At 39.6% G+C, this 71,289-nt stretch overlaps 3 protein-coding genes and 1 non-coding gene across 4 annotated transcripts; 3 read left to right on the top strand and 1 right to left on the bottom strand.

The window, feature by feature from the left end:
* The first annotated feature begins 22,289 nt into the window (after positions 1-22,289).
* LOC140013566 (uncharacterized) lies at positions 22,290-23,356 on the top strand. The gene is made up of 2 exons (XM_072062896.1): positions 22,290-23,033; positions 23,153-23,356. Exons 1-2 carry the CDS (start codon positions 22,290-22,292, stop codon positions 23,354-23,356), a joined length of 948 nt encoding a protein of 315 aa, XP_071918997.1.
* Positions 23,357-38,898: 15,542 nt separating this feature from the next.
* On the top strand, positions 38,899-40,671 carry LOC140013707 (BURP domain protein RD22-like). Its single transcript, XM_072063601.1, has 3 exons — positions 38,899-39,056; positions 39,180-39,279; positions 39,721-40,671. The coding sequence occupies exons 1-3, from the start codon at positions 39,015-39,017 to the stop codon at positions 40,485-40,487; spliced, it is 909 nt and encodes a 302-aa protein (XP_071919702.1). The 5' UTR covers positions 38,899-39,014; the 3' UTR covers positions 40,488-40,671.
* A 24,161-nt stretch (positions 40,672-64,832) lies between these two features.
* Positions 64,833-64,939, bottom strand: LOC140013939 (small nucleolar RNA R71). The gene has a single exon (XR_011820791.1). It is a non-coding gene; the product is annotated as a small nucleolar RNA R71 (small nucleolar RNA).
* Positions 64,940-69,837: 4,898 nt separating this feature from the next.
* Positions 69,838-70,683, top strand: LOC140013565 (uncharacterized). The gene has a single exon (XM_072062894.1). The coding sequence runs from the start codon at positions 69,838-69,840 to the stop codon at positions 70,681-70,683; it is 846 nt and encodes a 281-aa protein (XP_071918995.1).
* The last annotated feature ends 606 nt before the right edge of the window (positions 70,684-71,289 follow it).

Here is a 71,289-nt window from a genome sequence, read left to right as displayed (position 1 = left end):
ATGTGGCTTATATGCGATAAATAAATTTTATTAATCTTATTATGACACCCTAAATTTTACATTTTAGCCCCATATGTAATAAACTGATTCCATTAACTCAATCACGAGACCTTATCTTTTACAATTTAGTCTCGTATGTGATAAACCGATTTCATTAATTCTATTATGGCACCCTATCCTTTACACTTTAGTTGATGTTTTTCATTAGCAAAATGAGAAAGATATTTTAATAAAATATATATACACATTTTTATAATTGTTCCAAACTTAGCTAATAACTTGTACCGAACTTAGCTAAGGTTAAAAAATATCATGGATTCCTTATCTAATTGTCTTGACAACACATGGAAAATTATTGACTAGCATAGTGTGAAAATAATGGCAAAGAACAATAAAATTCAACATGAAATTAAGTAAAATCTTGACAATCGCATGGATGGAGTTTATTATTAATTACAATAATCACATTATATATGGTTTATAAATTGGTATTTGTACCAAATACATTTAGTGTTTTATGCATGTATTAGCAAACTATTTTGGTTAATTAATCAACTAACAGCTTGTTAGGTCTTGTCAGACCACAATTTCGTACATAATTAATAAAATTATTAAATCAATACCAAAAATATTTGCATTAAAAGATTTTTTTGAATCATAAACATATTATTAATAAGACACTAAATATTCCAAAACACTAAATTAATCCCAAAAACACTAAATTTTCCAAAAATTATCCAAAAACACTAAAATTTCAAAGTTTTAATGTAACAAATAAAGTTCCAGATACAACTTGTGAAGTAAAAAAGCCCAAAATAATAACTTTATTGTTGTGATTTTTTTTTCGAACAATAATTTGATCAATTAGCCGTACAAAAGAGGATGAAAGTGTTATTTTTTGGTCTTAGCTAAAATGGAAGCGGGAAGCTGAAAATTGAAGAAGTACATGTGCGTGAACAAAAGAAGCAGAAACGACATCGTTTTTGGTCTTTTCTCATATTTTCCCTCCACTCTACCTGCCTTCTTCACTCACAGACTCCCAGTCCCCTCACTCTCTCACTCTTTCTTCTCTCTCTAGGGTCTCTTTCTATGGCGTCAACCGCTGGGGTTTTCGGAAACCGCTGCAGAGCACTTATGGCAGCCGCTAAGACCTCCGTCGCCTCCACCACTTCTGGATCCGCCGCTGCTAAAACTTCTGGCCGCAGAAATGGCATCCTGAAGAAGCAGCCTGTCTCTCCTGCTCTCCGCTAGTTCGTTGGCGCACCTGAAACTTCCCGCACTGACGCCGTCAGGAAAGTCTGGGATTAGGTCAATTCCAAAAACCTTCAGAATCCAAACAACAAGAAAGAGATCTACTGTGATGAGAAGCTGAAGACCATATTTGAAGGCAAGGAGAAAGTTGGATTTACTGAGATTGTGAAGCTGCTTTCCAAGCATTTCCAGAAGGCTGCATAAACATTTCTTAGAAAAGATAGTCTCTCTAGTGGACAGGTAGATTTGTAATTCAGGAAGTAGAACATATCCTCTTTTGTTCTCTGTCTCTTTCTTTCCCTGCTGTTGTCTTTTTGGACGAGGGATAGTGAATTTGGTGCACAGGAAGGGTATCGTGCTGGTCCCCGTGGACCTCCTGGTAAGTTTGGTGGTGAGAAAGGTGGAGCTCTTGCAACCAGCCTGCTTTCAGGGGTTCTGGTGGAAGGCCTGGCTTTGGCCGTGGATCTGGAGGTTATGGTTCAGCACCACCAAGTTCATGCTTCTCTTAGATTCATGTTTTGCTAAATTATGTTATTTGCAATTTAGGCTCTTAGATGTTGCAGTTGAAAGTTATGCATGTTGAGATACATAGTTGATTGAGACTCTATCTACAGTTTTGGTTGCTCTAGGTCTTCAAATCAATCTAAGGAATTTCTTAAAAATATTTGGTGGCACCTTTTTTCTGGGTTTAATGGATTATACGCTGGTACTTCTTGTTACTGATAAAAAAAAAAAGGATAATCAGGAGATTGCAAAGTAAGGATTTTTATTCTTTTCATAAGGCAAAGATATAATTTGCTCGTTCTTGGCATCCTAGATTCTCTATGAATTCCTTGCGTTTGTATATTGAAGCGCTAATCTATAAATATTGAGTGGTTGATTTCTAGATATCAAATGTGATTTTTTGAATTCTTCAATCTCATTATGAGAATAATCGGATAATTTTTCTAGTAATATGCTTTCTCTTGTGTACTTAGATTATAATTTGCCCTGGTGAGTTGCTTGTAGTCATGTTAATGCAATTGTAGGAATGGTATTTTTGGCATGGACTAATGAATGTTCTGCTTTCTTTGGGTTACTTACTTGAATGTATTAACTATTAAGAGGGGAACAGAAAGAAGATTCTAACTTTTTATCTCAAACTTAGGATTAGTTATACAATGCTTAAGAATGGATATCTGATGGAACCTTGCTTTCTTCAAACTTGTGGACAAGAAGGTTGCCTATTTCATTTCCTGACATCTTCCTCTTCCCTTTGTAGTGGCTCCAATTTTTTGTGCATGAACTATAATGAGGGCATGGAAATACTGCCCTGTTCCTTTTTTTTTTCTTGTTTGTTGTGAACAACAAGTGTTTTGATGAAATTTTGTTGCTAGGTTGCCAGCTTGTGTCCGTTCATTTTTTTGGCTTTTGCCTACTACTGCCCTGCTATTAATCCTTTTTCTCCTGTTTGTAACTAATCTTTGAGAAAGCAAGAAGAGAAAAACTGTAAATGGAAGTGAGTTAGCAAGCAAACAAGAGGATGGACATCATGCTTTTATTTTCAAATCAAGTAGAGTGGTTAAAGACGTTGTTGCAAGAATATTGAGGGTACATTGCAATTCGTTGCAAATTCAATTATGTGCTACATGTGAAGATCACATAATTTAATGGCCATTTGTGCTCAAGTTGTAGTTATGCTTGACTATTTTCATTTTAACAAGTCATTGCATTCAAAAACACAATAAAATTATCAAGTGACGTGGTAACTGAGGGGAAAAAATTTTTTGGTACTTTGATGTGAAGCAATGAGTAACTTTTTAAGTTGTGCTCAATATTTGTACTATTACAGAGTGGAGTAGATTGCTAAAGTACCGGGGTAATTCTTTGTATGTTGCATATTCTGTTGAATTTGGAGTGAAACAGTCTACCATTACTTGGCCTTCTAATAAGTTCTTGCTCTAGCTTCTTCTGGTGCAAGTTTTATACGTCACAGAGATTAGTAAAGCATTTTCAATGTATTGAGTTTCCTAGCTTGTATCTTCTCCATCTCAATCTTGTGAATTGGATTTTCAGATGGATGTCACACAACGACTTGAAAAAGCTAGCCCTTTTCGGTTGCCCTTCTCTTGGCAAGAAGATTGTCTTTTCCTCTAAAGATTGCGTAGATTCTTGAAAATTCAAGACAACACTGTGAGTCGATTCCCTATCTTTTGCTATTCGTTTTGTAAACCATTTAAATTTTGTAAATGGTTGGTTTAAAACTGAAGCTAGAAAAATGTTAGTTTAGTTGTTCTCTTGTGCAGCTATTAAACTAGAAGGGATGTTTTTGATTGAAAGCATTTTCAAAACTACATAAGATATATCTGTTTTCCACATGATATATCACCTGGGACTTCAAAGGGTCGTGGGCTATGCAATTTGGAAGTTAAATGTTAAATGTTACTAAACTTTGCACCTTTGAGTTTTGAACATGGCGGCATTGGCTAGTTAAATTCTTGATGAGATGCCGCATCCTTTTCAACTATATTTTGAGATGGAACAAAATTTATAACATTCCTGCAAAACTTTTTAGAAGGAATTTGTTGTATGTAGTTGTGTTCATAACTGTGAAAAATAAATTATTGGTGTGGCTTTATTTGAATTGTTCAAAGTGATCATGTAATTGTCTTTTTCACTGCTACTGTCTTAAATTATCTCAATCATCCCACTTTTATCTATTTCAACAAATGATATTGCCTAGCACAAAGTCCCAATTTGAGTTTCCATGTAATTGTCATGTTGGATATGAATTTGAAGAGTATAGTATTAGTGATTTTTTTTCTGGCCAATATGCAAAAGTGGAATGGCAAAAGTTGTGCTTTTCGAACTTGTTCTCAGAATAAACTCGAATATGTTGATTATGCTGTTAAAAGTGCTGACCTGTTTGCAACATATGTTGATTATTCATTCAAATTCAGTAGTGTAAGGTTGTAATAGCATATTTTCTGATTAAAGTATACTCTAATGCATTTAATAGTTTATTTTCAATGCAGTCCAGCTTCATATTGATCAGGAGAAGACTATTGGATATGCTGATAGAGATGACTGAAATCTGACATTGGTGCTGTAATATATGCTTTAGTTTAGAAATCTAGTACTCTATCTCTTGGGAAGTATATGTATTGGTTATTATTACTTGAACTGATTATGTGGGATTTGGGACCCAACATTTGTGATTCACTTTTGTTTATATTAATTTAAAGATGTGTTATGATCATATATATGAATTTGCGACATATCTTTTATGTTGATTTTGCCTTTTGTCAAATTGAATGTTTTACTATAATTGTTGAAAATGCCATGGCAATACTATATTTGTAATGGTCAATGTCAACTCTTGAAGACAAAACTCAGTGACAACTTTCAAAGGAAGGTTGTCACTAGCATGCAAGTTTACCAAGCCTTTTTGTCAAATTGAGTTTCACTATAATTGTCGGAAATACCGTGACAATGATGAACAATTGCAGTTTGTTAAGATAAAGTTCAGTGACAACCTATATGCAAGTTCACTAAGTGACGATTATTCCTGTCACTGAATACTAGGACTGATAGTGACAAGTTCAAGTCATCACTATAGACTTCAAATTTGTTACTACTTTTGCTCCATTTATGACAAAAAATATGTGAAATAGTGACAAGAAAATTTGTCACAGAATGATAATCATTAGTGACGACTTTGTCCTCATCATTAAATAACAAGATTTAGTAACGACTTTCAAAGGGTTGTCACACGTACCCATTTGTGATATAGAATTAGTGACAACAATGTGACAATGGAAAAAGTCGTCACTATACTCATATAATGACGACTTTTTGATTTTTAGTCATGACTTTTTGTTGTTACAAAAGGCCAAATTTCTTGTAGTGGTTATTATCACTTTACTCTCTTAAACTATACCACTACTATCAGTTTGCCCCGTAATATTATCTTTTAGTCAGTTCACCTTCATAAGTAATTCAACTCAACATGTTAAGAAATTTTAGACAGAAAATACCTCTTTATTTTATAGCATTATCATATTGTTATTACCATTTTATCCCTTGAAATTATAATGATACAATCGCTTTAATTCTTAACATTATTTTTTAAGCATTTTATCTCATCGTTAATCTAACTAGTATGATCAAAATTTTTAAAATATATATACCATTTTTATATATAATTAAAAAATGAAATGGTTGGAAAGGTTATTCTTCCTTTTTTTCACTTTAAAGGATCCAAAAACGTAAAAATAAAAGGATCTCTCAAATTTCTTTTTTCACACTTATTAATGCTAGGAAAAGAAAAGGAGATAGGAAAGAAGGAGAAAGAAAATTAGATTTTGTAAAGAAAGAAAATAAAGAAGAGTCTAACATTATCGTATTACTTTAAGATTATCAAGATCAGGATTGAAATTTGGTAGTAAACAAAAAAATGAAATAATTTTAAAATAATAAAAGTACGTAATTTTTTCTTATTTTTATTTTTTTAAAAAAAGAATTGAGCTCTCTCTCTCTCTCTCTCTCCCTCCCCCTCCTCCTCCACATCTTTCTTTTCTTTTCAATATTAATAAGATTATTAAGAAGAAAGAGATTAACAATTTGATATTTTTTTTCTTGATACTAAAAACAAGAAGAGTTATTCTACATTTTTTTTATTTTTATTATACAAAAAAAAGAGTACTTTCTTCTAGAGTTCTTTAACTGGCTAAATTGGTTTAATAGTGCAATAAATTGTCTAAAAAATAACTCTATGGGGTAAATTGATAATCAGACTATAGTTTATGAGAGTAAAGTGATAATAATTTTAAGGGTTAAATGTATCTTTTCACTTTAATTAACAAACTCTGTTAAATTTGACCATTAGTCTTGGGAGTAAAATGACTAAAAGGGTTAAAGGAGAAATTGATAGTGACACCGAATGTTAAGAGGTAAAGTAATAATAACCCTATTAATAAATAACTAATGCATATTTCGATTCAGTAATGAATACGCAGCTTCATTGTTGTGTTTCATGTCACTAAATTTATTATTATTTTTTGTTAAAATAAGGCAGTGATAACAAAATTTTGAGCTGTAATCAGATATCAAGATTGAATAGCTAAGCGCTAGAAGAGGAAAAAAAAAACATACAAGCCATAATCATAGAATTACACTGAAAACTGATAATCTACGGGTGCAAGAGAGAGATTTTTAATGAAAATTTATAAAATTTCCTAGGAGCTAAAAGAAAATTCTCAAAAACTTGGGGGTGGCGTTTGCCCTTGCATACTATGCCGATTCTAAAGATCGGTGCATACCATGCATGAGAAGACTAGCCATTAAATTTCTCAACTACTAAGTCTTAACGAAATGATGAAGAGCCCGACACATCGCTGCGTTGGGGATCCCATACAGTCTGAATGCCGATAAGAAGGCATGGACTTGGTCTTCATGATCACCTTTTCCATCATAGAATGGAACATTTGGGAATTTGAAGTTTGAGGATGGTCGTTTCAGCCCGGATAAGCTGGGGCCTCACCCTGCAAGACTACTGGAAGTGCCACCTCGGCGCGTCATTTAGTGAGGTGGTCCTGACCCGTTTATCACCTCGGCGGAGATCTTCGGAGCGTGAGCCGAGGTGATGCCCAAACGACTTGACCACTGTGGAAAGATGATGTGACCCCTGACACATCTGACACTTGACGGAGAGCTGTTCTGACACATGTGCCGCCTGACTCTGATACCTGTTCCGACGCACCTTTTCGCAGGGATATCATATCAAATTTGATATAATATCCATATCAGATCTCTCGGAACCCGTGCCAGCAGTTCCTCTTCAAATCAATTCTCTATAAATACTCAACACCTCTACTGAGAAGGGGGATGACTAATTTCTGGTAAAACTATACTGATCTTCTCCACTATATTACTTTTTCACTACCGAACTAACTTAAGTTTCGGAGTTACATCGGGGGATTCAGCCCCTCCTGTAACCTAAGCAGGTGACCTCGTCCCAGTGCCTTGCCGAAGACAAAACATTTCTTCAGTTCGGAAGGTTCACCCAGCGGGACTAAAATCACCTCTTCAATTGGTGCCGTCTGTGGGAACGTGAAGATATTAGAATATGAAGCCTACACGTTCTAGGAGCAGGAAAGCTCTCACTATTGGGGCTGAGCAAAGCAATGTAGCTCAACAGGAAGATATTTCCGAAGGGCAGGAGTCTTCAAGGACTCAGCCCGCAAATGAACAAGCCATAACCCGTATGGTTGAGTTTGTAACCGAGAACCCCAACATCTTCGAGGAGTTAGGGAGGTACCTAAAAAGGCAAGGCAAGCAGAAGGCGGAGTCTTCTAAAAGGAAGTCAGATAGATCTCCTGAAGGTTCATCTGAAGAGGAGTCTGATGGAAGGCGCCTCAGCCGAAGCGCTTCAAAACGGGCATTTTCCAAGGCCACCTCTAAGGTAGCCTCCTTATCCAAGGCATTTTCCCGAGGGCTCTTGGGACGACGACCTAAGGAGGAACCTCGACCCCTAGGAAGGCCCGGGATGGACTACATGAGAGCCCCTCCTTTTACTGATGATATCAACGAGGAAAGGCTTCCTCCAAATTTCAAACTCCCCTCGATACAATCTTATGACAGTCGAGGTGATCCGAGAATCATATCCATGCCTTTATCTCGGCCTTTCGCCTATATTGCATCCCTGACCCCGTCATATGCCGAGCTTTTCCAGTGTTCCTCCAGGGGATAGCTCGAAAATGGTTCTGGGGTTTAGAACCTAGGAGCATCTCAACCCTGGGGGAATTAGTGGAGAGATTTCTCCATCGGTTTGTCTCCTCCGACCTACGACCAGGATCTCGGCTTACTTGCTGAATATGCAACAGAACCCAGGAGAGTCACTTCGATCGTACGTCCAGAGGTTCCATGAGGAAAGCGTACAGATACCTGACCCCAATGAGCAGGTTACCATTGCTGCTTTTATCCATGGGCTCGTTGCCGGGGTATTCAATACGGGGATCCACAAGAAGTATCCCCGCACGCTCCACGAACTATGGTTGAAGGTCGAGAAGGACATACAAGCAGAAGACCTCAACCGCATGAAGAAAGAGGTCCAAGCCGCTCGCCCGAGGGCTGACCTCCGAAGGGGAAAAGACGCGGGCCGAAGTGAAGCGGGGACAGGGAGTGGCTTCCAAAGCCCTAACCGAGATCGCCGCAGTGTGTTTGACAGGATTTCTAAGGGGAAGTCACCCATCCCCGAGTCTGAGTTAACTCCTCTGAACACCACCCGATCTTGGGTGTTATTCGTAATGGAACAGAACAATCTCGAGAAGGCACCTCCCAGGATGTTTGGTAGCAGAAACAAGAGGAACTCGAACCTCTACTGCCTGTATCACCGAGATATCGGGCATGAGACCGAGAATTGCAACGACCTCAAGAGGGAGATCGAGAACCTCATCAGACAGGGACACTTGAAGCAGTTTGTCCGCCGAGGTGGAAGTCATCAGCGTAATGATAACCGGCGTGATGGACGAGGTGACCAAAGCCGAAACGAAAGGCGGACGTCGAGAAGCAGCTGCCGACCCCCTGAGGAACCTAGGAAGACAAAAAGGCCTCCCCGAGACGGATCCTCAGGCCAGAGGTTAGGATATGGGTCAAACATTGCTGGAGTCATCAACACTATTGCCGGAGGTCCGACGGGAGGGGATAGTCAGAACTCCCGGAAAAGGACCTATAGGCAAGCTAACCCGGATCAAGCCGAGTCAAGTTCTCGCCTATCTAAAGTCATTTCTTATGGCCCCACCGATCTAGTTCCGGCTGCATCAAGTAGCCATGAAGCCTTGGTGATTGAAATACTCACCAATAACTATATTGTGAAGAAGGTCTACATCGACCCAGGGAGTTCGGTGGACGTTATGTATCTCCGCACTTTTGAAAGCTTTAAGTTGGCCAAAGAACACATGACCCCGGTAAGAACCCCCTGGTGGGATTCGGGGGACACATCGTGCATCCTGAAGGGATGGTGACTCTGACAGTAACTGTGGGGCGTCACCCCCGCCGTCGAACCATCCCAATCAATTTTGTGGTGGTTAAGGCTGACTCCCCGTACAACTTGTTCCTGGGCCGACCCACACTTAATGCTCTGCGAGCGGTATATTCCACATACCATCTGAGTTTCAAGTTTCCTACCCCCGCGGGAATTGCCGAGGTCAACAGCGACGTCTGCACTGCCCGGAAGTGTTATCTCGCCACCTTACAAGCAGCCTCCACATCGACCTCCGATGTGAGGTCCGAGAAGAGATCCAACATTCTCTCAATAGACTGCCTCGACCCTCAGCAGGCTGAGAAGGCTCCGAGGTTGGGGGCTGGAGATGAGGTGGAAGAGGTTTTCCTAGACCTTATGAAGCCGGAGCGAACGATCCGCGTCGGCACCCGATTGCCTGACCCGATCAAAAAAGGTATGGTGGACATCCTCAGAAAGTACCAGGACGTCTTCGCCTAGGTCGCAGATGAGGTCCAAGAGGTCCCGCATCACCTTATAGTACATGAGTTGAACGTCGACACCCAAATTCGTTTGGTCAAACAGAAAAGAAGGCACCTCGACCCTGAGCGCAGCCGAGCTGTCGGTGAAGAAGTGGACAAGCTCCTACAGGCAAAGATAATCCGGGAGGTCCAATATCCGACCTGGCTATCCAACCCAGTCATGGTCAAGAAGGACACCGGGGCTTGGAGAATGTGCGTCGACTTCACCGACCTAAACAAATCCTGCCCCAAAGACTGCTACCCGTTGCCCAAAGTCGACACCCTGGTGGACTCAGCAATGGGTTACGAGTTCCTTTGCCTTCTTGACGCTTTCAAGCGGTACCATCAGATTGGAATGAGTCAGGAGAACCAAGAGAAGACGGCCTTCTACACTGACCAAGGCACATATTGCTACACCACCATGCCGTTCGGACTAAAAAATGCCGGGGCCACATATCAACGCCTGGTCAACCAGGCTTTCAAATCCCAGATCGGCCGCAATGTTAAAGCCTATGTGGATGACATCCTCCTCAAGAGCCGGACGACCTCCATCTTCCTTTCTGACCTGAAAGAGGTCCTTGAGGTCCTACGGAAGACGGGAATGATGTTAAACCCCAAGAAATGTGTTTTTGGGGAAATTTCGAGAAAGTTTTTGGGTTACCTCATCTCGAGGCGAGGCATCGAAGCAAATCCGGATAAGGTGAAAGCGATCCAAGAAATGTCTTCACCTCGGTGCGTCCGTGACGTCCAGAGGCTGACAGGCCGGTTGGCAGCCCTGAACAGGTTCCTATCGCAGTCAGCTTCCAAGGCGTTGCCCTTTTTCAAGACTCTGAAGAAGGCAGATAGCTTCTTCTGGACTGAAGAATGTTAACAGGCCTTTGATCAGTTAAAGGAGTACCTACACCACCTCCCAATACTCACCTCGCCTCAGCCAGGGGACAAGTTGTTTTTGTACCTGTCTGCCGCGGTCGAAGCTGTGAGCGACGTGTTGATAAGGAAGGAAGGTGTTCAAATGCCAGTTTACTACGTCAACCGAATCCTCCGAGGTCCGGAGACCAGATACAGTCAAGCGGAGAAACTCGTGCTGGCCTTAATCCATACAGCCCCCAGGCTTAAGCCCTACTTCTTAGCTCACCACATCTGCTTGAGAACTGACCAACCCCTCAGGCAAGTTTTATCACGGCCAGAGGCTTCCGGACGTCTCACTAAATGGGCCATCGAGATGGGGGAGTACGACTTGTCTTACGAGTCTCGTACCGCAATCAAGGCACAGGCCCTTGCGGATTTTCTCGCCGAACTCACTTTTGATGAGGTGAAGGAGACCACCTCGGCTGCCGCCGAGCTCCAACGTTGGATTTTGCATGTGGATGGCTCGTCTAATAGTGAGGGTAGTAGGGCGGGCTTACTCCTCGAAGACCCCCAGGGAGAGGTGTGTTCATACGCCTTAAGGTTTGACTTCGCCGCTTCTGACAATGAGGCCGAATACGAAGCAGTCATTGCCGGCCTACAACTAGCTCGTAAACTCGGGGCCGCGCACATTTTGGTCTATAGCGACTCCTAACTCGTTGTGTGCCAGATACTGGGCGAATATGAGGCCAGGGAAGAGGTGATGAACCGCTACCTCTCCAAGGTCCTCCAATTGGTGGCACATTTCGAGTCTTTTGAAATCCAAAAAATACCGCGGTCACAAAACAGGAGGGCTGATGCCCTCTCCGGCTCGCTTCTACCTCTTTTTCTGACCTGAACAAGACGGTTCTCATAGAAGTATTGGCCGAGCCGAGGTACAAAGGAGAGGTCGTGTACCCTATCTATCTTGGGGACATCTGGATGGAGCCTTTGATCCGATTTCTCAGCCAGGGGGAGCTCCCCGAGGACCGAGCTGAGTTGAGAAAGCTGCAGCGCAAAGCAGCTCGGTACGCTTTTGGGCAAAATCTCTTATACAAGAGGTCGTACCTCGGTCCTTGGCTGCGGTGCATTACACAGGAAGAAGGTAACAGAATCCTGCAAGACATACACGAGGGATTTTGTGGTGCTCACGTCGGCTACAGGATGCTCGTCAAAAAAGTTTTGTTGCTTGGGTATTTCTGGCCCACCATGAGGGTGGATACCCAGGTCATGGTCCTTAGTTGTCCGTCTTGCCAGTACCACGCCCCTGAGCACCACCAGCCGACTAATTTCATGATTCCCATCACCTCGCCATGGCCCTTCGAGCAATGGGGGACTGACAAAATCGGCCCATTTCTTAGAACTCCAGGCAACTACGCCTACGTAGTGGTGGCAGTAGATTACTTCACCAAATGGGTCGAGTCAAAGCCTCTGAGAAGTATCACCGGAGCAGCCGTTCAAAAATTCTTCTGAAAGAGCGTGGTTTATCGCTTCGGCCTACCCCGGGTGGTCATCTCGGATAATGGCCGGCAGTTCGCAGATAATCCTTTCAAAGCGTGGTGCGAAAACTTGGGAATCAAACAGCATTTCACCTCGGTTGGACACCCCCAAGCCAATGGACAGGCCGAAAACTTCAACCGCACTCTCCTTTATGGCCTCAAGACCAGGCTCCACCGGGTTGGGTCGTCCTGGATGGAAGAAATTTCCAGCGTGTTGTAGTCCTATCGACCCACGCCGAGGTCAGCAACCCAAGAAACTCCATTTTCTTTAATTTATGGGTCCGAAACTGTCGTCCCAGCCGAGTTCATCACTCCGAACCCACGAATGGCAGCGTACGCCGCTGAAGTTAATGAAGATGAACGGCGAGTTGACCTCGACCTCGCCGAAGAGAAGCGTGATATGGCTGCAGCCAAAGTCGCTCTTTAAAAAAATATCCTAACTGGCTACTACAATGCTCGGATCAGACACTTGCGGTTCAATCCGGGAGACCTTGTGCTCCGGAAGAACTCGGTCAGCCGAGCTAAACCCCAGGGTAAACTGAACCCCAAGTGGGAGGGACCATACCGTGTCGTTGAGTCCAGCCAAAATGGATACTGTAAATTGGCATATCGAGATGGATTTCGGGTGCTCCGAACTCGGCATGCTGAAAATCTTAAACTGTATTACCCTTGAAGGGTACGTACTTTTAATTTTAAGTTTTGAGTTATTTCTCACTTCTTCCCATTTCATTACAAGTGAAAAATAAGGGGACAACAGCAGTAAAGAAAAGAAAACCGAACTCAATTAAAAAGATTGCAAAAATATGAAGTCAATTGAATTGAAGCACAAGTACAAAAAGTAGAAGACCGAGGTCATGGAAAAAAGGGATGCTTCTAAGCATTCCCTGCCCCGGAGCCTTACTCCCCCATAGTCTCTTCTTCGCCGCCTCGGCGTCCTGCTGTCCCTCAGCTCCTCCGCCGGACTGATTCCCTTCAAGGCCATCACCGTCTAGCTCAAACTCCTGAAGTCATTTGTTGAACTCAACATGAACTTCGGCTAGATCTTTTTCAGCTTGGACGCCCTCGGCCATACGGTCGCACAGCTCCTTGGCATCTTCGTTGTAGTGAGGAGCGCTTTGAAGGGACTCCAGCTGCTCAGAAGAGAGAAAGGGCATAGCATCGTTAACAGCCGACGTGTAGTCGAACATAAAGTTTGGGCGTGTGAGCTCGCCGAGGTCGTGGGTGAAAAACTCCGACTTCCGGAAGGCCTCCACGGCAGTGACCCCGACCTTGTCTATTGCCTCCTTGGTCGACTGTTCTTTTTGGACCCTTCTCTCTCTCCTCATCAAGGGCAGTTATCAGGGAATTGTTCGCGACTTCGGCCTTCTTCTTCGCTGCCTCGGCTTTGTCGCGCTCCAGCTCGGTTGCCCTCAGCTTCTCTTCCAGGTCGGCAATCTTCTTCTGGAACTCGGCAGGTGGCTCGTAGTTTTTCATGAAATGTCCGTAACGTTGGATCATCTCAACAAAGAAGGCCGTGGTGGAGGCCCATGAGACCGAGGCACTTTGCATCAGCTCACCTGGAGTGAGCTTTCTGGCATAAGTGTTATCTCGCGGCAACACCGAATGCACCAGAAGCTCATGTACGACCAGGGGGTTCTTGCAGCGGTCATTGACGTTCACCTCCCACTCGGGACACCAATGTGCTCCGGAGTGCCTTTTGTCCTCCCCGGCCGCTTTGGAAGGCACATGGTAGAGGTTGAATAGCGAAGACCTCGTGACGGGGTTATCCGGGAACGCAGTCACGCCCTGACCCCAAGGTGGAGTGGCTATCGTGACCCCTCGAATAGGGACAGGAATAGCCGAGGCTCGGGAACCTCCGAGAGTGGTCGAGGTATGGGAGCCTTCGCCCACTATCACCACGGCAGGCTCGCGGTCGCCCGTAGCTGCAGTGGTGTTCTTGGCAGGCCTGGTGGAGGGTTCAGCAGCATCCTTACGCTTCTTGGGTGGTCTCTTCACCACCTCGATGTTTTCCGAGGTTATCAGGTCGGAAACCTTCACCACTGCATAGTGTGAAAAAGAGTTAGTTAGAATTCATGAAGAATAAACAAAAAAGGGAAATGGAAAAGTACAAGGTTTTTGAAACCTAGTAGAGAAGAAGACGGGGTGGTCCGAGCTGATCAAGACTCGGCTGATCCCGCCTTCTACGACCACCACTTCGGGAAAGTCCCAGCAATTAATCCTGAGGTCCGACCCCGTTAACTTCTGGAAGTTGCGCTCCTCTAACATGCCCGGGGACGTCTCTTTGACTGAGGTGGGAGGCCTCCACCAGAATCCCCGTGGGAAGTCTTCTGCCGGGACGAAGAAAAAGTTTCTTTTCCATTCCTTTATCGAGCTCGAGGCGTCTACCACTAACTTCGGAACTTTATTCCCGAAGTAAAACCAACTCTTCTCGCTCCCGCTGTTCTTAAGCGAGTAAGAACGGCAGAAGAGGTTGACAGTGGGCTCTATTTCCTGATGTCGGCAAAGCAGTTGAAAGCCGACGAGGACACGAATGGTATTCGGGGTGAGTTGAGTGATCCTCACCCCCCAATACCTCAAGCATTCCCGAAGAAACTTTGTTGTTGGCACTCTGAGCCCGGCCTCCAGTTGGTCCACGTAGATGGCCACCCTACCCTTCGGTGGCAATGCGGCTGACTGGTGTGGTTGGGGCAAATAGATGCTGTAATCCCTTCTCCAATGATACTTGCGGACCACCTCGGCTACGGAGGCTTGTCCCATAATACTACTGAAGGCTGGCATCTGGCCGTAATTAAGTGTTGTCAAGTTCGGAGGAGTGGAAGGCTCTTGCACGCCCTCGTCCCTAGGGACCTCGTTCCCGAGATCATCATTGTACAGGACCTCGGCTTCGACCTCGATCTCCTCGTGATGCCCTCCAGATGTTCCGGCTCGGTGAGACGCCTCGGCACTCCTTCCCCGACATCGGACGCAGTTCTCTCCTCGGAGGGGTCGGGTCTTTCTGCCTCGAGGAATTGCCGAAGTGAAAGGACACAGGAACAGAGCTCTAAGGTGATTTTAGATTTTTGGTAAAGAGTGAATCGGTGAAAAGGGGCTTCTATTTATAGGCACCCAGGGGGAAAATGAAGAGGCGGTATCTTTGAGATTCTCGAGGGCGCATTCTCTCTCCTCATTAATGAAAAGGCTGTTCGTCCTGCTGATCTCGAGCCTGTTCATGAACCTGCCGTCACGATTGACAGCCATCATGTCAGTTCCTCAGCAGTCCCATCCACATGGCCATGATTGCTGGATCCCGTGCCTTACACGCTTGTCAACTTCGGGAAGCAACGACCTCGGGAAACCACGATCTCGCCCTTCTCGAAGCTTGGGGGGCTTAGTGAGGATGGTCGTTTCAGCCCGGATAGGGTGGGGCCTCACCCTGCAAGACTACTGGAAGTGCCACCTCGGCGCGTCATTTAGTGAGGTAATCCTGACCCGTTTATCACCTCGGCGGAGATCTTCGAAGCGTGAGCCGAGGTGATGCCCAAACGACTTGACAACTGTGGAAAGATGATGTGACCCCTGACACATCTGACACTTGACGGAGAGCTGTTCTGACACATGCGCCGCCTGACTCTAATACCTGTTCCGACGCACCTTTTCGCAGGGATATCATATCAAATTGATATGATATCCGTATCAGATCTCTCGGAACTCGTGCCAACAGTTCCTCTTCAAATCAGTCTTCTATAAATACTCAACACCTCTACTGAGAAGGAGGATGACTAATTTCTGGTAAAACTATACTGATCTTCTCCACTATATTACTTTTTCACTACCGAACTAACTTAAGTTTCGAAGTTACACCGGGGGATTCAGCCCCTCCTGTAACCTAAGCAGGTGACCTCGTCCCAGTGCCTTGCCGAAGACAAAACACTTCTTCAGTTCGGAAGGTTCACCCAGCGGGACTAAAATCACCTCTTCAAAGTTCGTTGGAAAAACTTCTTCGTTAATGTTAGGGGTGAAGGGGGCATGTTATCTCCGTAAAGGGTCGATCCGTATCTAGACCGTTCACTTGTGTCATCCCTCTTGAATGGGTTCTTGAGCAGTGCTCTCGAAAACTGAGGAAACTTTAGAATGCACTTTGCCTTGCAATTTAGAAAGGTTCTTTTCCTTCTTCCTCTTGGAGTATGTGATGGTCATCCGAGTCACCCTCGAAAGAAGACAAAGAAGACTCTTCGGGTTATCTCTGAACAGATTCGCCTCTATCCTTACCTTTCATATGCCTAACAATCTCTTCAAAAAACCCTGAACTGGAGGCCACAAACTTGGCCACTCGAGCTATGACCTCTCCATGAGGCTGTGAATTCTCTAGTATGTCCTAATCCCTTGGATTGGCTATACGGCTCCCAAAAGTTCGGGGGTTCTTGTTTCCACGATTAGAGCAAGTCTTAGTCATGAGAAAGTAGAGCAACTGTATTTACTTCACTTCCTACGAACAGTGCCAATTGTAGAGTCACGGTCGAAACTCCCAAGAAGACTGGAGATCGATGAACTCTAGTTCGGATTTCCTGTATGATATCAAAAGCAGAGATGGAGTATTCCCCCAATTTGGCTCCGATGCTTAACTTAGCAGGAGTTAACAGCTCAGACATAAGTTACATGTGAGAATTAAGAAACAGTTACCTCTGGGGTCTAAGAAAAGAGGGGTAATTATAGTGAAACGTGAGAGGTGTCCTTGGGTTTCAGGCCGCATTGATAGGGCAGGGTGCAGCTATAGGTCGACTCTAGATCTACTAGTGCAAGAGGTTAGACCTGCAAAAGCTTGTAATGTGTCGCATCAATCACTTCTTGTTATGAATGTCCTCGGCTCACTGGACATCTAAACTACAAGATGACTACTCAGATTCGAAAGTGTCCGGGAGAGATCATCTTGAGGAGGATGATTCTGGGTACCACACTAAGCATATGATGAAATGTCATCTTTAATGGCGAACAAAGAAATTAATTATTCCGATAACCGTACTCGTAGCAAGTTCACAAACCATGAAGTTGTTCCCATGATTTCCAATGCGTTTCTCTTGGATTCTATAGCTCTCATGTCATATATTGATTGCTCCATTGGTTATGAACTTGATGTGCATTTCGAGTTGAAGTTGGGATAACAAAAGTATAATTAGAAGGTGAATATAGGAACAAATATCTGTTACAAGGTTGCAGAAACCGTCAGTAAGGACCCTGCAGATGATAATCTTGCAAAGTAACCCCTATGGGATATCTCTTACAGTTTTTGATTTCAAATTCAGAAAATTCATTATCGAATTCGGACCAAATTCGTATATTTCAAAAATGGAAAACCCGATTTCCATTTCGTTTAGATGCCAAAAAAGGAATTTAAGTATAATTACATGATGCAGCATGGAATTAACTCCAAGAGGAATTTTCAGTTATCAAGAAAGATTATCAATCGGTCCCCTCTTTATTTGTGGCTTAAATTGAACATGGTGGGGTACTAGTGCCCGTAATGCATTTAACATCATGCTAATACGGGCTGCTTATGAAGTGATATAATTTTTTCTTTCCTTTTGAATTGGTAATCACGTCGGATGGTGGTGGCCGGGGTCAGCATTTGGTGGGATAGTTGATAGTGCCACTTCCGTGCTTCAATTTGCCACCATGACGGTGCTAGCTCATCCGCCCTACTCTAAAAGAAAAGAAAATGAAAATAACTAAAAGTAATAATAAATGTCTTGCAAGTAATAACAAATTGTATTGCTGAGATATTGATCTCATAGTTAAAGCTGAAATCTTTTTTCTCCTTCATTTCTTAAATTTCACCATTCCCCTTCTAAAATATTTTTAAAAAAGGATAGATTACATTTTTTGTGTAGTCAAGTTGAACAAAAAACTAAATAGTTCAACTCGATATAATCGCAAAAGGAAGTGAAGAGACTTTGAAAACTATAAAGAAATTATGTGAAAAAAATAGATTTTTTTTTAATATTTTACTTTTGAAAAGAAATTTATTCTGTTTTTTTAATTTTTGTCTCTGTTCTCGAGAAAGTAGTGTTAAATTAAACCATTAAGGCATGAAGTCAATTTTAACAATCAATAGCACTTGAATGTCATTAGATCATAAGTTTTACTGGCATTTTCTTAAAAAAATGAAAATAAAAACACAGTTTACTAAGTGGATGAGATTTTCTTGCCTAATTGATGAGGTTTCCTTTCTTGATTTACTCCTTCTCTTAACTGATAAGTATCAAAGTAAATCCCTCAAACATTGAAACTCACTAAAATTTTTTCAATCTTGCATTCTCTACAAGTCTCTTTATCCACAAACCCTATCATCTAGCATCTCAATTCCATTGTTATCTACCATCACAAGAAATCATTGAAGGTACTTTTTGTCCTCTCTAAATTCCATAGAACAAAACAATAGTTTATAGGTTTTTGTCTATTTTATCATTTTATATTTTGTGATTATGGGTACAATTCTAAGACAAGAAATATCAGTTATTTCAATTTTTTTCTTTCCTTTGAGTAGTTGTATTGATTACTCTAGTGTTAAAATCTTCTTTCTTTCACAATCATTGTATCATTGTACTTTCATAGTGTTAATAACATGATCTCTTCTCTTTTTTTTTTTTTTGCCAAGCTAGGTTTAGAGATGCTTTTGGAAATTTGTCTCAAGAAAGGGAAAGAATTGTATTACTTGACTAAAAGAGATAGTATGATGCTCTTCGCATAAACCTTGGAAATGTAAAGCACAATCAGTAAGCCAGGAAAAAAAAGCATATTACTTAGCATTTCAAAAACATAATTGTAGGACTTTTACTGAAATTCATATAGTATGAAGTGTCTTTATTTACCATATTCTAACAAAAATGTGTGTTAAATTGTAATGATAGGTATGATTAGACAACTAAGTATCAATTAGAATTCATTTACATTAAGTCATCCTATGTTGGTGCAATGCCCCCAAAAAATAATAAAAGGTGCAGTGCATGTTGTTATCAGTTAATTATTATGTGGTGAAATGTGCCAACATCCCATTCACCTTGTATGTGATGCTAGTTTTGTGATGTTCTACGCAGACCAAAAGGTGTGGTTGTAGGTTCAAAGATGGTCAAGCATTAGGTACTATATGGTTCAAATACTAGATGATTTACTCTTTTTCTCAAGTTTTAGGATTAAATATAAATTGATGGTACTATTTCCTTTTTTTATTTTAGAAATATTGGCGAGTGTTGAGGTTTCTTTGTTGGAATGCCTTTATGATAGGTTACGATTTTATTATTAATTTCCCTATTACCTAACCTGATGTGGATCAATTATTAGACTCTACTCACTTTTCATAATTTACATTTATTTCAGGGAGTAGAATGAAAATACCACAACCAAGGCCAATTTGACAATCATCGGAAAAGAATTCAAGTAACAGGCATCCAGGGGCATTTTTGGAATCTGAGAACACGACCTCTTTGGTAATTTGGCGGAAGACGACATGGAAAGAGGATAAAAAGGCTGGAGTCTTCTTCGGTCTCTTCATAGCCGCGGACGCCGCACAGTAGCAGTAGGAACTAGATATTAGATAGCTTTCCTTTGACTTTTCTTGGATAGTTTTTCTTTCTTCATATGGTAGGACCTCTAGCTTAGCTTTTCTTTTGATTTTTCCTCTTTTCGTCTTATTGTGCTTTTGCTTCCATCGGATGTGAAAGCAAAGAAAAGCAATTGTGCATTTTTTCTAATCTTGACTTTTCTTTCATTGCCGAACCGAATTGAATTTTCTCAATTTCGGAGTCAATGGCCGCTACGGTTGCTTCGATTTCCTGTGGGCTTTATTCGTTAAAGATGAATTAAACTCCCTTTTCTAGTTAAGGAACAACGGAGGTTTTAGTTCGCCTAAAAATTGTGAGATTTATTTAATTTTATCATTTTCTTTTATTTATTGATATTCGCACATTCTTTGATTACAGTGTTCATGGTTATTCAATTAATTGATTGTCTTGGATCCGGATAATTAGTTAATTTAGTAATCTATTGTCAAATGGGGCATTCAATCTGTAATTGTTTAATTGCCCTGAAATAGTGACAACTAGCATGATTGGGTTTGTGTCAGGGGAATACGCGAGCTAACATAAAATAACCCTGGTAGTGCGTTATTTGGTTAGAACATGGCTCCTCTAATACATAAGGCAATTAGAGAATTAAATCTTACGGGCGTACCTATGATTATTTCTCAATTAGAGTAGTGATTAACGGGCGTACCTTAATCACCGACACAGTAAGGAATGGTTGACTGTCATCGCTTGTTTGGCAGTTATAACTTATTTATTAGTAAATAATTGGAATTACCTTTGCATCGATGATCAATTAGGTGAATCATAGCTGAAGTTATTTATTGGCTAGAACTTTAGTTATCATTAATCTGATTTTAGTGAATTGTCGTTTACTTTTTAGTTAGCTATTTGATTTTATTCGAACTGTTTAATCATTGTCATTGCTATAAAAACCCCCCATTGTTAGTTTGAACTCCAAAAGAGACAAATATCCCCAGTCCATATGGATTCGACCTTACTTATCACTATCTGCAGAAATTAACTTTTGTTTGAGCAGGTATTTATTATTGTACAGGCTCGACAACCTGTCAATTTTTGGCGCTGTTACTGAGGACTGGTGCTAGTTATTTGTTTCTTTTTAAGTTTATTTTTGTTCTAATTTTCTAGTACCTTTTGAGTGTATGCCTCGTTATTCTCGTACAAGTGAATTAATTTTTGACCCTGAGATAGAGAAGACCGCACGGAGAACACAAAAATAGACCAGACAACTCAGGGAAAAGTACTCCAGTGCTGCATCTCAGAGACCTGAGTTAGAAGTTGAACCAACAGATTCGTTTGATGACACTTCAAGTGACTCGGATCAAGAAGAATTCACTATGACAAACGCACGAACATTAAAGGAGTTGGCTGCTCTTGATTTAAATCAACAGCCTTTGTGTATTATTTTCCCAAATTTAAATGATAATACTCCATTTGAATTCAAATCTGGTCTAATTCATCTTTTACTATCCTTTCATGGTTTGTCAGGTGAAGAGCCATATAAGCATTTGCAAGAGTTTGATATCGTGTGCAATAGTAGAAACCCCCGGGTATCACAGAAAAGCAAATAAAAATGAGGGCATTCCCCTTCTCCTTGAAGGACTTCGCAAAAGACTGGTTGTACTACCTACCACCAGGTAGTATCACCACGTGGGACTAGTTGAAGAAAAAGTTTGTAGACAAGTATTTTCCCGCGTCCCAAGTTGCAAGTCTAAAAAAGGAGATCTGTGGTATCAAACAGCATCCAGGGGAGTCACTCTACGACTACTGGGAGCGATTCAAGAAATTGTGCATCAAGTGCTCTCAGTACCAAATAAGTGAGCAGTTACTCATACAATATTTTTACGAGGGGCTAATCTTCAGATACAGGAGTATCATTGATGCTGCGAGTGGAGGGGCACTGGTGAACAAGACCCCTCGGGCAGCATGGGAGCTAATTGAGGGAATGGTCGAGAATTCACAATAGTTTGGTACGAGAGAGGATGTCCCGATACGCAAGGTAAATGAGGTAGAGACATCTTCTATCTGACAGCAGTTGACGGAGTTAACCTCGTTTGTTAGGCAACTGGTTGTAGGAAACGCATCTCAGGCCAAGGTGTGTGGAATTTGCACTACTATGGGTCATTCTACAGATATGTGCCCGATAATTCAAGAACAAAGTGCAGAGAAAGTGAACATGGCTGATCACGCGCCTGCGCCAAGAATGCCCTATGAACCGTACTCGAATACGTATAATCTCGGCTGAAGACACCATCCTAACCTCAGCTATGGAGGGAACAGGCATCCTAACTTTGTGTCAAATAGACAACAAAGGTACCAGCAGCAGTACCAACCCCGACCATCTCCGCCACTAAGTTCTAGTCCATCTTTGGAGAAAATGATGAAACAACTTATGGCTACCACCGTGCAACATCAGCAAAAGACAGACTCCGAACTGCAGAACATAAGAAATCAATTGGAATAGGTACAAGTAATGCAAAATCAGATGAATCAGATGGCAGTGGCAATCAATCACCTGGAATCCCAAGTTTATGAAAAATTGCGTCTCAACCTAAAATTGAACTTGAAGAACATAAGTACGATGACTTTAAGGAGCGGGAAGGAAATTCAAGAGCCCGAACTCACGATTCCCAAGGACAAAGATGAGGAAAGGATCGAGAATGAGCTTGAGAAGGAGGACAGCAATGGCCCAAATCAAAAGGTACTTCCTAATCCAGTCATTACAGTTAGAACTAACCCGCCTCCCTTTCCTAGTAAGTTAGAGAAACTGTGGAAGCAGGATAAGGAAAAGGAGATCCTGGAGGTGTTCCGCAAGACAAAGATCAATATTCCCCTGTTAGACACCATCAATCAAGTGTCGAAGTATACAAAGTTTTTAAGGGACCTATGTGTCAACCGAAAGCAGTTGAGGGGAGATGAAAGGGTCATCGTGGGGGAGAACGTATTAGCAGTTCTCCAAAGGAAGCTTCCACCGAAGTACGGGGATCCAGGTAGGTTTACTGTCCCATATAAGATAGGTAATACTTTGATTAGGAATACCCTGCTGGACTTAGGAGCATCGATCAACGTAATGCCTAAATCTATGTATGTTTCTCTGAACCTCGGTCCATTAAAAGAAATTGAGATAATAATCCAATTAGCTGACCGAACAAATGCATACCCTGATGGGTTGGTTGAGGATGTGCTGGTTAAAGTTAATGAATTGGTATTTCCGGCTGACTTTTATGTACTTGACATGGATGATGACCATTCTCCCGACCCTTTACTTTTGCTATTAGGTAGACCATTTTTTAGTACAGCCCAGACAAAAATAACGTTAATAAGGGTACATTGTCTATGGAATTTGATGGAGAACTAGTCCACTTTAATATTTTAGATACAATGGAACATCTTGTTAACTCTTACTCTGGTTTGCTATTCATGTTATTAATCTTTCTGTGCAAGAATTTTTCTGAGTTTACTTGTAGAGGCAAATTCAAATTTACTGAGAACAAGTATAAGGGGATGAAAGCAATGTATGAGGTGAAAAGGAGTAGAAAATTAAGAAAGAAGGCTGCACTTAAAGGCTATTTGGATCCTGGAGGAGGGCCATCGATTACAAGAAAAATTGAGTTACACCCAGATTTAAGAATAATGTTCAATGTCTAGCAAAAAACATTAAAAAAAGGCGCTCATTGGGAGGCAACCCAATTTCTTTTAGTTATTTGTTTGATTTTGTTTATTAGTTTAAATATGTTTTCCTTGAGTTTGACTGATTTCAGGCTTCAATTCTCGTTTTTGATGATCCGTAGGTATCTCTCTGACATGACGCGCTCGCATCAAGTCGTATGGAGAGCTCATGATCAGAAGGGTTCGGACCCTCATGACGCTCCTACGTCAAGTCGTATGGAGAGCTCATCATCAAAAGGGTTCTAGCCTTCATAATGTGCCCGCATTATTTTCGCGAGAAAGATAAGTTTTCAAATCTCAAGAAATATTTCGCTTTCCTTCTTATCTCTAATTTCGAATTTGGAAAAAAAATTTCTTTAAAAAAATAATAAAATAAAATAAATTTTTTAAAAAAGATAAATAATAAATTAATTCGAAAAAGACAAAAAAAGAATCATTTGTTTAACTGTAGCTTAGATCTGCAAGATGCAAATTAAAAAAAAAATTCTTTCTCTTTTTCTTTTTCCTTCTTTTCCTTCTTTTCTTTTTTTTTTCTTTCTTCTTCTTCTTTCTTCCTCATTTTCTACCATCGTGCGCCACCACTCCAATCTCTCTCACTCCAATCGCGCAACCTCTACCACCAGTCGTCGCATCTACTTCGCGCGCCACCCTCTCTCTCGCATCCATTCCTACTTTTTCCCTCGACAACCAGTGAAGAACTTGGGCGCGTACTTCCACCACATCGGTTTCCCTCTACCGTTCCCGCCTACCTCGTAGCCACTCGAGAGGGAAGTTTCGATGTCCTCTTCGCTTTAATTGCTTTAATTCCTCCATTGAGGACAATGTAGGGTCTAGGTGTGAGGGGGCAGCTGTGCTAGTTTTTCTACTATTTAGTTTTTTAGATGTTTTTGCTTTCATTTTAGTTTGTTATTTGTCAATCTTTCTTTCTTTTTAGTGATTAGCTCGTATGTGATGCCAAAATTTGATGTTTGATTGTTGTCTCTATTTCTGCTATTGCCAAGTTTTAGTAATGGAAGTGTATTAAGTAGATGTGGTTGAGTCTAAGAATATCTCTATGGTGAATATCGACGACTGTGTGACTTTTATAATTTTTGGTTAACTTTCCTAGATATAGAAAATAACTGTTGGCATTTTCATGTAAATTGGTCCGGTTATTAACCTTCGTTCTCCATGTTTGAAAATGAAGCTAGCTGATGTAAATTTTCTTTTGATTTTGTGTTATTTTGAATTTTTTGTGTTATTTAGCTGTGAATAAGAGTTGACTGTACTCCGCTAGTAGTTACTACCAAGTAATCGGGGATTTTCACCAAAAGTGTCAATTCTCGCGTCAAAAAGTAGTAATTGCTATGAGTGTGTGGTCACATGCGATAGGAACTGAGTAACCGAGCTCTTTCATCTGACAAATGTCGGAGTTCGCGTCAAAAAACTCCAATGGCCAGGGACTAAGTCTTGTGTTACTATTAAAAAAACAGAAAAATAGAAAAACATGAAAAAAGAAGTGAATGTTGTGTTAGTGTATAATAAAAGTCAGCCTACCGATTTATGGATTTAATGTTGAGATTTTGGTTAATAGTTAGACCATTTGTTGATAAATGTTGTGCGTCATTCCTTCTTCTTAGATTAGTTAACCTGCAATTAAAGGAGTTTGTGGTTTAGAAGCTAATCACAGTGATGTTTCTTTGATTTTGATCGCTGATGCTTGATATATTTTTCTTGGTATCTTGGCAATATGGTAGGTGGAGCAATAGCTATTGTCAAATATTGGTATTTGTTTATTGTTCTTATGCTTGAGGACAAGAGGGGTTTAGGTGTGGGGGGGAATTGATAGGTTACTATTTTATCATTTATTTTATTGTTAATTTCCCCTATTACCTGACTTGATGTGAATCAGTTATTAGACTCTACTCACTTTTCGTAATTTACATTTATTTTAGGGAGTAGAATGAAAATACCACAACCAAGGCCAATTTGACAGTCATCGGAAAAGAATTCAAGTAGCAGGCGTCCAAGGGCATTTTTGAAATATGAGGATACGACCCTCTTTGGTAATTTGGCGGAAGACAACATGGAAAGAGGATAAAAAGGCTAGAGTTTTCTTCGGTCTCTTCATGGCCGCGGACGCCGGACAGTAGCAGTAGGAACTAGATATTAAATAGCTTTCCATTGACTTTTCTTGGGTAGTTTTTCTTTCTTCGTATGGTAGGACCTCTAGCTTAGCTTTTCTTTTGACTTTTCCTCTTGTCATCTTATTGTGCTTTTGCTTCCATCAGATGTGAAGGCAAAGAAAAGCAATTGGGCATTCTTTGTAATCTTGACTTTTTCTTCATTGCTGAACCGAATTGAATTTTCTCAATTTTGGAGTCAATGGCTGCTACGGTTGCTTCGATCTCCTGTGGGCTTTATTCGTTAAAGATGAACAAAACTACCTTTTCTAGTCAAGGAACAACTGAGGCTTTGGTTCGCCTAAAAATTGTGAGATCGATTTAATTTTATCTTTTTCTTTTATTTATTGATATTCGCATATTCTCTGATTACAGTGTTCATGGTTATTCAATTAATTGATTGTCTTGGATCCAGATAATTAGTTAATTTAGTAATCTATTGTCAAATGGAGCGTTAAATCTGTAATTGTTTAATTGCCCTGAAATAGTGACAACTAGCATGATTGGGTTTGTGTCAGGGGAATACGCGGGCTAACATAAAATAACCCTGGTAGTGCGTTATTTGGTTAGAACAGGACTCCTCTAATACGTAAGGCAATTAGAGAATTAAATCTTACGGGCGTACCTATGATTATTTCTCAATTAGAGTAGTGGTTAATGGGTATACCTTAATCACCGACACAGTAAGGAAGGGTTGACTGTCATCGCTTGTTTGACAGTTATAACCTATTTATTAGTAAATAATTGGAATTGCCTTTGCATTGATGATCAATTAGGTGAACCATTGCTGAAGTTATTTCTTGGCTAGAACTTTAGTTATCATTAATCTAATTTTAGTGACTTGTCGTTTACTTTTTAGTTAGCTATTTGATTTTATTCGAACTGTTTAATCATTGTCATTACTATAAAAACCCCCCATTGTTAGTTTGAACTCCAAAAGAGACAAATATCCCCAATCCCTATGGATTTGACCCTACTTATTACTATCTGCAGAAATTAACTTTTGTTTGAGCAGGTATTTATTATTGCATAGGCTCGACAACCTATCACTTTAGTATCTCTATGGCAAGTTCAAGGTGCCCCATTTTACTTCCCACTTTGATCATTGTTAATTTTTCAACCACTATTGCTAATATCTTGAGTTGAGTTAATATTTTTACTAACTAATCCTTGAGAAGAGGTAATATATTCATTGTATTGTTTAAATGCAGATTACATAGCATTTGAGAGATTAATGAAGCAAAGAAGACATGATCTTTTCCAAGTTATCAGCTTAAAAGATTAATGTCTTTAGACATGTTTCATTTGTAAAATGCATGAATTTGTTTATATTGTTGTCATATAATTTCTTACTAGATTTATTAGTTAGTGACTTGTTTAAATGGCGAAACTTTCATTTTCTTGAGTTGTAATTAATTACCCGGATCAATAAGAGTACTTTGATTTTTAATTTCAAATTATTTTTTTATTTTCTTAATTTTTTAGTGGCATTTCAAAGTGACAGGAAAGTTTTAAATAGTCGCATTTAAAGTTGTATCAAAACTTAAATTGTTGGCATTCGCAAACACCCAAAAAAAAATGACATAGTGGCATCTTCTCATGACACATATCCCTAGTACAATGAAATGTTAAAATGTTATCATAGTAACTCTTTTGTGGCACTTTTCAAGTGTCACTAGACTATAGTGGCAGTGATATTGCCAACACTCGGGGGAAATGCTATTAGATTAAAAATTGTCACTAAAACATACAAAAAGAGGCATTTTTGAGTGTCATTAAATGGTAATTTTCTTGTAGTGATGAGTGATATTCGCATTCCTATGTTAGCCTTTCTAACATTAATCTATTCACTCAATGAAATGCCATCAGCGAATGCAAAAGAGTAATTTGGGAGTTCAAGTATCACTTTCGTATTCCTAATTACATGTATATAATGGTTTTATATGTTTAAGAAGATAACTTTTGAAAATATACGAACTTAATTAGTAGTTTCAACTTCATAGATAAAAGATTATATATATTTTGACAGATAAAAATGAAATAATTCATCAAAAAATGTGCTCATTTGAAGCCAGTAGCTAGGCTCAAGATAATGGACTCCTCGTTGGACTTGACTTCAGCAGACTCTGTGCGCCTGACAGAATAACAAACAAAATTGATAAACAAATGAGCCAGACTCAGAGACGCTGAAGGTGAAGAGTAACTGCTAAACTGGTGGTGGAGTGAGGAACTCAATGAAACTTTCTCCTTATAATTCCTTGGATTAACCCTTCACTGCACTGAACCTGCTGCGTACTCGAGTCAAGTCCACGAAGGGATCCATCGCCGTGAGCCTATTCAAGTTGTGTTGAGTACTGTGGCTTGAAATCATGCTGGTTAAACTACTTTCAGCAGAACGAAAAAGAAATAGATGGTAAATTTCCTTTTGGTAATCTATTACTTAAGATTTTGCAATCTGTGTAGTTTCAAAATAGCCACTTTACTTTCTTCTAGTTTAGGTTAGAGCGAAGCTGCTTTCTGTCCAATTTGACTGCACAAGAGGTAAAGTTTCTTATTTGACATTTCTTAATATCTAAGTACTTTTAATTTCCTTTTCTTTTAAGGCAGGGCAGAAAAGTCGGCAGGCTGCAAATTAAAGTAGGTTGAGGTGATCCAGCCATCATTGCTGTGAATATCCCAAACAAAAAAAATTTACAGCACTTTAGAAAAGTCCAGGTAGTGCCAAGCCTTGGGTTCAAATCATCCCAATGAACTTTTTAGAAAATATGTTTTTTCGATATTTTGTTTGGTGTACAAGAAAGTAGTCTTTTTTTTAAGCATACAAGAAAGTAGTCTTAATTCAACCCTCTTGACATCAAGTCATGAATCCTTGTAAATTGTAGTATGGACCTATGCTTAAGGACAATCTCACATTAGATGTGGCCCTCACATAGGACCAAAATGCTGGTAAGGTTTTTGTTTGCTTTTTAATAATTGGGAGCACATATATTACCCCCAACTGTGTCATATATGGGGCCCGTTTAGATTAGAAGGGTGTAGTGGCACCCACTTCAAATTTTTTAAATTCAAATGTGTAAGAGCAAGACCTTCAAGACTTACAAATTACAAGTTTACAACTCAGAGAGAAATTTATATCCCTTCAGGTGGTTCCAAGTTAGTTCTAAGCTATTAGTATGACAGTCCAACAATACTTAGTTATGACTTAAACCTTTTTAAACTGGCAGACAATATCAAATATAAAACCATTTGAACTTATAATCCCCCTCTTAAGTAGACAATATCAGCTTGGCTTGGGAGTGCGACTGATTATCTACCCATAAATCCTTGTTTAGTCTCTTCTCTGCCAGTTGTAGTATCAATTATGTCGGTGTAATATTTCCTCAACCGTAAAGGTACTCGATGAGTATTATTGATGGTTGATGTGCAAATTATGTGTACTATTTTACGTTGAATGATTGCAAAGTAGATCCTATAACAAAATATGCCAAACTTTTGGATGAATCTACAACACATACATCAACCTTCTGGACCGAACCTGACCTCTATCTGTATCCATTTACAAAAAAAAAAAAAAAAAAACATTTTCATCATCAGGGGAGAAGTGCGACTTAAGAAGCGGGAGGGGGCAAGGAATTTGAATCCAAAATCTCGAATTTCTGGCGTTTTAATTTTAACCATTCAACTAAGGCCTCCTTGGCATTCTGTATCCATGTTTTTATATAAAACTTTTTCTTTCTTATGCAAGTTAATCTACCATGCTAACAGAAATCTTCTAACGGGCGAACTTTTACCTACTCTATTATTAGGCCAAGTTAATATGGAATCTACATTGTGATAATTGTATGTGTGTTTCATTCCAAATTGAACATTTTATTTCATTTTCCCTACCTTGCAGCAAAATTTACACTAGATTAAAGCATCTTCATTTGGATTGGAAGCATGCACAAATGTTCTTAAAGTTACAATTATTTTATTTTAATTTTTATTTATTCTTCAAATATGTAGTCTCCGTACTTCTTAGATCTGTTCTTTAATGTTGGTGTATGATTGATGATGTAACTTCTATCATTAGTGCAAATTATAATAAAATTATGATGAGTGTGTTTGGATAGGAGATTATTTGAAATAATTACTATAACATTTTTTATAATGTGATATATGTAAGATAAAAAAAGTTATTAGGAACATACAGAGTTGATTGAAAATTATAATTGTTATGCAAGTAAAATAGTATTTTGATAAAAAAAAAAATTGATATCCAAACACACATTATTTGTGAGTTGAGCTTGGGCTTACCAAAGTCTAGCTCAAAAATCTCAATTGACACGCCTAATCATGGGACCATTTAAGTGCTATTGATTGCTGAGACTGACTTGATGCTAGGGTTGCAAACGAGTCGAGTCGAGTCGAGTTTTGGCCTAATCGAGTCGAGTCTTGACTTAATTTTATTGAACTCGAACTCGAGCTCGAGCTCGAGCTCGACGAGCTGACAATTTCAAGGTCGAGCTCGAGCTAGAAAAAAATAAAAAAAAATATTTTTATTTTTTAAAAAAATAAATAAAATAATATTTTTTCTTAATAAATAATAAAATATTAAGGATATATATTTGTTATTACTCATTAGACATCTATTATTATTTTTAGATTTTTTCATTTCCTTTTCTTTTAGAGTAGGGCAGCTGAGATGGCACTGTCATGGTGGCAAATTGAAGCACGCCAGTGGCACTGTCAACTGTCCCCCCAACTGCCAACCCCGGCCACCACAATCCGTCCGTATTAGCGATGATGACGTTAAATGCATTTTGGGCACTAGTAGCCTGCCGTGTTCAATTTAAGCCACCAATAAGGAGGGGACTGATTTATAAAATATTTCTCTTTCCAGATAACTAAAAAATTCCTCTTGGAGTTAATTCTATGTTGTGCCGTTTAACTATAGTTGAATCCCTAGTTTGGTGCCTAAACTTGAAAATGAGACACTTTTATATCTAAAACATAAAATCTATTGAATTTAAGTGAAATTTTTCACTGTTTAGTTCTAAATATATATATATATATATATATATATATAATTTGTTCTACTTTAGTTCTTAAAGCATAAGATGTATCATACTCAATTGATGGAAGCCTTAAACAATGCTCCCAACGTATGTCCGAACGATCAGTGTGCTAATGCCCATTGCTCTAACCTTATCATCACATCTTGAAATTATAAGAGATATCCTCTAGGGGCTACCCTTTTTTGCAAGATTATCATCTGCAGGGTCCTTCTGAAGGTTTCTGCAACCTTGTAACAGATATCTGTTCCCATATTCACCTTCTAATTATACTTTTATTCGCCCAACTTATACCCAAAATGGACATCAAGTACAAAACCAACGCAGCAATTAATATATGTGAGAGATAGAATCCAAGAGAAATACATTGAAATCATGGAAATAACTTGAGCTTTGTGACCCTAGCTAATATAAGAAGAAGGGTTATCTGATTATCCAATACCCCATTTTTTTTTTTTTTTGTCAAACCAATACCCCATTTAAATGGTGAGTTTTTTGGTTTTTTGTATAAAATTTTGTTGTAATTTACTATAAAATTTGTGAAAAAACTTCTGTATAGTTAGGTATTTAAGAAATATAAAAAAAAAAAATTTCTTTTCTTCCTCCCCCGGCCCCAAACACATTGTCCCTTCTTCCTCTTCCCTCCTCCCTCCCTCTCCACAACCACCACTCTACTCCCTCCACTGTCGACCACTACCACCACTCCACTCCAGACTCATAGGACGAAGAAAGTGAAGGGCAATTACTAAACTGTCTGAGAATTGTAGGATTCAATTTTAATCCTTAATAAATATTCCTGGATACAACCTCTCAATAGTCAACTGTTTTCTGTCGTGAACCTGCTGCGTTTTTATAGCACTTTAGAAAAGTCCAGGTAGCACCAAACTTTAAGTTTAAATTATTTGAAAACTTTTTAGTACGTTTTTTATTGTATTTTGTTTGGACTAAATGAAAGTAGTTTTATTGATTTTTTTTTTTAAATAGTCTTTTAGTTCAAGCCTCTTGACATCAAGTCATCAATACTTCCAAATTGTCATATGGACCTACGCTAATGGACTATCTGACAATAAATATGGCCCTCACATGGGAACCAAATATTAGTAAATTTATAACTCTCTTGTGGTTTGAAAAAATTATATAATCCTCTCATAATTTGAACTAAAGTGTCAAAATGACTATATTTGTATTTCATAATGAAATCAATTAAAATATCTATAAAATCTAAAATTATTAATTAACTATAGGGGGTTATGTATTTTAAAAATCATATGAGGGTTATGTGGTATAGCACTAAAATAATTGAGATTATGTAATAAAACACAAAACCATGACGGGTTAAAATGTGATGCATATTATATTTATTTATTTTGGTCACTTCAATCATTTTAGTTGTCAAATAAGAATATTCTTGACATTTCCTTAGGAAGCCCATACCATGTAAAATGCAAATACCTTTAACTAATATTATTATATTCAATTTACATGACTTTTCTTATATTATTATATATTTTCATCTAAGCTCTTCTTATATCATCAAACATTATTATGTTTATGTGCTTTGAAATATACTACATGGAAAATTCTATACTAAGTGATGTACAACTTAAGCGACAAAAGCAAAACTAATGACTAATTTACCTCTTTAATTTTAACGATTTTCATGTTTGTATCTATTGTTTAAAAATATTATAATTTAGAGTTGCTGTTTATAGGTGGAATTATAATATGTGAATGCAATTCGGTGTGTATACCAAACTTATCTAAGTATGTTTTGCATAGCTTGATACTCGGCTAAAACTAAACGCAAGTTGATGCTAAGGAATCGAAGTTACAAGCTCATAACAATAACCATATGCTTTAATTGTAGAACGTAATAGTTTTAGGTACAAGTAAGACATAACAAAACTACTTAAATAGATAAGAGATTCCACATTTTGATTTATTTTGTTGCCTCCATGATAGAGCAATTATTGGGCACATTTTGCACTGTTATTTTGTCCTAATTTTGGTTACTTACTGTGCTAAGTATTAAGATTTTACTCATATTTGATATTTGTATGAATTGTAGGTGGTTGGTGTTAAAAGTAATCTCTTGAGGCAAATTTCCAGAAGACCCTTCATTTCAGAGCGTGCTCACGCCAGAAACTGAGGAGACTCACCTAAAGGCCGGACCAGCGGGCTTGGCAGCAACAAAAGTGGGCAATTAGAAGGTTGGGTCCACGTGAACCGTGAGAAGCATGGGATTAAAACTCCAAAAGATTAACTTTGGTTTCGTTAATTGGGTCAAACGTTTTCTTGGCTCCTGGCAGCGCTATAAAGGAGGAAAAAAGCCAGATTTACGGGAGGGGCATTTAGTCATTAGCTTAGCTTTTGCTTTTTAAGGCCAGACGTTAGCTTTCTCGGGGGCGGCGGCTACTGAAGATATAAAAGGGCCAGATTCACGTGTAATTCGGGGGCTCAGCTTTAGTTTCCTTTTCCCATCTGAAAACATTAGAAAGCTCCGATTGTTTTATTTCGGCACGGCTGGTTCTCCATTAATGGAGAACTAGCTTCTTAATTCTAGTCAAAGGACAACTGAAGATTTGGTTCGGCAATTACTGTAAGATCTAAATTATTTTAATTATTTCCTTTATTTATTGGTATTTATATGTTTTCTACTTTTAATTATTGGTATAGCTATCGTGTATGATTGAATAGGTGCGCAATATTTAATTATTCACGTAGGCTATTTGCTAATTGGGGGTAGTTGAATCCGTAATTATTCGATTATCTCCATCCCAGTAGCAACTAGCGTAATTGGGTTTATGTCAGGGGAACATACGATCTAGTTTAAACAAACCCTCGTAGCGTATTTGTTAGTTAAGATTGGGCCTTTCTAATTATTAATGCAATCTAGAAATTAAATCCTACGGTCATACCTAGGGTTATTTCCGGGTTATAAAAATAGTTAACGGTCATACCTTAACTATCGAGAAATTAAGGAAAGGTTGGTTGTTTATCGCGTGCATGACAATTATAACTAATCTATTAATAAATGTTGGAATTATCTGTGAATCGATTATCAGTGCATGAACCATTTCTGAAGTGTACCCTTGGCTAGAGTTTCTCTAATTATTTCTTTTAATTAATTATTTTTTACATTTAATTAGTTAGCATTTAATCCTGAAAACCCCCATACTTTGAATTCTAGAAGAAACGAATTATCCCCAATCCTTGTGGATTCGACCCTACTCACCACTATATGCAAAATTTGTATTTCTCTCGAGTAGTGATTTATTATTGCACAGGTTCGGCACCTGTTAATTTTTGGCACCGTTGCCGAGGACTGGCGCTTGATTAATTTGTTTCTTTTTTAGTTCATCTTTTTTTTATGGCTACTAATATTCTGTATTTTGGTGATAGAGTGGATTTTATTTCTAGATGGGGTTATGAGACTCATGTTTTTTCTAATGATCAATAGGCTGTTGCGAATTGTGGAACTTATTTTGCCTCAGGTCAATCAACTGACATATATCCCGCATTTCAAGATGGCCCAGGTGCTCCAATCGATACTTTTGGAGATTTTTCACCTCAATATCAAACATGGTATGACCCTTATTCAAATGGGTATGATCAAGGATGGTGGGATGATTCCAATTTTAATTATGAACAAAGGTCAATAGGTTTTCAACAGCAAGAGTCTCAACAACCATCATCTATGTCAGGTATGTCTCTTGAAGAAATGATTGAATTATTAGCTACTAACACATATCAATTTCATCAGGAGACACAAGCGAGCATGCGTAACTTGGCAGATCAAATGGATCAAATGACATCTAGAATAACGCAATTGACTTCTCGAATGAGTGAAGAATTGCCTTCACAGATGATTATCGATCATGATGATGATGAGAGTGCAATTATCCTGACAAATGACATGGAGCTGCAAGAGTCTCAAGAAGAAGAAGCTAAAGATGCAGTTGAGAAGAGAATTGAAGTGGAAGAAATAGGATCCCAATATCAAATTGTTCAAGTGAATGAATTCAGTGAACAATCCCTAAATGCGGTGACATTTCCTCCATTCCTTAGTCAATATTTTTCGAACTCTTATTCTTTAAATCCTGTTAGTGAAATAGATTTTATTATGCCAGATAATTTTGAGTTTCATGACAGGAATAAGTTAAGAGTTGCAATGGAAAAATATCTCGAACCATTAAGTGTTCGTAATGGAGGAGTAAGTGAAGAACTAAGATTCTTATCGACTTGTTTAGAGGCATCTACTAATCCATGGAAGACCATACCTCGTGTGCTCAAGAATTACTCTATTTACGAGGGATATCAAGGATACATAGAAGATGAAATACTGAGACGAGCTACACGATTTTATCCTCCGTGAATAAACATGACGATGTCTAACTAAAGACATTAAAGAAAGGCGCTGCTTGGGAGGCAACCCAAGGCTTCTTTTGTTTTAGTTTTCTTATATTTTCGAAATTTTTGTTAAGTATTAGTGTCATTTAGTGGGTTGTTGTTTTGTGGCAGGAAGCTAGCAGTTAGACATGCCCACTTTCGTTGGTCACGCCTAAGGAATGAAGCTTTGGAATTGACGGTCAGAAGACTATAGCTTCCAAGGCGCGCCCACGCCTTCCAGCCTTTGCGCCAACAAAAGTCAAAGATTGACCAGGACCCTCTCTAATCCCACTTTCTACTTTTCTCTTTTCTTGTCTTGTATGGTTTTATCAATTTCCATTGTCTCAGCTTCTACTTTTCAATTTTCTTTGTTTTGTTTTAGTCCAAGGTTTCCCCCTTGTCCACCGCCGCTAGAAACTCTCTCTCTCCCCCTCGCGCCATCCATCGCACGCCGCTGCCCGCCCCACCATCACTATCTCTCTCATCAGACGACTTTCTTTGCTCACATTGGATTCTAGCCACCCCACCCTTCTCCGCCTTAGTGTCTCGCTGCACCCTCTCGGTGGTCAGGGAAGTTTCTCTCATTTTCTCCTTATACTTCATTCATCTTTTCTACATTGAGAACAATGTAGGTATTAGGTGTGGAGGGATGACTTCCATTATTATCTCCTTTTGCTTTGCTTTTAAGAAAAAAAAAAGAAACACAAAAAAAATGAAAAAAAGAAGAGGAAAATGAAGAAAAAAAAAAGAAAAAAAGTGTAGTTAGTTGACTTCTCTAGTCCTACATTTGTTGACTGCTAGAGCATGTTGCTATGATGGATTGCACAATCAAGGTGCACGGATATGTGGTTATACATACTAGTTATACATTTTGTTTTTCCTTGACAATAGTGTTGAATATTGAATATGCTGGACTTGACTCATTCTTGAAACTTTTGGGAGCTTTTGGGCCTTGTATGAGCACATTATCCTTGTTCGCTCTATTCTTGTTTGATTGAGTGGGTATCACACATGGTATTGGCATTCTAGAACTTGCTATTTTGTACATGTCAAGACCACATTTTGTTGAACTGGATGCATTTCAAATGATAAGGGCATTTAGGATTTAACCTTCTTTAACTTTCTACAAACCATGCCTTCATCTTGTCTCCCCGTAGTGAACCTATTTGAGCTTTTATCCTTCACTATTATTTGATTAGCCGTGTTTGATAACCCATGACCTTTTTAGATTTTCTTGTTTAACCTTGTGTCGTCAAGAAATGTCTGAATTCCGTTGTTTGTGCAAGGCAAATGAATCTAAGGTGGCGAGTGTTGTCGGAATAGAAGTTGTATGGTGCTCTGTGTATCTGAGATAAAAAGAAAAAAAAGGGAAGGGGGAGAAGTCGGCAATGAGCTGGTGGGTAGAAGACTCCAGCCTGCAAGGCGTGCCCACGCCTTGCAAGACATCTGCTCCATTAAAAAAAAAAAAAAAAGCTCGTGAGCAAAAGACTCCGGCCTACAAGACGTGCCCACACCTTGTGAGCCGCTTGTTCAAAAAAAAAAAAAAAGAGAGAATAGGGGAAGAGTTTTGACACTTGCACAGTGGAAATGGCAAATGAAAATGCCTTGCCCGTGAAATTTCTCTGATGAAGCGTTGTGGTGATGTGGTGGATATCAGACATTCTCTTGACATATTATACCCTATTTTTACCTTCTTATCCCGCCTTTTACCTAAGCCCTATTACAACCCTATTAAAGTCCCTTTGATTTGTATATTTAGTTCACTTTTCAGTGGTGGAGATGTGATAAATGTGCAAGCCTATGGTAATGTCATTTCCTAATGTTGATTTGAGCGTTCCTAGTATTCATACATTTTCTTGAAGGTGACGAGTATTACTGCTTATATTCTTCGGATCACCACCTATCTAGTGTATTCTAATTTTGGCGGCATTGTCAAGAATGTGGGATGCTTGTGTTAGTGTAGATTACTGCAGGACCTATCTTTTCTTGATTGTATTTCTGAACTTTGAAATGCTTGAGGGCAAGCATTGTCTAGGTGTGGAGGGATTTGATAGAGCAATTATTGGGCACATTTTGCACTGTTATTTTGTCCCAATTTTGGCTACTTACTGTGCTACGTATTGAGATTTTGCTCATATTTGATATTTGTGTGAATTGTAGGTGATTGGTGTTAAAAGTAATCTCTTGAGGCAAATTTCCAGAAGACCCTTCATTTCAGAGCGTGCCCACGCCAGAAACTGAGGAGACTCACCTAAAGGCCGGACCCGCGGGCTTGGTAGCAACAAAAGTGGGCAATTAGAAGGTTGGGTCCACGTGAACCGCGAGAAGCATGGGATTAAAACTCCAAAAGATTAGCTTTGGTTTCGTTAATTGGGTCAAACGTTTTCTTGGCTCCTGGTGGCGCTATAAAGGAGGAAAAAAGCCAAATTTACGGGAGGGGCATTTAGTCATTAGCTTAGCTTTTGCTTTTTAAGGTCAGACGTTAGTTTTCTCGGGGGCGGCGGCTACTGAAGATATAAAAGGGCCAGATTCACGTGTAATTGGGGGGCTCAGCTTTAGTTTCCTTTTCCCATCTGAAAACATTAGAAAGCTCCGATTGTTTTATTTTCGCACGGCTGGTTCTCTATTAATGGAAAACTAGCTTCTTAATTCTAGTCAAAGGACAACTGAAGATTTGGTTCGGCAATTACTGTGAGATCTAAATTTTTTTAATTATTTCCTTCATTTATTGGTATTTATATGTTTTCTGCTTTTAATTGTTGGTATAGCTATCGTGTATGATTGAATAGGTGCGCAATATTTAATTATTCACGTAGGCTATTTGCTAATTAGAGGTAGTTAAATCCGTAATTGTTCGATTATCTCCATCCCAGTAGCAACTGGCGTAATTGGGTTTATGTCAGGGGAACATACGATCTAGTTTAAACAAACCCTCGTAGCGTGTTTGTTAGTTAGGATTGGACTTTTCTAATTATTAATGCAATCTAGAAATTAAATCCTACGGTCGTACCTAAGGTTGTTTCCGAGTTAGAGAAATAGTTAACGGTCGTACCTTAACTATCGAGAAATTAAGGAAAGGTTGGTTGTTTATCGCGTGCATGACAACTATAACTAATCTATTAATAAATATTGGAATTATCTGTGAATCGATGATCAGTACATGAACCATTTCTGAAGTGTATCCTTGGCTAGAGTTTCTCTAATTATTTCTTTTAATTAATTATTTTTGCATTTAATTAGTTAGCATTTAATCCTGAAAACCTCCATACTTTGAATTCTAAAAGAAACGAATTATCTCCAGTCCTTGTGGATTCGACCCTACTCGTCACTATATGCAAAATTTGTTTTTCTCTCGAGTAGTGATTTATTATTGCACAGGTTCGGCACCTGTCACTCCACATTAGCCCACAATTTCCTCATCCATGTATATCATGTACCCCACTTTTACATGTGGCATGATTATGCTGAATTTTGATGAGCTTTGGAGATATTAGTATTATGTTCTTAGGGTTCTCAAATGGAATTTTTTTTCTTTTTTAGGTATACTACTAGATACTCAATTCTCAATGTTATAAGTTGGTAGTATTTTCACCAATCGGATTTTTGGTAACAATAAAAGTACATATTACAGTTTTCTTGGTGACAATCAAGGTACAGATGACGGTTTTCTTAGTCACACATTTAATTGTAGGTGATGATTAAGTTCATTTATCTAAAATGCGGCCAATTTCCTGTGAAATCTCACTTATGTATTTTTGCCTTCAGTATTATCTTCACTGTCCCTCAAGAAGCCTACTCGTAGATAAGGTGCATGTTTAGAGTAACAATGTCAAAACTTGATTGGTGCCGTACAGCCACCATATCAAAACTGTCCCCCTCTCAAACAATTGGCAATCGCACTTGGCTCTTCCGCTTATAAATAAAGCTGCCCAGTTTCTTGTGCCATCTCGCTCAAATATATTGGCTTTTATTACTATCTTCACTCCGTCTTGCATACTAGCAGCCTACCGTGGCTCGTGCGCATAAACTATTATGGAATTTCTGAAGCTTCTCTACTTTCTCTCTTTTCTTTTTGTGAGTGTACATTACTGAAAAAGTTAAGCTACGTTAATTTTTAGATAGATAATTTGCTCGCACTTTGGATAGTGTGCAAACTGACTGCATAACTCTTTTTCCGTATCGTGAAATATATTTCAGCTAGGAGTTGGGGCAAACCATGCAGATCTTGAAGCCTACTGGAAATCCGAGCTTCCAAACACTCCTATGCCCAAAGCTGTTAGAGACCTGCTAAAAGATGGTTTGTCTCAGAAATGGTCCTTTCCTATATCTACCGTTTACTGTGCTTCTATTGCTCGAGTTGCGTCTTTGTTTGTTTCCCTTGGATTCTGGGGGAATTGAAAGACACTCATCAAGTTCAAAACCTTAAAAAAAAAAGGAGAAATTGTAATAGAAAACTTCTAGTTTCACTTAAAACAAAACAAAAAGAAAAAGTACTTCAATAATTACAGGGGTTTTCTTGTACCGTGTTAAAAAAAAAAAAGAAAAGAAAAAGATCTAACATGCTTTTCTTTTAATAATTTTACTCTTCCATTAATCATGAGCAAGCATATGACAAGGATCTTAAAAAGGGGGATATTGCTGGAAGAATTTGCGCAGGGACATTGTAGTCCATTACCAGAAATAAAAGCTGGCCGGATTTATATGTTGTACTAATTTGTTGCTCATCCAATAAATACAGGGAAGTGGCCGGAAAGGGGCAATTTCAGGTTGAAAACATATGATGACAGCTGTAGTTTCAAACATTATTGTGGAAATCCTACTGAAGATGAGCTCCATATTGACCCAAAAGTGAAAGTCTTTTTCTTGAAAATGGACCTCAATCGCGGCTCAAGCATGAATATGAAGTTTGTTGAATCAGTGAAAAGTCCTACGGCTTTCCTGCCCCGCCAGGTTGCTAATTCGATTCCCTTCTCATCAAAATCTGTTCCTGAAATTTTGAACAAATACTCACTGAATCCACAATCACAAGATGCTAGAATTATTAAGGAAACGATAGCAGAATGCGAGGTGCCCGCAATGAAAGGAGAAGACAAGTATTGTGCGACTTCTCTCGAATCAATGGTTGATTTCACTACTTCAAAGCTGGGCAAAGATGTTCTAGCAATTTCTAACGAAGCACAGAAAACAGATCCAGAAGTCCAGAAATATGGTATTGTGTCTGTTTCCAAGTTGAACAACAACGATAAAGAAATAGTTTCTTGCCACAGGCAAAACTATTTCTACGCAGTTTTCTACTGCCACACCACACAGAATACAGATGCATATATGGTTAATTTAGTTGGTGCCGATGGAGCAAAAGTCAAAGCTGTAGCTGTTTGTCACCGGGATACGTCAGCATGGAACCCAAGGCATTTGGCTTTTCAGCTGCTGAAGGTGAAGCCAGGAACTGTTCCAATCTGCCATTTCCTTCCTGAGGATCACATTGTCTGGGTTCCGAAGCACTAAATATAGTACAGAAACATGTTAACGCTTCCCAAGTGATCTATGTTCGTTGCTCTGATGGTTTTTACGTATGTCTTCTGCAGCTTGGGAGTTCTATCCATTATGTTGCCATAATTAAATAAATCCTTGTTTAGTTTGTTCTCTACTTTGATATCAAATTATATATGTCAATCTACTATTACAAAGATGTAAGGTACCTGGTTTCATTTTTAAGTATTGTTAGTTTTCTTTTTTTTTTTTGGCGGATACGACAACTTTATATAACCTAATCTATCCTACACTAAGGGGGAGGGGGGCGAACCTAAGGAGGCCAAGAAATAATTCGGAAGGGACTGAACCATCACCGGATCAAACAGGTGCACAACACACCCACCTCACCAAGTTAGGTGGTGGCCACCAGCCCAAATGCTGGTGGTTTCCTTTTTAAGTATTGTTAGTGGTTCAGTTGTTTGGTTGATTTTTAGCTTTACTAGTTTAAATTGTACAATCATTCCTGCCTATACTACAGAACATTGTTCAATGCAGACAAAGAGGAGGGGACAGATGGATAAGAGATTCTTCTTTCCTATTCTAATAATAATAATTACAATAAATTCTTTGAATATTTGTCCCCATCAGTTTTATAGGATGTCACAGCAAAATAATCTTTCAGAATGCCAATCATTCGTTTTGAGCGGGGCAATAAACCATGCATGTGGCCAATTTTTCAGGGGCGTCGGGAAGCTGCGGGGACAGCCAAGTTTTTGATTGTTTTTAGTCCCTATGAAATTTCAAAAATTTTCATTGAAGATCTTTATTATGCTTCATTAGATTTAATGAAATTGAATTGTACACCTAACTTTTGTTTTATCAAAAATTTAAAGTTTTCCTCTTTAAATATTTTTGACCTTGCTATTTTGTTGTTAATCTGTGAAGTTCAACTTGTTATTAATTGCATTAGCATTACATGTTGATTTATTCAAAATTCTATTTACTATGCCAAGAAAATTTTTTTCAAAACTAAATACATGTGATCTATTCAATAATTAATTATTTCAATTTTTTATCTGCCAAATTTCAAATTTATGTACTTGGTCCTAAATACATGGGATCTTTTATATGTGAAGTTGAATCTAATAATTAATTTTGTATATATTCAAAAGTTTTCTCCTTAAACATATAAAACCAATACGTGCATCTAATTAGACACAAAAAAGTGATATTTCCACTCCCAAATTTGCCACTCACACTCATAGATGGCCTTTTATTCAGTAGGTGAATTTCAATATGAGAGGCTAATATAAGAGTGCAAATATCACACATCTTAGCAATAGTATGTATATGGGTATTTTCAATTTACATCCTGATCAAATATGATTGCTTTTCAGAGTTTGAGATTCGAGAATGGTCAACTTTTTCCCCTTAAGATTGTATGAATGAGAAGAATAGAGAAATGAGTAGTCATATTAATATGGGTTCACTATAAGAAATTTGGCCTTTTGTGACAACATTCTCTGCGACAAGAGAGAAAGTTGTCACAATTGAAACTTTAGTAATGACTTTTAATGTCGTCATTCTTGATCGTGGGTTCACCCATCAACAGTGACAACACGGGATAAGTCGTTACAATATGGAAGGCGCGCAACTATCCAGTGTGGCGGGAGATCACCATTGTCACAACTGGAAAACATGTTGTCACTGAAACTTGTCCTACAGTGACAACTTAAAATATCGTCACAATATGGTTGCCAGTTCTAAATTAGTGACAACAACTAGTCGTCACTGTCCAAAGCATTTATTCCCATCTCACTTTCACTAATTCTACTATGTCATCCTAATATTTTTAATATGGCCCATATGTTGTAAATAAGTTTTATTAATTCTACTATGACACCCTAACTTTTACATTTTGACCACATATACCACCTTAATTTTTTCAATATGACCCATGTGTTGTAAATAAATTTTATTAATTTTTCTATGACACCCTAACTTTTACATTTTAACCCCATATACCACCTTAATTTTTTCAATATGGCCCATGTGTTATAAATAAATTTTATTAATTCTACTATGACACCTAACTTTTACATTTTGACCCCATATACCACCTTAATTTTTTCAATATGGCCCATGTGTTGTAAATAAATTTTATTAATTCTATTATGACACCCTAACTTTTACATTTTAACTCCATATACCATCCTAATTTTTTCTATATGGCCCATACGCTACAAGTAAATTTAATTAATTATGTTATGACACCCAAACTTTTACACTTTAGCCCCTTATTTGGTAAACTAATCTCATTAACTCTACCATGACACCTTATCTTTTGCAATTTAGCCTCGTATGTGATAAAGAAAAGTTTTATTAATTCTATTATGGCACCCTATGCTTTTACACTTTAGGTTGTGTTTATCATTAGCAAAATGAGGAATGTATTGTAAAAAACAATGTTTACCTATTTTTTATTTATTCCAAACATAGCTAATACCTTGTTATAAAGTTAAAAAATATCATGAATTCTTTATTTAGTTCTCTTGACAACATATGGAAAATTACTGATTAACATAGTGTGAAAATAATGGAAGAGAATAATAAAATTTAATATGAAATTAAGTAAAAATCTTGACAATTCCATGACTGGAGTTTGTTATGTATTACAATTTACAATAATCAAATTGTTTATGGTTTATGAATCAGTACATGTATCAAATAGATTTAGTGTTTGATGCGTGTATTATTAAACTATTTTGGTTATTTGATCAACTAAACAAATTGTTTGGTGTTGTCAGACCACAATTCGTGCATAATTGATAAAATTATTAAATTGATACAAAAAATATTTGCATTGAAATATCTTTTTTTGAATCATAAACATATTTTTAAAGTGCTTGTTCCTAACTCACTTTCATTATTTCTACTATGCCACCCTAATTTTTTCAATGTGGCTTATATGCGATAAATAAATTTTATTAATCTTATTATGACACCCTAAATTTTACATTTTAGCCCCATATGTAATAAACTGATTCCATTAACTCAATCACGAGACCTTATCTTTTACAATTTAGTCTCGTATGTGATAAACCGATTTCATTAATTCTATTATGGCACCCTATCCTTTACACTTTAGTTGATGTTTTTCATTAGCAAAATGAGAAAGATATTTTAATAAAATATATATACACATTTTTATAATTGTTCCAAACTTAGCTAATAACTTGTACCGAACTTAGCTAAGGTTAAAAAATATCATGGATTCCTTATCTAATTGTCTTGACAACACATGGAAAATTATTGACTAGCATAGTGTGAAAATAATGGCAAAGAACAATAAAATTCAACATGAAATTAAGTAAAATCTTGACAATCGCATGGATGGAGTTTATTATTAATTACAATAATCACATTATATATGGTTTATAAATTGGTATTTGTACCAAATACATTTAGTGTTTTATGCATGTATTAGCAAACTATTTTGGTTAATTAATCAACTAACAGCTTGTTAGGTCTTGTCAGACCACAATTTCGTACATAATTAATAAAATTATTAAATCAATACCAAAAATATTTGCATTAAAAGATTTTTTTGAATCATAAACATATTATTAATAAGACACTAAATATTCCAAAACACTAAATTAATCCCAAAAACACTAAATTTTCCAAAAATTATCCAAAAACACTAAAATTTCAAAGTTTTAATGTAACAAATAAAGTTCCAGATACAACTTGTGAAGTAAAAAAGCCCAAAATAATAACTTTATTGTTGTGATTTTTTTTTCGAACAATAATTTGATCAATTAGCCGTACAAAAGAGGATGAAAGTGTTATTTTTTGGTCTTAGCTAAAATGGAAGCGGGAAGCTGAAAATTGAAGAAGTACATGTGCGTGAACAAAAGAAGCAGAAACGACATCGTTTTTGGTCTTTTCTCATATTTTCCCTCCACTCTACCTGCCTTCTTCACTCACAGACTCCCAGTCCCCTCACTCTCTCACTCTTTCTTCTCTCTCTAGGGTCTCTTTCTATGGCGTCAACCGCTGGGGTTTTCGGAAACCGCTGCAGAGCACTTATGGCAGCCGCTAAGACCTCCGTCGCCTCCACCACTTCTGGATCCGCCGCTGCTAAAACTTCTGGCCGCAGAAATGGCATCCTGAAGAAGCAGCCTGTCTCTCCTGCTCTCCGCTAGTTCGTTGGCGCACCTGAAACTTCCCGCACTGACGCCGTCAGGAAAGTCTGGGATTAGGTCAATTCCAAAAACCTTCAGAATCCAAACAACAAGAAAGAGATCTACTGTGATGAGAAGCTGAAGACCATATTTGAAGGCAAGGAGAAAGTTGGATTTACTGAGATTGTGAAGCTGCTTTCCAAGCATTTCCAGAAGGCTGCATAAACATTTCTTAGAAAAGATAGTCTCTCTAGTGGACAGGTAGATTTGTAATTCAGGAAGTAGAACATATCCTCTTTTGTTCTCTGTCTCTTTCTTTCCCTGCTGTTGTCTTTTTGGACGAGGGATAGTGAATTTGGTGCACAGGAAGGGTATCGTGCTGGTCCCCGTGGACCTCCTGGTAAGTTTGGTGGTGAGAAAGGTGGAGCTCTTGCAACCAGCCTGCTTTCAGGGGTTCTGGTGGAAGGCCTGGCTTTGGCCGTGGATCTGGAGGTTATGGTTCAGCACCACCAAGTTCATGCTTCTCTTAGATTCATGTTTTGCTAAATTATGTTATTTGCAATTTAGGCTCTTAGATGTTGCAGTTGAAAGTTATGCATGTTGAGATACATAGTTGATTGAGACTCTATCTACAGTTTTGGTTGCTCTAGGTCTTCAAATCAATCTAAGGAATTTCTTAAAAATATTTGGTGGCACCTTTTTTCTGGGTTTAATGGATTATACGCTGGTACTTCTTGTTACTGATAAAAAAAAAAAGGATAATCAGGAGATTGCAAAGTAAGGATTTTTATTCTTTTCATAAGGCAAAGATATAATTTGCTCGTTCTTGGCATCCTAGATTCTCTATGAATTCCTTGCGTTTGTATATTGAAGCGCTAATCTATAAATATTGAGTGGTTGATTTCTAGATATCAAATGTGATTTTTTGAATTCTTCAATCTCATTATGAGAATAATCGGATAATTTTTCTAGTAATATGCTTTCTCTTGTGTACTTAGATTATAATTTGCCCTGGTGAGTTGCTTGTAGTCATGTTAATGCAATTGTAGGAATGGTATTTTTGGCATGGACTAATGAATGTTCTGCTTTCTTTGGGTTACTTACTTGAATGTATTAACTATTAAGAGGGGAACAGAAAGAAGATTCTAACTTTTTATCTCAAACTTAGGATTAGTTATACAATGCTTAAGAATGGATATCTGATGGAACCTTGCTTTCTTCAAACTTGTGGACAAGAAGGTTGCCTATTTCATTTCCTGACATCTTCCTCTTCCCTTTGTAGTGGCTCCAATTTTTTGTGCATGAACTATAATGAGGGCATGGAAATACTGCCCTGTTCCTTTTTTTTTTCTTGTTTGTTGTGAACAACAAGTGTTTTGATGAAATTTTGTTGCTAGGTTGCCAGCTTGTGTCCGTTCATTTTTTTGGCTTTTGCCTACTACTGCCCTGCTATTAATCCTTTTTCTCCTGTTTGTAACTAATCTTTGAGAAAGCAAGAAGAGAAAAACTGTAAATGGAAGTGAGTTAGCAAGCAAACAAGAGGATGGACATCATGCTTTTATTTTCAAATCAAGTAGAGTGGTTAAAGACGTTGTTGCAAGAATATTGAGGGTACATTGCAATTCGTTGCAAATTCAATTATGTGCTACATGTGAAGATCACATAATTTAATGGCCATTTGTGCTCAAGTTGTAGTTATGCTTGACTATTTTCATTTTAACAAGTCATTGCATTCAAAAACACAATAAAATTATCAAGTGACGTGGTAACTGAGGGGAAAAAATTTTTTGGTACTTTGATGTGAAGCAATGAGTAACTTTTTAAGTTGTGCTCAATATTTGTACTATTACAGAGTGGAGTAGATTGCTAAAGTACCGGGGTAATTCTTTGTATGTTGCATATTCTGTTGAATTTGGAGTGAAACAGTCTACCATTACTTGGCCTTCTAATAAGTTCTTGCTCTAGCTTCTTCTGGTGCAAGTTTTATACGTCACAGAGATTAGTAAAGCATTTTCAATGTATTGAGTTTCCTAGCTTGTATCTTCTCCATCTCAATCTTGTGAATTGGATTTTCAGATGGATGTCACACAACGACTTGAAAAAGCTAGCCCTTTTCGGTTGCCCTTCTCTTGGCAAGAAGATTGTCTTTTCCTCTAAAGATTGCGTAGATTCTTGAAAATTCAAGACAACACTGTGAGTCGATTCCCTATCTTTTGCTATTCGTTTTGTAAACCATTTAAATTTTGTAAATGGTTGGTTTAAAACTGAAGCTAGAAAAATGTTAGTTTAGTTGTTCTCTTGTGCAGCTATTAAACTAGAAGGGATGTTTTTGATTGAAAGCATTTTCAAAACTACATAAGATATATCTGTTTTCCACATGATATATCACCTGGGACTTCAAAGGGTCGTGGGCTATGCAATTTGGAAGTTAAATGTTAAATGTTACTAAACTTTGCACCTTTGAGTTTTGAACATGGCGGCATTGGCTAGTTAAATTCTTGATGAGATGCCGCATCCTTTTCAACTATATTTTGAGATGGAACAAAATTTATAACATTCCTGCAAAACTTTTTAGAAGGAATTTGTTGTATGTAGTTGTGTTCATAACTGTGAAAAATAAATTATTGGTGTGGCTTTATTTGAATTGTTCAAAGTGATCATGTAATTGTCTTTTTCACTGCTACTGTCTTAAATTATCTCAATCATCCCACTTTTATCTATTTCAACAAATGATATTGCCTAGCACAAAGTCCCAATTTGAGTTTCCATGTAATTGTCATGTTGGATATGAATTTGAAGAGTATAGTATTAGTGATTTTTTTTCTGGCCAATATGCAAAAGTGGAATGGCAAAAGTTGTGCTTTTCGAACTTGTTCTCAGAATAAACTCGAATATGTTGATTATGCTGTTAAAAGTGCTGACCTGTTTGCAACATATGTTGATTATTCATTCAAATTCAGTAGTGTAAGGTTGTAATAGCATATTTTCTGATTAAAGTATACTCTAATGCATTTAATAGTTTATTTTCAATGCAGTCCAGCTTCATATTGATCAGGAGAAGACTATTGGATATGCTGATAGAGATGACTGAAATCTGACATTGGTGCTGTAATATATGCTTTAGTTTAGAAATCTAGTACTCTATCTCTTGGGAAGTATATGTATTGGTTATTATTACTTGAACTGATTATGTGGGATTTGGGACCCAACATTTGTGATTCACTTTTGTTTATATTAATTTAAAGATGTGTTATGATCATATATATGAATTTGCGACATATCTTTTATGTTGATTTTGCCTTTTGTCAAATTGAATGTTTTACTATAATTGTTGAAAATGCCATGGCAATACTATATTTGTAATGGTCAATGTCAACTCTTGAAGACAAAACTCAGTGACAACTTTCAAAGGAAGGTTGTCACTAGCATGCAAGTTTACCAAGCCTTTTTGTCAAATTGAGTTTCACTATAATTGTCGGAAATACCGTGACAATGATGAACAATTGCAGTTTGTTAAGATAAAGTTCAGTGACAACCTATATGCAAGTTCACTAAGTGACGATTATTCCTGTCACTGAATACTAGGACTGATAGTGACAAGTTCAAGTCGTCACTATAGACTTCAAATTTGTTACTACTTTTGCTCCATTTATGACAAAAAATATGTGAAATAGTGACAAGAAAATTTGTCACAGAATAATAATCATTAGTGACGACTTTGTCCTCATCATTAAATAACAAAATTTAGTGACGACTTTCAAAGGGTTGTCACACGTACCCATTTGTGACATAGAATTAGTGACAACGATGTGACAATGGAAAAAGTCGTCACTATACTCATATAATGATGACTTTTTGATTTTTAGTCATGACTTTTTGTTGTTACAAAAGGCCAAATTTCTTGTAGTGGTTATTATCACTTTACTCTCTTAAACTATACCACTACTATCAGTTTGCCCCGTAATATTATCTTTTAGTCAGTTCACCTTCATAAGTAATTCAACTCAACATGTTAAGAAATTTTAGACAGAAAATACCTCTTTATTTTATAGCATTATCATATTGTTATTACCATTTTATCCCTTGAAATTATAATGATACAATCGCTTTAATTCTTAACATTATTTTTTAAGCATTTTATCTCATCGTTAATCTAACTAGTATGATCAAAATTTTTAAAATATATATACCATTTTTATATATAATTAAAAAATGAAATGGTTGGAAAGGTTATTCTTCCTTTTTTTCACTTTAAAGGATCCAAAAACGTAAAAATAAAAGGATCTCTCAAATTTCTTTTTTCACACTTATTAATGCTAGGAAAAGAAAAGGAGATATGAAAGAAGGAGATAGAAAATTAGATTTTGTAAAGAAAGAAAATAAAGAAGAGTCTAACATTATCGTATTACTTTAAGATTATCAAGATCAGGATTGAAATTTGGTAGTAAACAAAAAAATGAAATAATTTTAAAATAATAAAAATACGTAATTTTTTCTTATTTTTATTTTTAAAAAAAAAAGAATTGAGCTCTCTCTCTCTCTCTCCCTCCCCCTCCTCCTCCACATCTTTCTTTTTTTTTCAATATTAATAAGATTATTAAGAAGAAAGAGATTAACAATTTGATTTTTTTTTCTTGATACTAAAAAGAAGAAGAGTTATTCTAAATTTTTTATTATTTTTATTATACAAAAAAAAAGTACTTTCTTCTAGAGTTCTTTAACTGGCTAAGTTGGTTTAATGGTGCAATAAATTGTCTAAAAAATAACTCTAGGGGGTAAATTGATAATCAGATTATAGTTTATGAGAGTAAAATGATAATAATTTTAAGGGTTAAATGTATCTTTTCACTTTAATTAACAAACTTTGTTAAATTTGACCATTAGTCTTGGGAGTAAAATGACTAAAAGGTAACGTTAAAGGAGAAATTGATAGTGACACCGAATGTTAAGAGGTAAAGTAATAATAACCCTATTAATAAATAACTAATGCATATTTCGATTCAGTAATGAATACGCAGCTTCATTGTTGTGTTTCATGTCACTAAATTTATTATTATTTTTTGTTAAAATAAGGCAGTGATAACAAAATTTTGAGCTGTAATCAGATATCAAGATTGAATAGCTAAGCGCTAGAAGAGGAAAAAAAACATACAAGCCATAATCATAGAATTACACTGAAAACTGATAATCTACGGGTGCAAGAGAGAGATTTTTAATGAAAATTTATAAAATTTCCTAGGAGCTAAAAGAAAAATCTCAAAAACTTGGGGGTGGCGTTTGCCCCTGCATACTATGCCGATTCTAAAGATCGGTGCATACCATGCATGAGAAGACTAGCCATTAAATTTCTCAACTACTAAGTCTTAACGAAATGATGAAGCGCCCGACACATCGCTGCGTTGGGGATCCCATACAGTCTGAATGCCGATAAGAAGGCATGGACTTGGTCTTCATGATCACCTTTTCCATCATAGAATGGAACATTTGGGAATTTGAAGTTTGAGGATGGTCGTTTCAGCCCGGATAAGCTGGGGCCTCACCCTGCAAGACTACTGGAAGTGCCACCTCGGCGCGTCATTTAGTAAGGTGGTCCTGACCCGTTTATCACCTCGGCGGAGATCTTCGGAGCGTGAGCCGAGGTGATGCCCAAACGACTTGACCACTGTGGAAAGATGATGTGACCCCTGACACATCTGACACTTGACGGAAAGCTGTTCTGACACATGTGCCGCCTGACTCTGATACCTATTCCGGCGCGCCTTTTCGCAGGGATATCATATCAAATTTGATATGATATCCGTATCAGATTTCTCGGAACCCGTGCCAGCAGTTCCTCTTCAAATCAATCCTCTATAAATACTCAACACCTCTACTGAGAAGGGGGATGACTAATTTCTGGTAAAACTATACTGATCTTCTCCACTATATTACTTTTTCACTACCGAACTAACTTAAATTTCGGAGTTACACCGGGGGATTCAGCCCCTCCTGTAACCTAAGCAGGTGACCTCGTCTTAATGCCTTGCCGAAGACAAAACACTTCTTCAGTTCGAAAGGTTCACCCAGCGGAACTAAAATCACCTCTTCAATTGGTGCCGTCTGTGGGAACGTGAAGACATTAGAATATGAAGCCTACGCGTTCTAGGAGCAGGAAAGCTCTCACTATTGGGGCTGAACAAAGCAATGCAGTTCAACAGGAAGATATTTTCGAAGGGCAGGAGTCTTCAAGGACTCAGCCCGCAAACGAACAAGCCATAACCCATATGGTTGAATTTGTAACCGAGAACCCCAACATCTTCGAGGAGTTGGAGAGGTACCTAAAGAGGCAAGGCAAGCAGAATGCGGAGTCTTCTAAAAGGAAGTCAGATGGATCTCCTGAAGGTTCATCTGAAGAGGAGTCTGATGGAAGGCGCCTCAGCCAAAGCGCTTCAAAACGGGCATTTTCCAAGGCCACCTCTAAGGTAGCCTCCTTATCCAAGGCATTTTCCCGAGGGCTCTTGGGACGACGACTTGAGGAGAAACCTCGGCCCCTAGGAAGGCTCGGGGTGGACTACATGAGAGCCCCTCCTTTTACTGATGATATCAACGAGGAAAGGCTTCCTCCAAATTTCAAGCTCCCCTCGATACAATCTTATGACAGCCGAGGTGATCCCGAGAATCATATCCATGCCTTTATCTTGGCCTTCCGCCTATATTGCATCCCTGACCCCGTCATATGCCGAGCTTTTCCAGTGTTCCTCCAGGGGATAGCTCGAAAATAGTTCTGGGGTTTAGAACCTAGGAGCATCTCAACCATGGGGGAATTAGTGGAATTTCTCCATCGGTTTGTCTCCTCCTGACCTACGATCAGGATCTCGGCTTACTTGCTGAATATGCAACAGAACCCAGGAGAGTCACTTCGATCGTACGTCCAGAGGTTCCATGAGAAAAGCATACAGATACCTGACCCCAATGAGCAGGTTACCATTGTTGCTTTTACCCATGGGCTCGTTGCCGGGGTATTCAATACGGGGATCCACAAGAAGTATCCCCGCACGCTCCACGAACTATGGTTGAAGGTCGAGAAGGGCATATAAACCGAAGACCTCAACCGCATGAAGAAAGAGGTCCAAGCCGCTCGCCCGAGGGCTGACCTCCGAAGGGGAAAAGACGGGCCGAAGTGAAGCGGGGACAGGGAGTGGCTTCCAAAGCCCTGGCCGAGATTGCCGCAGTGTGTTTGACAGGATTTCTAAGGGGAAGTCACCCATTCCCGAGTCTGAATTAACTCATCTGAACACCACCCGATCTTGGGTGTTATTCGTAATGGAACAAAACAACCTCGGGAAGGCACCTCCCAGGATGTTTGGTAGCAGAAACAAGAGGAACTCGAACCTCTACTGCCTGTATCACCGAGATATCGGGCATGAGACCGAGAATTGCAATGACCTCAAGAGGGAGATCGAGAACCTCATCAGACAGGGACACTTGAAGCAATTTGTCCGCCGAGTTGGAAGTCATCAGCGTAATGATAACCGGCGTGACGGACGAGGTGACCAACGCCAAAACGAAATGCGGACGTCGAGAAGCAGCTGCCGACCCCCTGAGGAACCTAGGGAGACAAAAAGGCCTCCCCGAGACGGATCCTCAGGTCAGGGGTTAGGATATGGGTCAAACATTGCTGGAGTCATCAACACTATTGCCGGAGGTCTGACGGGAGGGGATAGTCAGAACTCCCGGAAGAGGACCTATAGGCAAGCTAACCCGGATCAGGCCGAGTCAAGTTCTCGCCTATCTGAAGTCATTTCTTATGGCCACACCGATCCAGTTCCGGCTGCATCAAATAGCCATGAAGCCTTGGTGATTGAAATACTCACCAATAACTATATTGTGAAGAAGGTCTACATCGACCCAGGGAATTCGGTGGACGTTATGTATCTCCGCACTTTTGAAAGCTTTAAGTTGGCCAAAGAACACATGACCCCGGTAAGGACCCCCTGGTGGGATTCGGGGGACACATCGTGCATCCCGAAGGGATGGTGACTCTGACAGTGACTGTGGGGCGTCACCTCCGCTGTCGAACCATCCCAATCAATTTCGTGGTGGTTAAGACTGACTCCTCGTACAACTCGTTCCTGGGCCGACCCACACTTAATGCTCTGCGAGCGGTATATTCCACATACCATCTGAGTTTCAAGTTTCCTACCCCTGCGGGAATTGCCAAGGTCAACAGCGACGTCTGCACTGCTCGGAAGTGTTATCTCGCCACCTTACAAGCAGCCTCCACATCGACCTCCGATGTGAGGTTTGAGAAGAGGTCCAACATTCTCTCAATAGACTGCCTCGACCCTCAGCAGGCTGAGAAGGCTCCGAGGCTGGAGGCTGGAGGCTGGAGATGAGCTAGAAGAGGTTTTTCTAGACCTTACGAAGTCGGAGCGAACGATCCGCGTCGACACCCGATTGCCTGACCTGATCAAAAAAGGTATGGTGGACCTCCTCAGAGAGTACCGGGACGTCTTCGCCTAGGCCGCAGATGAGGTCCAAGGGGTCCCGCATCACCTAATGGCACATAAGTTGAACGTCGACCCCCAAATTCGTCCGATCAAACAGAAAAGAAGGCACCTCGGCCCTGAGCGCAGCCGAGCTGTCGATGAAGAAGTGGACAAGCTCCTACCGGCAAAGATAATCCGGGAGATCCAATACCCGACCTGGCTATCCAACTCGGTCATGGTCAAGAAGGACACCGGAGGCTTGGAGAATGTGCGTCGACTTCACCGACCTAAACAAAACCTGGTCCAAAGACTGCTACCCGTTGCCCAAAGTCGACACCCTGGTGGACTCGGCAATGGGTTACGAGTTCCTTTGCTTTCTTGAAGCTTTCAAGGAGTACCATCAGATTGGAATGAGTCAGGAGAACCAAGAGAAGACGGCCTTCTACACTGACCAAGGCACATATTGCTACACCACCATGTCGTTCGGACTAAAAAATGCCGGGGCCACATATCAACGCCTGGTCAACCAGGCTTTCAAATCCCAGATCGGCCGCAATGTTAAAGCCTATGTGGACGACATCCTCCTCAAGAGCCGGACGACCTCCATCTTCCTTTCTAACCTGAAAGAGTTCCTTGAGATCCTACGGAAGACGGGAATGATGTTAAACCCCAAGAAATGTGTTTTTGGGGTCATTTCGAGAAAGTTTCTGGGTTACCTCATCTCAAGGCGAGGCATCGAAGCAAATCCGGATAAGGTGAAAGCGATCCAAGAAATGTCTTTACCTCGGTGCGTCCGTGACGTCCAGAGGCTGACAGGCCGGTTGGCAGCCCTGAACAGGTTCCTATCGCAGTCAGCTTCCAAGGCGTTGCCCTTTTTCAAGGCACTGAAGAAGGCAGATAGCTTCTCCTGGACTGAAGAATGTTAACAGGCCTTTGATTAGTTAAAGGAGTACCTACACCACCTCCCAACACTCACCTCGCCTCGGCCAGGGGACAAGTTGTTTTTGTACCTGTCTGCCGCGGTCGAAGCTGTGAGCGACGTGTTGATAAGGAAGGAAGGTGTTCAAATGCCAGTTTACTACGTCAGCCGAGTCCTCTGAGGTCCGGAGACCAGATACAGTCAAGCGGAGAAACTCGTGCTGGCCTTAATCCATACAGCCCGCAGGCTGAAGCCCTACTTTTTAGTTCACCACATCTGCTTGAGAACTGACCAACCCCTCAGGCAAGTTTTATCACAGCCAGAGGCTTCCGGACGTCTCACTAAATGGGCCATCGAGCTGGGGGAGTACGACTTGTCTTACGAGTCTCGTACCGCAATCAAGGCACAGGCCCTTGCGGATTTTCTCGCCGAACTCACTTTTGATGAGGTGAAGGAGACCACCTCGGCTGCCGCCGAGCTCCAACGTTGGATTTTGCACGTGGATGGCTCGTCTAATAGTGAGGGTAGTGGGGCGAGCTTGCTCCTCGAAGACCCCCAGGGAGAGGTGTGTTCATACGCCTTAAGGTTTGACTTCGCCGCTTCTGACAATGAGGCCGAATACGAAGCAGTCATTGCCGGCCTACAACTAGCTCGTAAGCTCGGGGCCGCACACATTTTGGTCTATAGCGACTCCCAACTCGTTGTGTGCCAGATACTGGGCGAATATGAGACCAGGGAAGAGGTGATGAACCGCTACCTCTCCAAGGTCCTCCAGTTGGTGGCACATTTCGAGTCTTTTGAAATTCAAAAAATACCGCGGTCACAAAACAGGAGGGCTGATGCCCTCTCTCGGCTCGCTTCTACCTCATTTTCTGACCTGAACAAGACGGTTCTCGTAGAAGTATTAGCCGAACCGAGGTACAAAGGAGAGGTCGTGTACCCTATCTATCCTGGGGACATCTGGATGGGGCCTTTGATCCGATTTCTCAGCCAGGGGGAGCTCCCCGAGGACCGAGCTGAGTCGAGAAAGCTGCAGCGCAAAGCAACTCGGTACGCTCTTTAGCAAAATCTCTTATACAAGAGGTCGTACCTCGGTCCTTGGCTGCGGTGCATTATACCGGAAGAAGGTGAGAGAATACTGCAAGACATACACGAGAGACTTTGTGGTGCTCACATCGGCTACAGGATGCTCGTCAAAAAAGTTTTGTTGCTTGGGTATTTCTGACCCACCATGAGGGTGGATGACCAGGTCATGGTCCTTAGTTGTCCGTCTTGCCAGTACCACGCCCCTGAGCACCACCAGCCGACTAATCTCATGATTCCCATCACCTCGCCATGGCCCTTCGAGCAATGGGAGACTGATAAAATCGGCCCATTTCCTAGAACTCCAGGCAACTACGCCTACGTAATGGTGGCAGTAGATTACTTCACCAAATGGGTCGAGGCAGAGCCTCTGAGAAGTATTACCGGGGCAGCCGTTCAAAAATTCTTTTGGAAGAGCGTGGTTTGTCACTTCGGCCTACCCCGGGTGGTCATCTCGGACAATGGCCGGCAGTTCGCCGATAATCCTTTCAAAGCGTGGTGCGAAAACTTGGGAATCAAACAGCATTTCACCTCGGTTGGATACCCCCAGGCCAATGGACAGGTCGAAAACTTCAACCGCACTCTCCTTTATGACCTCAAGACCAGGCTCCACCGGGTTGGGTCGTCCTGGATGGAAGAACTTCCCAGCGTGTTGTGGTCCTATCGAACCACGCCGAGATCAGCAACCCAAAAAACTCCATTTTCTTTAACTTATGGGTCCGAAGCTGTCGTTCCAGCCGAGTTCATCACTCCGAGCCCACGAATGGCAGCGTACACCGCCGAAGTTAATGAAGAGGAACGGCGAGTTGACCTCGACCTCGCCGAAGAGAAGCGTGATATGGTTGCAGCCAAAGTCCCTCTTTATAAAAATATCCTAACTGGCTACTACAATGCTCGGGTCAGACACTTGCGGTTCAATCCGGGAGACCTTGTGTTCCGGAAGAACTCGGTCAGCCGAACTGAACCCCAGGGTAAACTGAACCCCAAGTGGGAGGGACCATACCGTGTCGTTGAGTCCAGCCAAAATGGATACTATAAATTGGCATACCGAGATGGATCTCGGGTGCCCCGAATTTGGCATGCTAAAAATCTTAAACTGTATTACCCTTGAAGGGTACGTAGTTTTAATTTTAAGTTTTGAGTTATTTCTCACTTCTTCCCATTTCATTACAAGTGAAAAATAAGGGGACAGCAGCAGTAAAGAAAAGAAAACCGAACTCAATTAAAAATATTGCAAAAATATGAAGTCAATTAAATTGAAGCACAAGTACAAAAAGTAGAAGACCGAGGTCAGGGAAAAAAGGGATGCTTCTAAGCATTCCCTGCCCCGGAGCCTTACTCCCCCATAGTCTCTTCTTCGCCGCCTCGGCGTCCTGCTGTCCCTCAGCTCCTCTGCCAGACTGGTTCCCTTCAAGGCCATCACCGTCTAGCTCAAACTCTTGAAGCCATTTGTTGAACTCAGCACGAACCTCGGCTAGATCTTTTCCAGCCTGGATGCCCTCGGCCATACGGTCGCACAACTCCTTGGCATCTTCGTTGTAGTGAGGAGCGCTTTGAAGGGACTCCAGCTGCTCAGAAGAGAGAAATGGCATAGCATCGTTAACAGCCAACGTGTAGTCAAACATAAAGTTTGGGCGTGTGAGATCGCCGAGGTCGTGGGTGAAAAACTCCGACTTTCGGAAGGCCTCCACGGCAGTGACCCCGGCCTTGTCTATTGCCTCCTTGGTCGACTGTTCTTCTTGGACCATTCTCTCTCTCCTCATCAAGGGAAGTTATCAGGGAATTGTTCTCGACTTCGCTGCCTCGGCTTTGTCGCGCTCCAGCTCAGTTGCCCTCAGCTTCTCTTCCAGGTTGGCAATCTTCTTCTGGAACTCGGCAGGTGGCTCGTAATTTTTCATGAAATGTCCGTAACGTTGGATCATCTCAGCAAAGAAGGCCGTGGTGGAGGACCATGAGACCGAGGCACTTTGCATCAGCTCACCTGGAGTGAGCTTTCTGGCATAAGTGTTATCTCACGGCAACACCGAATGCACAAGAAACTCATGTGCGACCAGGGGGTTCTTGCAGCGGTCATTGACGTTCACCTCCCACTCCGGACACCAATGTGCTCCGGAGTGCCTTTTATCCTCCCCGACTGCTTTGGAAGGCACATGGTAGAGGTTGAATAGCGAAGACCCCGTGACGGGGTTATCCGGGAACGCAGTCACGCCCTGACCCCGAGGTGGAGTGGCTATCGTGACCCCTCGAATAGGAACTCCCACAGGAATAGCCGAGGCTCGGGAACCTCCGGGAGTGGTCGAGGTATGGGAGCCTTCGCCCACTATCACCACGGCAGGCTCGCGGTCGCCCGTAGCCGCAGTGGTGTTCTTGGTAGGCCTGGTGAAGGGCTCAGCAGCATCCTTGTGCTTCTTGGGTGGTCTCTTCACCACCTTGACGTTTTTCGAGATTATCAGGTCGGGAACCTTCACCACTGCATAGTGTGAAAAAGAGTTAGTTAGAATTCATGAAGAATAAACAAAAAAGGGAAATGGAAAAGTACAAGGTTTTTGAAGCCTAGTAGAGAAGAAGACGAGGTGGTCCGAGCTGATCAAGGCTCGGCTGATCCCGCCTTCTACGACCACCACTTCGGGAAAGTCCCATCAATTAATCCTGAGGCCCGACCCCGTTAACTTCTGGAAGTTGCGCTCCTCTAACATGCCCGGGGACGTCTCTTTGACCGAGGTGGGAGGCCTCCACCAGAATCCCCGTGGGAAGTCTTTTGCCGGGACGAAGAAAAAGTTTCTTTTCCATTCCTTTATCGAGTTCGGGGCGTCTACCACTAACTTCGGAAATTTATTCCCGAAATAAAACCAACCCTTCTCGCTCCCGCTGTTCTTAAGCGAGTAACAACGGCAGAAGAGGTTGACAGTGGGCTCTATTTCCTGATGTCGGCAAAGCAGTTGGAAGCCGACGAGGACACGAATGGCATTCGGGGTGAGTTGAGTGATCCTCACCCCCCAATACCTCAAGCAGTCCCGAAGAAACTTTGTTGTTGGCACTCTGAGTCCGGCCTCCAGTTGGTCCACGTAGATGGCCACCCTACCCTTCGGTGGCAATGCGGCTGACTGGTGTGGCTGGGGCAAATAGATACTGTAATCCCTTCTCCAAGGATACTTGCGGACCACCTCGGTTACGGAGGCTTGTCCCATAATACTACTGAAGGCTGGCATCTGGCCGTAATTAAGTGTTGTCAAGTTCGGAGGAGTGGAAGGCTCTTGCACGCCCTCGTCCCTAGGGATCTCGTTCCCGAGGTCATCATTGTATAGGACCTCGGCTTCGACCTCGATCTCCTCGTGATGCCCTCCAGATGTCCCGGCTCGGTGACACGCCTCGGCACCTCCTTCCCCGACATCGGATGCAGTTATCTCCTCGGAGGGGTCGGGTCTTTTTGCCTCAGGGAATTGCCGAAGTGAAAGGACACAGGAACAGAGCTCTAAGGTGATTTTAGATTTTTGGTAAAGAGTGAAATGGTGAAAAGGGGCTTCTATTTATAGGCACCCAGGGGAAAATGAAGAGGCGGTATCTTTGAGATTCTCGAGGGCGCGTTCTCTCTCTCCTCATTAATGAAAAGGCTGTTCGTCCTGCTGATCTCGAGCCTGTTCATGAACCTGCCGTCACGATTGATAGCCATCATGTCAGTTCCTCAGCAGTCCCATCCACGTGGCCATGATTGCTGGATCACGTGCCTTACACGCTTGTCAACTTCGGGAAGCAACGACCTCGGGAAACCACAATCTCGCCCTTCTCGAAGCTTGGGGGGCTTAGTGAGGATGGTCGTTTCAGCCCGGATAGGCTGGGGCCTCACCCTGCAAGACTACTGGAAGTGCCACCTCGGCGCGTCATTTAGTGAGGTGGTCCTGACCCGTTTATCACCTCGGCGGAGATCTTCGGAGCGTGAGCTGAGGTGATGCCCAAACGACTTGACAACTGTGGAAATATGATGTGACCCCTGACACATCTGACACTTGACGGAGAGATGTTCTGACACATGCGCCGCCTGACTCTGATACCGGTTCCGGCGCGCCTTTTCGCAGGGATATCATATCAAATTGATATGATATCCGTATCAGATCTCTCGGAACTCGTGCCAGCAATTCCTCTTCAAATCAGTCCTCTATAAATACTCAACACCTCTACTGAGAAGGGGGATGACTAATTTCTGGTAAAACTATACTGATCTTCTCCACTATATTACTTTTTCACTACCGAACTAACTTAAGTTTCGGAGTTACACTGGGAGATTCAGCCCCTCCTGTAACCTAAGCAGGTAACCTCGTCCCAGTGCCTTGCTGAAGACAAAACACTTCTTCAGTTCGGAAGGTTCACCCAGCGGGACTAAAATCACCTCTTCAAAGTTTGTTGGAAAAACTTCTTCATTAATGTTAGGGGTGAAGGGGGCATGTTATCTCCGTAAAGGGTCGATCCGTATCTAGACCGTTCACTTGTGTCATCCCTCTTGAATGGGTTCTTGAGCAATGCTCTCGAAAACTGAGGAAACTTTAGAATGCACTTTGCCTTGCAATTTAGAAAGGTTCTTTTCCTTCTTCCTCTTGGAGTATGTGATGGTCATCCGAGTCACACTCGAAAGAAGACAAAGAAGACTCTTCGGGTTATCTCTGAGCAGATTCGCCTCTATCCTTACCTTTCATATGCCTAACAATCTCTTCAAAAAACCCTGAACTGGAGGCCACAAACTTGGCCACTCGAGCTATGACCTCTCCATGAGGCTGTGAATTCTCTAGTATGTCCTAATCCCTTGGATCGGCTATACGGCTCCCAAAAGTTCGGGGGTTCTTGTTTCCATGATTAAAGCAAGTCTTAGTCATGAGAAAGTAGAGCAACTGTATTTACTTCACTTCCTACAAACAGCCACCAATTGTAGAGTCACGGTCGAAACTCCCAAGAAGACTGGAGATCGATGAACTCTAGTTCGGATTTCCTGTATGATATCAAAAGCAGAGATGGAGTATTCCCCCAATTTGGCTCTGATGCTTAACTTAGCAAGAGTTAACAGCTCAGACATAAGTTACATATGAGAATTAAGAAACAGTTACCTCTGGGGTCTAAGAAAAGAGGGGTAATTATAGTGAAACGTGAGAAGTGTCCTTGGGTTTCAGGCCGCATTGATAGGGCAGGGTGCAGCTATAGGTCGACTCTAGATCTACTAGTGCAAGAGGTTAGACCTGCAAAAGCTTGTAAGGTGTCGCATCAATCACTTCTTGTTGTGAATGTCCTCGGCTCACTGGACATCTAAACTACAAGATGACTACTCAAATTCGAAAGTGTCCGGGAGAGATCATCTTGAGGAGGATGATTCTGGGTACCACACTAAGCATATGATGAAATGTCACCTTTAATGGCGAACAAAGAAATTAATTATTCCGATAACCGTACTCGTAGCAAGTTCACAAACCATGAAGTTGTTCCCATGATTTCCAATGCGTTTCTCTTGGATTCTATAGCTCTCATGTCATATATTGATTGCTCCATTGGTTATGAACTTGATGTGCATTTGGGGTTGAAGTTGGGATAACAAAAGTATAATTAGAAGGTGAATATAGGAACAAATATCTGTTACAAGGTTGCAGAAACCGTCAGTAAGGACCCTGCAGATGATAATCTTGCAAAGTAACCCCTATGGGATATCTCTTACAGTTTTTGATTTCAAATTCAGAAAATTCATTATCGAATTCGGACCAAATTCTTATATTTTAAAAATGGAAAACCCGATTTCCATTTCGTTTAGGTGCCAAAAAAGGAATTTAAGTATAATTACATGATGCAGCATGGAATTAACTCCAAGAGGAATTTTCAGTTATCAAGAAAGATTATCAATCGGTCCCCTCTTTATTTGTGGCTTAAATTGAACATGGTGGGGTACTAGTGCCCGTAATGCATTTAACATCATGCTAATACGGGCTGCTTATGAAGTGATATAATTTTTTCTTTCCTTTTGAATTGGTAATCACGTCGGATGGTGGTGGCCGGGGTCAGCATTTGGTGGGATAGTTGATAGTGCCACTGCCGTGCTTCAATTTGCCACCATGACGGTGCTAGCTCATCCGCCCTACTCTAAAAGAAAAGAAAATGAAAATAACTAAAAGTAATAATAAATGTCTTGCAAGTAATAACAAATTGTATTGCTGAGATATTGATGTCATAGTTAAAGCTGAAATCTTTTTTCTCCTTCATTTCTTAAATTTCACCATTCCCCTTCTAAAATATTTTAAAAAAAGGATAGATTACATTTTTTGTGTAGTCAAGTTGAACAAAAAACTAAATAGTTCAACTCGATATAATCGCAAAAGGAAGTGAAGAGACTTTGAAAACTATAAAGAAATTATGTGAAAAAAATAGATTTTTTTTAATATTTTACTTTTGAAAAGAAATTTATTCTCTTTTTTTTTTATTTTTGTCTCTGTTCTCGAGAAAGTAGTGTTAAATTAAACCATTAAGGCATGAAGTCAATTTTAACAATCAATAGCACTTGAATGTCATTAGATCAAAAGTTTTACTGGCATTTTCTTAAAAAATGAAAATAAAAACACAGTTTGCTAAGTGGATGAGATTTTTTGCCTAATTGATGAGGTTTCCTTTCTTGATTTACTCCTTCTCTTAACTGATAAGTATCAAAGTAAATCCCTCAAACATTGAAACTCACTAAAATTTTTTCAATCTTGCATTCTCTACAAGTCTCTTTATCCACAAACCCTATCATCTAGCATCTCAATTCCATTGTTATCTACCATCACAAGAAATCATTAAAGGTACTTTTTGTCCTCTCTAAATTCCATAGAACAAAACAATAGTTTATAGGTTTTTGTCTATTTTATCATTTTATATTTTGTGATTATGGGTACAATTCTAAGACAAGAAATATCAGTTATTTCAATTTTTTTCTTTCCTTTGAGTAGTTGTATTGATTACTCTAGTGTTAAAATCTTCTTTCTTTCACAATCATTGTATCATTGTACTTTCATAGTGTTAATAACATGATCTCTTCTTTTTTTTTTTTTTTTGCCAAGCTAGGTTTAGAGATGCTTTTGGAAATTTGTCTCAAGAAAGGGAAAGAATTGTATTACTTGACTAAGAGAGATAGTATGATGCTCTTTGCATAAACCTTGGAAATGTAAAGCACAATCAGTAGGCCAGGAAAAAAAAGCATATTACTTAGCATTTCAAAAACATAATTGTAGGACTTTTAGTGAAATTCATATAGTATGAAGTGTCTTTATTTGCCATATTCTAACAAAAATGTGTGTTAAATTGTAATGATAGGTATGATTAGACAACTAAGTATCAATTAGAATTCATTTACATTAAGTCATCCTATGTTGGTGCAATGCCCCCAAAAAATAATAAAAAGTGCAGTGCATGTTGTTATCAGTTAATTATTATGTGGTGAAATGTGCCAACATCCCATTCACCTTGTATGTGATGCTAGTTTTGTGATGTATAATTTCTACGCAGACCAAAAGGTGTGGTTGTAGGTTCAAAGATGGTCAAGCATTAGGTACTATATGGTTCAAATACTAGATGATTTACTCTTTTTCTCAAGTTTTAGGATTAAATATAAATTGATGGTACTATTTCCTTTTTTTATTTTAGAAATATTGGCGAGTGTTGAGGTTTCTTTGTTGGAATGCCTTTATGATAGGTTACGATTTTATTATTAATTTCCCTATTACCTAACCTGATGTGGATCAATTATTAGACTCTACTCACTTTTCATAATTTACATTTATTTCAGGGAGTAGAATGAAAATACCACAACCAAGGCCAATTTGACAATCATCGGAAAAGAATTCAAGTAACAGGCATCCAGGGGCATTTTTGAAATCTGAGAACACGACCTCTTTGGTAATTTGGTGGAAGACAACATGGAAAGAGGATAAAAAGGCTGGAGTCTTCTTCGGTCTCTTCATGGCCGCGGACGCCGCACAGTAGCAGTAGGAACTAGATATTAGATAGCTTTCCTTTGACTTTTCTTGGATAGTTTTTCTTTCTTCGTATGGTAGGACCTCTAGCTTAGCTTTTCTTTTGATTTTTCCTCTTTTCGTCTTATTGTGCTTTTGCTTCCATCGGATGTGAAAGCAAAGAAAAGCAATTGGGCATTTTTTCTAATCTTGACTTTTCTTTCATTGCCGAACCGAATTGAATTTTCTCAATTTCGGAGTCAATGGCTGCTACGGTTGCTTCGATCTCCTGTGGGCTTTATTCGTTAAAGATGAACAAAACTCCCTTTTCTAGTCAAGGAACAACTGAGGCTTTGATTCGCCTAAAAATTGTGAGATCGATTTAATTTTATCTTTTTCTTTTATTTATTGATATTCGCATATTCTCTGATTATAGTGTTCATGGTTATTCAATTAATTGATTGTCTTGGATCCAGATAATTAGTTAATTTAGTAATCTATTGTCAAATGGGGCATTAAATCTGTAATTGTTTAATTGCCCTGAAATAGTGACAACTAGCATGATTGGATTTGTGTCAGGGGAATACGCGGGCTAACATAAAATAACTCTGGTAGTGCGTTATTTGGTTAGAACAGGGCTCCTCTAATACGTAAAGCAATTAGAGAATTATGTCTTACGGGCGTACCTATGATTATTTCTCAATTACAGTAGTGATTAACGGGCGTACCTTAATCACCGACACAGTAAGGAATGGTTGACTGTCATCGCTTGTTTGGCAGTTATAACTTATTTATTAGTAAATAATTGGAATTGCCTTTGCATCGATGATCAATTAGGTGAATCATAGCTGAAGTTATTTCTTGGCTAGAACTTTAGTTATCATTAATCTGATTTTAGTGAATTGTCGTTTACTTTTTAGTTAGCTATTTGATTTTATTCGAACTGTTTAATCATTGTCATTGCTATAAAAACCCCCCATTGTTAGTTTGAACTCCAAAAGAGACAAATATCCCCAGTCCCTATGGATTCGACCCTACTTATCACTATCTGCAGAAATTAACTTTTGTTTGAGCAGGTATTTATTATTGTACAGGCTCGACAACCTGTCAATTTTTGGCGCTGTTACTGAGGACTGGTGCTAGTTATTTGTTTCTTTTTAAGTTTATTTTTGTTCTAATTTTCTAGTACTTTTTGAGTGTATGCCTCGTTATTCTCGTACAGGTGAATTAATTTTTGACCCTGAGATAGAGAAGACCGCACGGAGAACACGAAAATAGACCAGACAACTCAGGGAAAAGTACTCCAGTGCTGCATCTCAGAGACCTGAGTTAGAAGTTGAACCAACAGATTCGTTTGGTGACACTTCAAGTGACTCGGATCAAGAAGAATTCACTATGACGAACGCACGAACATTAAAGGAGTTGGCTGCTCCTGATTTAAATCAACAGCCTTTGTGTATTATTTTCCCAAATTTAAATGATAATACTCCATTTGAATTCAAATCTGGTCTAATTCATCTTTTACTATCCTTTCATGGTTTGTCAGGTGAAGAGCCATATAAACATTTGCAAGAGTTTGATATCGTGTGCAATAGTAGAAACCCCCGGGTATCACAGAAAAACAAATAAAAATGAGGGCATTCCCCTTCTCCTTGAAGGACTTCGCAAAAGACTGGTTGTACTACCTACCACCAGGTAGTATCACCACGTGGGACTAGTTGAAGAAAAAGTTTGTAGACAAGTATTTTCCCGCATCCCAAGTTGCAAGTCTAAGAAAGGAGATCTGTGGTATCAAACAGCATCCAGGGGAGTCACTCTACGACTACTGGGAGCGATTCAAGAAGTTGTGCATCAAGTGCTCTCAGTACCAAATAAGTGAGCAGTTGCTCATACAATATTTTTACGAGGGACTAATCTTCAGATACAGGAGTATCATTGATGCTGCGAGTGGAGGGTGTAGACACCAAAATTTTGAACCATTTTATTTTACTTTTATTTAATTTTTATTTTTTTTTATTTTTATTTTATTTTAGTGATAATCATATATATTAGTTTCATAATTTTTGTTTTGGGCATTTTCTAGTATTTTTATAGCATCTTAATTTATTTTTGTCTTTTATTTCATTTTTTAGTTTTATTTTGTTTTTGTTTTTTAGTTGTTTATTTTTATTTATAAGAATTTTAGCATAAAATTTGTAAGAAAAGAATTTGTTCACAAAAATATGTTTTGGGCATTTTTTTTAGTATTTTTATTTATTTTAGTTAAAATTATTTCTTACTTTTCAAAAAAAAAAAAAAGAGTCACGGCAATGCAGAAAACTGCGTTTTTTGCCGCAACTTGCAAATGAGATTGGAAGAGGTCCTGGAGATGAAATTTGGAGCTGTAAAAGGCCAGGTGTCTAGGACACCTGGAGGGGGGGATGAATCTAGAATGATAGCTTGGTTTTGAGAGATAGAGAGAGGTTTTGGGGACGGCAAGAGAAAGAAACGAAAAGAATAGATGACGGCTGGGTTGATAGAAAACCAGGAAAGAGGAGAGGCTTTGGGTGGCGGTTGGAGAGAAGAAATAAGAAAGAGTTTGAGAGAAAGAGAGGGTCGGAAAAGAGGGAGGACGGCTAGAAAAAGAAACCAATGAGAGAGTTGGGATGGCCAGAAAAAGCAAAGGGGGGACGACTGAAGGAAAGAGTGAAAACAGGGGGGAAAGAAGAGGGTTTGAAGAGAGGAGGGCTGATAACAGCTGATGAAAGTGAGGCTAGGAACGGCTGGGATTTAGTTAGAAGGCAGAGAGGAAAAAGGAAAAGAAAGGGTGAGGTTGACGGCCGGAAGAGATTCTGGAAAGATAGAGGGCAAAAGAAGAGGAGTATTGCGATTAAGCTCTGGAGTGAAGGCTAGGTCTTGGGAGGAAATTTCAAGAAAGCTACGGCAGTAAAAGATACAAAAAATAAAAGGAGCTAATGGCTGAATAAGGAAGATTTCTGGGCAGAGGAAAAGAAACCCATTATAGGGCTGACGAGGTTTTGCATTCAGGGTAGAATTCCGATCAAAGCCTCAGCCGCTAAATCTGAGATCCAAGTTACGGATCCTCCAACGCTGGGCATTCCCGGGGCAGCTCTCTCCTCATGAGTTAGAACTTATTCGTCTCAGCCTTATAAGGTGCTAAAGGTAATCCCTTTTGCCTTCATCTCTCATGCAAGCTCAGATCTTGCTTTATTTCCTTCATTTTGCTATTTTTCTTAGAGTAGCCCACTGGTCGGATTTTGTTGCATGGTTGGAGTTGTTTCATGCTTGGGTTGTATTAATCAACATGTTCAGTTGTTGAGGATTTGAGGGATGGATTCACTGGTTTTGTTTGAAGCTTTGCACGATTTTTCTGCATCAAATTTACAGAAGCATTGTTGTTGAAGAAAAAGACCGTTCTTTAATGCTCTTTCGGCAATTGATATTAATACTCGCTACATGAGGTTGCTAAAATCTTGAGGCACCAGAAAATTGCAGACGCCTCTTCGCAATTTGCATGTCTACGTTTCTGTCTTGTTCCCTCAGCTAGCATTTGTTTGCATTTAAAATTTTTCCTTTGATTGAAGAATGATTCATCATGTTGATTTCCAGTTTTTCAAATGCATAAAGAACTCGCTGTTTGCTTTTTCTTTGTTGTTGATTCACTGGCCGCGATAATGTCGTTTTTGCTCCTTCGTTCTCCTTTTGCTGTAAACAATTTCTTTCTAAGTTCATAAAGCAAAAGCTTGGTCGAAAGTTTAAAGGGGGAGGAAACTTCCTGGTCTGTTGCAGCAATGAAAGTAGATACCATTTTGCAAATGTTTGATTTCTTCGCTGCTCCAAGTTCAGTTTCGGTTGCTGATTTTTGTGTCCAACTCCCCTGTTGAAAGGTCGGAAATGTTGGAAAACTGGCCTTTTATAGTCTAAGTCTTTGTTGTGGAAGTTATTAACTGTATTCGGATGGAAAGAGTTTGCATCAAAAACTATGAAATAGCGGTAAAAAGTTGCAGCAAAGCTTTCTTTTGTTTTCCAGATTTGCAGGATACTTTTTCTAAGTTGTTTTGTTTATTGGGTTTGTAGTAATTATGTGGTTGTTGCTCAGTCTAAGGCTCGGATGTTGGTTGAAATGCTTTGTTGTGTTTGAAGTGAAACTTGTGTGCGAAATGGAAGCTACAGCTGCATTTTTTTGGGATGGCAGAAGGCCTTCATTAGATGCTTCAATCTTTATTGCAGAATGTTTCTCACGTCACTTTGCATGAATTTGCATGGAAATGTTTCCAGAAAATTGGATTTTGACCCTCCAAGTTTCCTTTCATTTCACTATGACCCAACCAATTGAATAATGTCCTCAATTTGGTCCTTGGCAGCTTTAATTTTACAATTTTATTGCTTGTTTGATTCAATTAATTACCATGCTTTGTTTAAATTGCACTTAATTCATGATTTTAAGAGCTTTATGATCAGGTGAGTTTGTATTTGCATGTTTCTTTAATTGTCTCAAACTAAATTGGTGCCTTGACCTTTTCTTTACTTTTGGAGATAAATAAGTAATTTTCATCCTATTAGGGCCCCGACTCGAGAGAGGTATACCTTACCCTTTATTTTTGACTTTATTTGGCCTATGTGCATATATGTGCCTTATGTGTGCAATTGCCTGGTTTTGAGTGTTCCATTTCATTTCCACTTTATTTATCTTTTTAGTTATTTAATTTCACTTTAATTTTAGTTCAATTTTTGATCATTTGGGAAGGCACTGGAATGCCACAATTGTAATAGTTAGGTTTATTTTAACTATTTATTTCATTCCATTTCCCCTTTTAGATTGTAGTAGGCCTTCTCTCCCAATAATGTAATAGTTAGGGCCTTAATTGTCTTATGTGTTGTGCTTGCTTTTGTTGCTGTGTGTTAATTTGCTTTATTAGGCTCTTGCATCTAGTCGAGCATGCTAAGTGTTATGTGCTACGTGTTTATAGGTGATTTGCATGTCTACTTGCTTTCTATAGCCATGGATGAATGTGATGGATGAATGTACGTCACCACACTAATCCAACGCTAGTTGTGGCTCATTCATAGAAAGGACTAGTCCAATGCTAGACCCAATAGGCCGTCCCCTTTCGTTAGTGCATACTTGCATGTTCACTACATTTCATGCATTTTTCTTAGTTTTTATCATTTGACATGCTCCTCCAACATTTTCCCTTCATTTAGGTTTTTGCATCTCATGCTAGTTATAGGGTATATTTGTTTGAGAGTCCCCTTTTGATAAGGGAAACGAGCAAGTTTGGCTACAAAATAGCCTTAGCACGCTAGTTCTTCCTTCTAATCCAAGGGAAAATCAAAGTCGTAAAGTTAGGAGTCATTCCCGTACCCGACTTGATGCATTCCCTTAAGGTCATACACTTGCATTCTTTTTATATCACTTCCTCACTCTTTTAGCCACATTTTCTCACTACTTAGATTTTTCTCAATCCATTTTTCTCACCACCTTTTTCCTATCCCTCATTTATTTTTCTACCTCACAAATGGCACTCAAATTGCACTTATACGTATCTAATATCCTATTTTAACCCATTTGCACACACAAACACCTTTATTTTCTCACACTTGCACACTTGCACTTGAGTCCTCACTTGCATTAATCATGACTTCCATGAGAGCTCTCCTTATTGGCCACCACAATTCATGTGGTTGGGACCTAAAAGTCTCATGAGAAACATTTTAGGTTTAGGATTGCATTTTTCCTTCCTTTTCGCATCCATTAGTCATATCCAACATGCGATACATATTTTGGGTAGAAAAATTGGGAAAAGTGGGGCTAAGTCACGCAACTAGCTCTTGCTAGGGTAAGGGAGTGCCTTAGGCTTTGCCTTTGCCTTCTCCCTTATCAAATGTGACCCCCGATCCCTTTCTTTGGTTGCGTAGACCTAAAAGTTCTTTAAAAGGGTTTATTTACTTTTTCGTTCAAAAACAAAAATCATTTTTTGGGTGACTTGGTACACCCTAACTCCGTACCAAGTGGCGACTCCATTTTTTCATCCAAAACCCTTTTTTAAACTTTATTTGGCCGAATCGTCGCATTTTCAAGTCCCATGGCCTTTTATTTTCATTTTTTCGCACACGTTCACATGCACACTACTTTCACACACACCACATCAAAAAGTGGGGCGCGACAGAGGGGCACTGGTGAACAAGACCCCTCGGGCAGCATGGGAGCTAATTGAGGGAATGGTCGAGAATTCACAACAGTTCGGTACGAGAGAGGATGTCCCGATACGCAAGGTAAATGAGGTAGAGACATCTTCTATCTAGCAGCAGTTGACGGAGTTAACCTCGTTTGTTAGGCAACTGGTTGTAGGAAACGCATCTCAGGCCAAGGTGTGTGGAATTTGCACTACTATGGGTCATTCTACAGATATGTGCCCGATAATTCAAGAACAAAGTGCAGAGAAAGTGAACATGGCTGGTCACGCGCCTACGCCAAGAATGCCCTATGAACCGTACTCGAATACGTATAATCTCGGCTGAAGACACCATCCTAACCTCAGCTATGGAGGGAACAGGCAGCCTAACTTTGTGTCAAATAGACAACAAGGGTACCAGCAGCAGTACCAACCCCGACCACCTCCGTCACTAAGTTCTAGTCCATCTTTGGAGAAGATGATGAAACAACTGATGGCTACCACCGTGCAACATCAGCAAAAGACAGACTCCGAACTGCAGAACATAAGAAATCAATTGGAATAGGTACAAGTAATGCAAAATCAGATGAATCAGATGGCAGTGGCAATCAATCACCTGGAATCCCAAGTTTATGAAAAATTGCGTCTCAACCTAAAATTGAACTTGAAGAACGTAAGTGCGATGACTTTAAGGAGCGGAAAGGAAATTCAAGAGCCCGAACTCACGATTCCCAAGGACAAAGATGAGGAAAGGATCGAGAATGAGCTTGAGAAGGAGGACAGCAATGGCCCAAATCAAAAGGTACTTCCTAATCCAGTCATTACAGTTAGAACTAACCCGCCTCCCTTTCCTAGTAAGTTAGAGAAACTGTGGAAGCAGGATAAGGAAAAGGAGATCCTGGAGGTGTTCTGCAAGACAAAGATCAATATTCCCCTGTTAGACGCCATCAATCAAGTGTCGAAGTATACAAAGTTTTTAAGGGACCTATGTGTCAACCGAAAGCAGTTGAGGGGAGATGAAAGGGTCATCGTGGGGGAAAACGTATCAGCAGTTCTCCAAAGGAAACTTCCACCGAAGTACGGGGATTCAGGTAGGTTTACTGTCCCATGTAAGATAGGTAATACTTTGATTAGGAATACCCTGCTGGACTTAGGAGCATCGATCAACGTAATGCCTAAATCTATGTATGTTTCTCTGAACCTCGGTCCATTAAAAGAAATTGAGATAATAATCCAATTAGCTGACCGAACAAATGCATACCCTGATGGGTTGGTTGAGGATGTGCTGGTTAAAGTTAATGAATTGGTATGTCCGGCTGACTTTTATATACTTGACATGGATGATGACCATTCTCCCGACCCTTTACCTTTGCTATTAGGTAGACCATTTTTTAGTACAGCCCAGACAAAAATAATGCTAATAAGGGTACATTGTCTATGAAATTTGACGGAGAACTAGTCCACTTTAATATTTTTGATACAATGAATCATCTTGTTAACTCTCACTCTGGTTTGCTATTCATGCTATTAATCTTTCTGTGCAAGAATTTTTCTGAGTTTACTTGTAGAGGCAAATTCAAATTTACTGAAAACAAGTATAAGGGGATGAAAGCAATGTATGAGGTGAAAAAGAGTAGGAAATTAAGAAAGAAGGCTGCACTTAATTGATCCTGGAGGAGGGCCATCGATTACAAAAAAAATTGAGTTACACTCAGATTTAAGAATAATGTTCAATGTCTAGCCAAAAATATTAAAGAAAGGCGCTCATTGGGAGGCAACCCAATTTCTTTTAGTTGTTTGTTTGATTTTGTTTATTAGTTTAAATATGTTTTCCTTGAGTTTGACTGATTTCAGGCTTCAATTCTCGTTTTTGATGATCCGTAGGTATCTCTCTGACATGACGCGCTCGCATCAAGTCGTATGGAGAGCTCATCATCAAAAGGGTTCTAGCCTTCATAACGTGCCCGCATTATTTTCGCGAGAAAGATAAGTTTTCAAACCTCAAGAAATATTTCGCTTTCCTTCTTATCTCTAATTTCGAATTTGG

Source organism: Coffea arabica, chromosome 8c (genome assembly GCF_036785885.1).
Source record: "Coffea arabica cultivar ET-39 chromosome 8c, Coffea Arabica ET-39 HiFi, whole genome shotgun sequence".
Lineage (NCBI taxonomy): Eukaryota > Viridiplantae > Streptophyta > Magnoliopsida > Gentianales > Rubiaceae > Coffea > Coffea arabica.
The sequence above is the reverse complement of the archived record's forward strand: the minus strand, read 5'-3'. Positions and strand labels throughout refer to the sequence as shown.

Excerpts from the sequence above, each read along its gene's own strand:
- LOC140013707 (XM_072063601.1), top strand. The coding sequence starts at position 39,015 with ATGGAATTTCTGAAGCTTCTCTACTTTCTCTCTTTTCTTTTT. Across the intron at positions 39,057-39,179 it reads ACTTTCTCTCTTTTCTTTTT|CTAGGAGTTGGGGCAAACCA; the intron begins GTGAGTGTACAT and ends AATATATTTCAG. Across the intron at positions 39,280-39,720 it reads TAGAGACCTGCTAAAAGATG|GGAAGTGGCCGGAAAGGGGC; the intron begins GTTTGTCTCAGA and ends CAATAAATACAG.
- LOC140013565 (XM_072062894.1), top strand. The coding sequence starts at position 69,838 with ATGGCAGTGGCAATCAATCACCTGGAATCCCAAGTTTATGAAAAATTG.
- LOC140013566 (XM_072062896.1), top strand. The coding sequence starts at position 22,290 with ATGACTTTAAGGAGCGGGAAGGAAATTCAAGAGCCCGAACTCACGATT. Across the intron at positions 23,034-23,152 it reads CAAAAATAACGTTAATAAGG|AATTTTTCTGAGTTTACTTG; the intron begins GTACATTGTCTA and ends TTTCTGTGCAAG.